Source organism: Vitis vinifera, chromosome 13 (genome assembly GCF_030704535.1).
Source record: "Vitis vinifera cultivar Pinot Noir 40024 chromosome 13, ASM3070453v1".
Classification (NCBI taxonomy): Eukaryota; Viridiplantae; Streptophyta; class Magnoliopsida; order Vitales; family Vitaceae; genus Vitis; species Vitis vinifera.
The window spans coordinates 24,605,705-24,677,793 of NC_081817.1; the positions used below are offsets into that span (position 1 = coordinate 24,605,705).

The 72,089-nt window shown below is 32.8% G+C and overlaps 3 protein-coding genes and 2 pseudogenes across 3 annotated transcripts; 2 read left to right on the top strand and 3 right to left on the bottom strand.

Annotated features, from left to right (window-relative positions):
- Window positions 1-3,363: 3,363 nt before the first annotated feature.
- On the bottom strand, window positions 3,364-6,027 carry LOC100853571 (annexin D4-like). Its single transcript, XM_059741999.1, has 4 exons — window positions 5,931-6,027; window positions 5,329-5,507; window positions 4,908-5,126; window positions 3,364-3,594 (listed from the first exon to the last, which is right to left on the bottom strand). Exons 1-4 carry the CDS (start codon window positions 5,977-5,979, stop codon window positions 3,364-3,366), a joined length of 678 nt encoding a protein of 225 aa, XP_059597982.1. The 5' UTR covers window positions 5,980-6,027.
- An 8,940-nt stretch (window positions 6,028-14,967) lies between these two features.
- LOC104881280 (blue copper protein 1a-like) lies at window positions 14,968-15,809 on the bottom strand. The gene is made up of 2 exons (XM_010660879.2): window positions 15,605-15,809; window positions 14,968-15,504 (listed from the first exon to the last, which is right to left on the bottom strand). The coding sequence occupies exons 1-2, from the start codon at window positions 15,768-15,770 to the stop codon at window positions 15,206-15,208; spliced, it is 465 nt and encodes a 154-aa protein (XP_010659181.1). The 5' UTR covers window positions 15,771-15,809; the 3' UTR covers window positions 14,968-15,205.
- A 6,761-nt stretch (window positions 15,810-22,570) lies between these two features.
- LOC104881292 (blue copper protein 1a-like) lies at window positions 22,571-23,129 on the top strand (annotated as a pseudogene).
- A 9,216-nt stretch (window positions 23,130-32,345) lies between these two features.
- Window positions 32,346-32,987, top strand: LOC104881293 (blue copper protein 1a-like). Its single transcript, XM_010660903.2, has 2 exons — window positions 32,346-32,508; window positions 32,602-32,987. Exons 1-2 carry the CDS (start codon window positions 32,346-32,348, stop codon window positions 32,985-32,987), a joined length of 549 nt encoding a protein of 182 aa, XP_010659205.2.
- A 3,053-nt stretch (window positions 32,988-36,040) lies between these two features.
- LOC100853608 (annexin D4-like) lies at window positions 36,041-39,991 on the bottom strand (annotated as a pseudogene).
- Between the last annotated feature and the right edge of the window lie 32,098 nt (window positions 39,992-72,089).

Below are 72,089 nucleotides of genomic sequence, written 5' to 3' on the forward strand. Positions count from 1 at the left end.
ATGGAGATAATTCCATCAAAGCAAGAAGTAGAAGAGATGAGTGACACATTGGTTCTGCTGGTTGTGTTTTCAGCCATGGTGCAGGATATTTGCAAAGAGAGGTTTTGGATAAAAAAAAAAAAACTCGTTAGAGTCTTTACTGCTCTGATACCATGAAAGATATTAAGAGGAGTAATTGCTGAATTATTGATATATTTTAATTAAACACACTGAATGGGGTTTATATATCATAAACATCCCAAACGGTTACAAAAAAATATCCCACAAAACGTGGTCAAGTCAGTTACAATGAAAACAAACATTTGAATACATAAGAAATAATATGTTACAACAGAAAACTAACAGCCAAAGAATAGCTCCTATGATTGGCTTCAATAGTTTTTTTATCTTTAAATATGTTCTTTGAAAACACAGTTTTGAGAAGACATAGAACAACATTGTTTTTTAAGTCACCATTTGTCAAACATGTTTTTAAGTGGTTTTTATTCAAAAGAATGGAAACCACACTTCCCAACATAGCCTTTATATTCCTCATAATGCTTTCCATGGATAGTTTATGCTATCATGAAGAAATAATTTGGATATTGATGAGTACAAGAAGCAACACATCGCTTATCACAACTTCCAACCTCTACAAAGATGAACATAGTGCTGCCATCACTAAGGTGCGGATGATGGAAATTACTCCATCTTCTTTAATTGGGCCACAATTTTTTTTTTGGTAGTTGAGTTAGAATTTCTGGTAGGGTTTTTGCATTGAAGCAACTTCAAGGAAGTAATAGATCTTTAATTAGATTTATGGAAGTAGTACTTGTGCGCAACATTCCAACTAGTCCTTTATACACATTGTTAATGAGTAAAAAGTGCATGCAATTCATACATGACTCTTCACCTATTTTCAAGAACTTGATCAGGGACTTCCAATCTATTTTTTAGGAACTTGACCAGGGACTTCCAATCTATAGGCACTTGATACCTACATTGCATGCAGCCATTTGGTGCATCAAAAACCCTAAAAAATATTTTGCAAAGGTGAAGTTTCCGTAGCCAGTACTTGTTGAAACTAGATTGTCTTGATTACTAGTAAAATTCTAATGATTTCAAGAGCACCCAATCCAATTGTGTTATTTGAGTATTGCATAACAAAAAGAGAAAATTTGATTTAGTTATACTTACTTTGTGTGATTGTTATGAGACTTGAAGGTGATCAAAAAGCCATTTTCTGATTAATTAAATTTTATGGCTAAAAATAATTGCTCATAGACTTAGAGCAACAAACTCGCCAAAAAAAAAAAACAATTATGGAAAAAAAAAATCTTCTATCACAAGATACTAATTTTTAATCACAAATTAGTTTGTGACAAAACCTCATATTTGTTGTAGTGGCATTACAACAATGGAATAAGTAAGTTTCTTTTTTTTGCATGCTTGTGAATGCATCGATCGACATGATTAAGGTTGAATTAGTTGGATCGACATCAACCTTAGAGCTTGAGTTGATTTAAAATATCACTTAATTAGATTGATTAACGTACAATTCAAACTTAAAGTAGGGTTCAGAGTTTATGATTTGGTTTGGAGAAGAAGTTGGCCAATTAACCTAATGCCCAAAAGGCCATTTTAAAAAAAAAAAAAGAAAAAAAATGCTATGAAGATAGGTTTTTTGAAATTAAATGATATTGTCACACACTATCCTTAATCCAAATAGAATATTATTTTATAACCATGCTTCAATCAATTAAAAGACATGCTTTGGAACTCAATCATACTAGAATTAATGATTTATTAAAGTTTCACTTCATAGGAACACCACACTTTTTATTATTACACATTGCTCTTGCAAACATAGGAAAATAAAGCATTAGTAGAGTTTGATTCAAAGAAAAAAAACAAGTTCATCAAGAGAGGCATTTTTAATCACTTCCTTTAGGCAGAGCTCTTTGGACCAACGTGACCAAGAAATCTTTATAATTTCCAAGAGCTACATCTTCAATCTTCTGGGTTAGAGGAGTTTTATATTGTCTATCATATTCCTCAGCAATGTCCTTCATATCAACATTGGCTCGGGTTACAATAACTCGAGTTAGGGCTTCTTTTTCATTCTTGTTTGCATTAGCTTTCATTGCTGAATCTAAAATATAAGATTAAAAAGAAAAAAAAAGTTCAAGAAATGCTTTAACAAACAAAAATAAAAAGATCATTTTTGTAATGTGTATAGTGAATTTATCTCACCTTATTGAAATACTGTGGAGGAGCACACAAGCAATAAATTGTGTCCTTCAAACTTGATTCCTCATCAAGATCCTAAATAAATTAAATACGGAGGAATTACATTAAAATGAATATTTATGAAAGCTAATTCGAGGAAAATGACTTCTAATAAATATTGGAATGAAAAGAATTGTTCCAAGTAACATGAGAATGAGAATTGTTGTCCTACTTATTTATTTATTTTTTTAAAAAGAGAATTTATAAAACAAAAAATAATAAAAATAGAGGAAAAAAATTGCACAAATAATGTTCCATGATTTGAAATAATATGTTTTTCCATATAATTTGTATGTTCATGATTGTACATGTTAAACTATTGGCAAAGTATATATTTCAATCTAATTACTTCTTAGAATGTATTTGGTATCTGAAAAGAAGAATAAAATAAAGATAAATCATAACATCATGTAAAAGAGGAAAACCAAAATTTGAACAAGATAGAATTTTGCATTTGCAAGATTGAAATTTTACTTTCATTCCAAGTAATTCGGACTTAGAAATGAATAGGAAATGGAATGGTTTTTTATTTTATTTATTATTTATTATTTATTTTTCATTCCCATTTTCTATTCTAGTGTTTCAATTATTACACAATTTTTCTTTAATTTTTTCTAAGTAAAAAAGTGATAATAGCAGAGGAAATGAGACAATAGGGACATATTCTCTCAGAGAAAAAAGTGATAATAGTAGAGAAAATGGGAAAATAGGGACATATAAGAAAGAGGAAAAAAGAACATAGGATAACAAAGAAGGTAACAAATACTAACTTTAAGTCTAATGCTAATTAACTTTCACTTTTTTTTTCTTTATTTCACTTTATTCATTTATTAATATATAAGTAAAAAATAAAAAGTGCCTTTGATATGCAGGAATTAAAATATGATAGGAATGTTGGATCACATGTATTATCTTAAAAAAAAGGGAATTCAAAATTTTTTTGGTAATAATTTATTTTTTTACTTCTTATTTCTATTTTTGAAATTATCCAAATGTAATAGCGAATGAAAAATGGAATAGATTTCTCATCCCCATTTCATAGTCTAATATTTCAAACAGGCTCTAAGAATTAACAAATATAATATCATAATTATGTTATACCTCTATAATGTTATTGTTAAAAGTCTCTTGGTAACATTTGATGACAGCCATGAGATGAATCTTGCTTCTTGTTGTTAGAATCCTTACGATCTCTTCATCTTTGATTAGCTGCTTCTTGTCACCAATACTAATGGCTTTTTCAAGTTTTTGAGCGTCCAATTTAATTGCCCGATCATTAGTTTTTGATCCATCATATCTGTATGAACTTACAAGTGCTACCAAAAGCTGTTGATACAAGAAGCAATTTTTCATTACATTATTTCATGTTGATAATAATATTTGTTGCATGGTTTCTTTATGTGGCTATAAGGTTTTAGTTATCATTAGAGAGAATGTGTTTGATTAAAGCTCTCCAAAATCAAAGATGCAGGATGGAAAAAACTATGGAAAGGGTTGAACCAAACTAAAATGAAATCTCGACTATTGATTTGATATTTGATGATACTAACAAATAATTAGACTAAGAGTGCGTTTGATAGTGATTTTAGAAAACGTTTATAGTATTTCTAAAACTTAAATGATACAAATTTTAAAGTATTAAAAAGTTTGGAAACACTTCCTAAAATCGCTGTAAAATGGGATTTAATCTATTTAACAGTAATTTTAGGAAGTGTTTTTAACGTAAAAAGTGTTTTTGGAAAAAAATTTTGACGTTTGAAAAAATTTAGGAAATATTTTTAAAGATTTGAAAAATCACACACACACACACACACACACATATATATATATATATATATATATATATATATATTTTGAAGAAACACTTGATAGACGATTCGTCTAAAAACACTTTAATTAAAAATACTTTGAGTAAAAACACTACTAAATGCACTTGAAAATGTATTTGGCAATGTTCCTATTTGAAATACTTTTAATAGAAGTGTTTTGTTTACAAGTATTTTTAGGTGATTTTTTAATTTTTGAAAAGTATATTCTAAATTTTTCCAAACAGTTGATTTTCTTCACAAATGGTTTATATATATATATATATAAAAGTGCTTTTTAGAAGCACTATCCAACAGACTCTAAGTTACCTTTCAAATATGACCAAGTTACTTTCTAAATATGATCATCTTGCGTAATTATGATCACATTAATTCTCGATTGGTTCCTTAATATGACTATATATATTACCAGTCATACTAACCTAACCAAGACTGCACCACATAAAACTCCTTTATTGAGAAAAGACACAATTATAGGACTTTCTAAGAGTCCAACTAATGGGGTTTTAAGGCTCAAAATAGGTGGCTTAAACCCAAAAAAAAGTTCCAAACTCCAATCGTACAAGAATAGGCTCAAAAGATTATTTGCAATTGCATATCCTTAAGCCCAACCATCATTTATGGAAAAAAATATATGTTAGAAAGGAATATGAATGCCATTTTTCTTAAGAAATAATTGGTCAAAATGCTTCAAGAAATTTATAAACAGAAATGCTCTTCACTTTATAAAAAAATTGCATAATATCTCACTAATCCAGGTCATTTTTTTTTCAAATATAACAACTAAAAATATGATCATATACTTGTACTAACCTGGCGTTCGATGCCGTCAACTCGGGAAGCAACGTCTTCCTCGATGGATTCGCTGTAGAGGGACTGGTATGCTCTCCTAGCTCCCAAGAGCTCGTCTGATGATCGAGTGCATGCAAGTTCAATGAGTAGGCCATATGCTTGTCTGCCTCTTTTCAAAGCCTTCCTTGCCATGCGAGCATCTCTTTCCCAAGGATGCATGGTCCATTGCACCACAGCATCCTGACCACAAAAATGTTAAAAAAACTAGTCATGTTATTGCAAAAACCAATCTTAAGTCATCTTTAGTCTCCCTGTTTTTTGTACTTCCATTGTAATTTTTATTTTCTTATAAGAATTAATTTTTTTTATGACAATTAATATATAAATATCTTTAATTTAATGTTAACATAAATATCTAATTTTGTATTTGATATATAGATACCTTAAAACGCTTAAATTCCCTTTTTAGAAATTTAAGAAGAAATTCTTCACATTTCTCAAACGGGAAGCGTTCATCCTGCAAAAAGATGCCAGAAGTTTCATTCCTAAAAGTTGACAAGCGTTCTGGTTGCCATTTTACTAAGATCTCCAGCATTGATTTCTCGTCAACTCCAAATATTCCTGGAAATGTAAATCAAGATTATTTCAACCTTCTAATAAATATCAAATAATGAAAGAACAAACAAACAAACTGAAAAATGTTTGAATATGGGAGTTATGTAACATTTACTCTCCAGATCTGATATTGTATCTAAATTCAAAATTGTTATATTAATTTGTAGACTGTATTCATTAACCAGTGGGGAGAAAAAACCATAGTGTAAATTGCGAAAAAAAAAAAGGAAGAAAAGAGAAAGAAAGAAAAAAAAGAAAAAAGTTTCATATGGGACATGAGATCATATATATGTAATCATCCTTACTGTCACAAATTTTCACTAGAATTATTAAGAAAATAATAGATGAATGAGTAGAAAGTATATTGTAAAAGAAGGCAATTGTTTGTGATTTAGAAAAAAACAAAGTTAAGAGAGAAGGAGAAATTACCAGAGTGAGAAACAGAGAAAGACTTTGCAAGAGCATCTGACGAAGACATAATTGTTTTCCCTTCTTTGTTTGTTTGTTTTTTCCTTCTTTTGATGGAGGTAACAAGAATGGTGTCCTTCTTTACCTGCATCATGGCATTAATTTTATAAGTAAGCTAAAGGGGTATATAGGGTAAGCAAGACCATGAGACTAAAAGATGGAATGACTTGTGGGAGGGGGGAAATGTCTTAATTGTATGTCGTCATCATAATGTACTTGCATTCATTTATGAGATTCTTATGTTATTTTTTAAGTTTTATCCACTTTTAAGACTTGAATCTTTTCAATTTGATTTTGAGCTAGACTTGAGGGTGGTTTTAGCTTATGAAAAATTTTAAAAATATTAGGGCTCCTTTGAAGTGAATTTGATAAGGAGCCTTTTGGTCTATATCATTTTTTATAATAGTACTTCTAGCTACTACACCTATTTTTATAGAGAACTATTTAGTGTCTATGTAAATTAAAAAGCAGTAATTTTTATATTATTTTTAATAATATCAATTTTTTAGAAGAAGCATTTACCGATAGTACTAATTTAAGAATCATTTCAAGTGATTCTTCAAAAAATTTAGAATAGACAACAATGGAAATACTATGTATTGCTAATTTAGATTGTGAAATAGCAAGAGCAGTTTTGACAATCATAAATGTTGACTTCTCTAAATGCATTCCTGAAAGTTAAAGTTTAGAACAAACAATATTTATATATAGAATTCTCAAATTAGAAGGATAATTTTTTTTATAATTATTAAAAAATAGAAAATATATGCATAAGATAACAATGAGATATATACTCCAACAAAGAATCTTGTAAAGAGGTTTCAAACTTTTGAATTATTTGCTTATTAAAGGAGCTCCTTATGAGGAATATTCAAAAGAGGTTCCAAATTTTAAGACTTTTAACATGTTCAATGAAATCTATATTTATGCCAAACTTGCTCTTGGAGAAGGGTACATTATCTAGCTTGGTTAATTAGAAGTGAGAAGAGGTTCCAAAGTTTAGAATTCTTCTCATATTATAGAAACCATATTTTATTTTATAATTTCTTCAAGAAACATTTCCATCGAAAGGTGCAAGAAAGTATTCGACAGAAGGGTCTTTGCACCACTTTTTATTTTTAAAAAATAAAGATTCGAGAAAAATGCAAATGTATTGTTTACATGTTATCATTTTTTTGACATAAAAAAGTAGAACAACCTTCAAAACTAAGTAATTTCATTATCAAAACATTAATGAAATTATTGTAGATTTCATTTAAGGGACTAGAGGTTTAGAGTATTTTTGGAACATTGAAATAGAAATTAAGAATGAAAATTTATTTTATTTTCTATTTACTACTGTATTTGGATTACTATAGAAATAAGAGTAAAGGAATAAAATATTTGTTCTCACTGAAACTAAAATCCATTCTAGCCAGGATTTTAATTCCTTTTATTCTACATAGTATTTTCATTTTTCTTTACCCTCATTCTTATTCCTATTCCTATGTAACTAACTTACCCTTACTTTTCTTAAATAGTAAGAGAAGGTTAATTTTTTTAAAAAAAATATTCTCATTTCAAAGTCAATAGGCTAACTACTCTTTGTTTCTTGGCTAGAAGGAAAAAAATCTTTTGAGTTACATATTATGTATCCTTAGCCATTTTTCTTCCTTGTGAAGCAACTATATAACTTTGACATAAGACTTCGATTCAATGGTGAAGAAAAGATATGTGCTTCTATGTTCATGAAAAAGGATACCCATTTGTGCCTCTCTTTGTCTCTGTCTCTACTAAAATGAATAAAGTAGATCTAATACAATTACAATGGATGACGTTGAGGATTCACATAAGAATGACGTATTGGCATAATGATCAAAGAACAAAATAAAGTTACTAATCTGTAAATATGAAAAAGAAGCAATAAATTATGAGAGTCATCTACACTTCAACTTTAATTGCATATTTTGCTTTAGATAAGATATGTGGGTCCTTAAATGATCTTCCAAGTTAAATGAAACATCGCTTTCAACATTAGAAAAAAAAAACAAAAAGAAGAAAAAAAACTAAAGAAAAAATCACAATTTTTATGCTTATTATTTATATTTTTTAGTTAATATAACATATTGGTTAAGCAATTTTTAGTAAATACATGATAAAATATGATCAAATTAGCTAGAATATTAAAATCATAATTTGATTTTTAGGTAGGTAAATGTTTTGGTGGTTAAATTATTATTATTATTATTATTATTATTATTTTATAAAGATTAGGCAAATTTTTTTCTTATTATGGGTTATGTCACAACCAAAGATTCGAGAACATGACTTAGTCTATACTCAAGATCCTACCATGATTCCACACTTCAAATTATGATTAAGAAGAAGAAATAATCACGTTCATGTGCATAAACCACTAGATGTAAAATAGACAATTTTACATCTCATCACATTGAACATCAAATGGGAGAGCTTGAGAATAACATAGAATAGAGCTCAAGTAATAATTAACTTGTCACACACCAAAGTTTAATCCATGGTACATCATGATAATATAAATAAGTACTTTGGATCTAATACCCAAAGACATGTCTATACCTCCTATCACATCCACATGGGATCTTCTTAAGTTAGTTTTCACCTGTTTTAGAATCCCAATGTCCTCTCTTTTAAGGCTTTCACTCTCACCTTTGCCACCATTAATTAAAGAGCAGGAACCTACCTTTATTGGTACTAACAACCAATGGTTTCCAACATCTCCAAGGCAAAAACTTTATCAATTCCAAAAATTCAAACCTTCATAACCAAAGAGATACCTACCTATTTAGTTCCTCAAGGAACCATCCTTGCTCAAGGTTCAAGTAGTAGCCCTACAACAAACCATGAGCTGACAAGTGTAGCTTTACATTAATCCATTATAGTATGCTTGAGCTCAAATACAACGGTTACATGCATGAAATATGCTAAAACAATACATACTTAATAGAAATCCATGAAACCAAATTTTGGAAAGGTAACCAACGGATGCATAATCTTAAAAACAGAAGCTACCCTACCAATGGTGAAAATCACCAAAAATCAGTGACTAAATTAGTTTCTTTTTCCGGCGATTCAATTGATTTAGGTGTTGCAGGTAAGTAAATTCATGGAGAAGAAAATGCAATGGAGAAAGATGAGGAGTGTTGGTGAACTAAATTAGCTAGTTTAATTGAAGTTTAAAATTTTGTTTCCAAACATTACCAGATCCACTCTACATACTTCATTGAGACTATATTGGTCATTGAAGATTGAGTTCATCAATTTATGTATGCTGTATACAGTTGAGTATGAAATGAAAGTGGTTAGTAAGCTTAATGGTAAATAAAAAGGCATAGGATGGTTTTATGGAAAAAGTGGGCTAAAACACTGCCAAGTTGTGAAAACATTTCATGGAGTGCTCAAGAACCCAAGGTGCTCAACTGCCCTTGATAAGCGCTTAAGCACTCAAGCCATTTTTTTTTATAATAAATTTGTGGTAAAAAAAAAAAGGATTCCTTTGTCATACCCAACTTATTAGGATTTTGTTATATAGATATGCCTTCTAGAGTTTAAAAACGCTTCATGTGCCCTAATATGATATATATATTTTGCATCCTTACCCAGTTTTCTTTTTTGTGAAGCAACCATATAACTTTGACAAAGACTTTGATTTAATGGCATGAAGACAAGATATGTGCTCCTATGTTCATGGAAAATGACTCACTTGTGCCTCTCTCTCTACTAAAGTTAATAAAGTTGATCTAATATGATTATAATGGATTACGTTGATTCACATAAGAATGACATATTGGCATAATGATAAAAAAAAAGAAATAAAGTTACAAATCTATAATTATGAAAAAGAAGCAACAAATTGTGAGAATCATGTTACACCTAAAATTTAAGTACACATTTTGCTTTAGATTAGATAGATATGTGGGTCCTTAAATGGTCTTCCAGGTTAAATGACATATCACTCTCAACAATAAATAAATAAATAAATAAAAGAAAAAAGAAAAAAACTAAAGAAAAAACCACAATTTTTATGCTTATTATTTATATTTCTTAGTTAATATAACATATTGGTTGTGGAATTTTTAGGTAAATATATGACAAGATTGGCTGAAATATTAGATTGACCTTTTGATAGGAAAATTGACAAAATTGATTGAATAGCAAGTGGAAAAATATTTCCCTAACCAATATGTTATACTAACTAAGAAATATAACATAGACATGGACATGGCATTCTATTAGCTCGAAATGGCATGTACATAATTATTGCCACCAAAAGGTGGTTGCCCTCTACTTTGGATATAGAGGACATGTGGAAAGCAAATTTTGTGCTTGGAGTTAAGATCATAAGGGTTCACTCAAGAACACTTCTTGGTTTGTTTCAAGAGACTTACATTAAGAAAATTTTAGACCAGTTTTGGATGCAAAATTGCAAACCTATTGACACACCTATTGAGAAAAGTTACACCTCGAGTCTTGATCAATGCCCTAAGAATGATAAGAAAAGGAAATAACTGGCAAGAGTTCTTTATACGAGTGCAATTGGAAGCTTGATATATGCTCTGTTGTGTACTTGACTTGACATATGTTTTGTAATTGGATTGGTTAGTCATTACCAAAGTAACCTAGGCCCTATTCAATGGTGAGCAACTAAGAAGATTTTTCTTTACCTCAAAGGGACTAGAGATTTTGTCTTTTGCTATCAAGATGGGGACTTAGAGATTAAGAAGATATTGTAATGCAGATTGGACTAGTGATAGAGATGAGCACAAATCCACTATAAGATATGCTTTCTTACTCAATGACACTACTATTACTTGGCGTGGTAAGAATCAATCCTACATTGCTTTATCCATCATGGAGTCATAATATGTCACTTGTTTAGTGACAGTATAGGAGGCTGTTTGGTTGGGGAGATTATTCCAAAACCTGAAAGTCATGGATTTAGCCAAAGAGCCTATCACTATTTTTAGTGATAACATAGCTGCTCTAGCATATAGTTAGGATCTGTGAAGCTTGGTTGAAGGTTCAAGTATAGTGGATACCTCACTCGGTTAGGAGCTTGAAGAGATTGAACGTAGGCAAGGGGTGCTTAACCACTATAAAATCTGAGTTTGCTTTCTCTAATTTTATCTCTTTATATTTGTGCTTCTTTTCCTTGAATTTATTGTGTTTGAAAAAGAATTTTTAAAACCCAATTCACCCCCCTCTTGGGTGTTTTCCTTATTAAGATTGGCCTTTATTTTCTCAATATGTATTTAATTTTTAGTCTCCTACCTAAGTTAATAGATAAAAGTCAGATGTGAAGTTATTCCACAAATTCATATAGCATGAACAAAGCCAAATGTGAGACCTTAGGTAGGTGCTTGATAAATGATTGTGCTAAGAAACTCAAGTTAGGCACTTAGGGAGGTGACTAGGCTAAGATTCCGATGACATTAGAGAGTGACACACCCACTCTTGTGGGAGCTCCATCTTGACATACATATCATAATACTATATGTGCTATCTACAACTATAAGACGGAGTGGTTAGATGGATCCTTGCCCCAACATTGTGTGAACTCTTATAGACTAGTTACTATAAAGTTTACTCTATACCCTTGAACCTAGGACTATGTCATGAAGCAAGGGTAAAATGTCACTACTTTAACATGTAATCCAAGGATCATGAATGATACGGTCGAATGGAATATGTTAGGAAAATAGTCAAACCAAAATGAATTGACATAAGTGGTTGGGGAAGATTGCTAATAACACACCACTATTTGTAGCTCATATATCAACTTTGTGTTCGATATAATTATGAGTACAAATATGTATATGAGTTAAGGTTAAACATTTCTAATTGACATATGACTCATTGAGGGGTTTTTTTAAAAGGTGCTTGCATTGGTATGATTAACAAGTCTGGGTTATAAATGAGATATTTTATTTCGGATGATTTGCACTAGTGAGATGGACACTTAGTATAAACACTCCTACTTTATAGCTTCTCATCATGCTGCACATTTCTTTTTCTATATGAAGAAAAGTGACTTGATGCAAGATTAAGAGAAAAAAGACAGATTTTAGCCAATGTATATGAGTGAGAGATGTTAGAATTTGAATTTTTTTTTTTAAATTCATTGTCCACATGTGGGTTAAATAAAAGGAGGATTAATAAGTAGATGCGATTCCATGAAACTCAAAATTTGTTTTTGAATTAAAACGGTTAAAAAATAGAATGAAGATCATTATCAATTTAGTTTGGAATCCTTATCTTTCACTAATAGGGTTACTTATAAATAGTAGGCTCATTGACGAGTTCAACAATCTTTTCTCCAAAGGTTTGAGCTTCTTCATCTCTCTTTTATTTTCTCCTAATCAAGTTTTTGTTGGTGTTCATTTACACTTAGAATTTGGAGACTGGAATAATAAAAAACTCTAGTAGTTTCTTTGAAGAAGGAAGTTACCAACATTAGAGATTATAATTCAAGTTACAAATTAAGATCTTCCATGTATAGATATTTATTTGGACTATAGTTTTATTCTTTTCTTAAGCTATCTTTATTCCTACATTCAAGGCCCTGTGTCCCTAGTGCTATAAGGTCTTTTTTGTTTAGGTCATGTGCATAGTTGTCTTCGATGAGTATAGGTTTTGAATTTAGGGATAGTGTTTCGGTTTTTCTTTAGAGTGATGTCATAATTTTAGGTCTAGGATTATTCATTTAAAAGGAGAGTTTATTTAGGATCCTAGGATCAACTTCATGTTTATCATTTGATTGATTCTCTAATTATCGTTTTTGATAAAGGTTTGAGTGGTATCAAAATAGTTAATTTTCAGTTAAAAGTCTGGTTTTCTATTTTCTATCCTTTCAATCACTTGAATTCTTTATCAAAACTTAGTAACAAAGTAAAAAAGGAATTTGATATAATGCCAAACACATAAGGTTAAATGTTGTATCGTTGTCTATGAAATCTTCTTAAGTTTAATTTTTGTATGAAGTTACTATTCAAGTAAATTATGAAAATCATGCCCATTCATTTTGTATTTTGAAAACTCATGTTTGGTTTAGTTCAAAAATTAAAATTTCTTAAAGTGAAAAGGCTACCTTAATTGTGTAGTAAATTGTATTTTTAAACTAAGAGTCAAAGCCATCATTTGTAATAGTACGAATTACCCATAAGTTGAATAGACCCCTGCATGGAATAGGATAATATCTTATGTTTGAAAGGTGGTTTTCGACAATTAAGGATCATAACTCCACATTAAGTACTATAATTAAAAAAAGACTAAAAAAAACCTATGTTATGTCGCTGAAGGAATATTGTCTTTGTGCTTGAATGATCAATGAATTGTTATGTTATAAAAAATTGGTCAAACTACAATTCAATCGAATGAGTTAGTATAATGTAATGGATCCGACATGATTTAAACGGAGGACTTGAGCTAGTTAAATGATTCATTTTAGTTCAATAGCAAGTTGGTCACTTATGCAATAGTTTTAGTTATTTGATTTTATAATTATCATATCCCTTTCACTCTTGAAATGCTCTGACTTCAAGTTCACAATTAATCTAATTGTTTGGATAATTTAGTGAAGTGGTTATATGATTGAGATCAATTGTTTATGAATTGCCCATGATTTTTATGATTACCATAATTGCTTGAGTATTAGTGAGATGAAAGCTTGCAATTTGAGTATTGGTCATTCATGTATGTGTAATAATATGTTTCTTAGTGGTGCATAGTGTTTTTGGACACTTTTTTAAGAGCCCAATGCATAGCTCAAGCATTTGGATCACTAGAGCGGCTGCTTGAAAATTGAAGAGTGTTTATTTGTAAATTTTCTAGTTGTTTTCAAATATAATTCCATATTCTTTCATGCATTTTTTTTTTCATTTTTTCTATCAGATGTCCTTCCATCAAATTTATTGGAGAGTTTTTCCTTTTTCATTTTTAATCTTAGGTGGTGTTTGTTTTTTGATTGAATAGAAAAAGTCAAAATATTTATTTTTTTCTATTTAGCTAAAAGTAATATGTTAATATCAACCGATATATATTAACATGTTCACTTTGGCTTATACTAAACCTATTAAAAACAAATTCACTTTACTTATACGGGTTGATATTAACATGTTCACTTTCTACATCTCCCTTATCAACCGTACCAGATCAGCTTGGGTTTTTGCCATGTTCTAGAAATACACATTCTATCCCTCTTCTCATCATATCTAGTTCTAAAGAGCAGCTGCCAAATTTATCAACTGTGTCTTCATTAGGCTCTTATCGATACAGCCCATATGATTCTGGATATTATAGGGTCTTATGGCGACCCCTCATGCTTTGGGAGTCTTTTGTTCCTTATCCAATCATAAGCTTCGTGCTAGATGCTAGCCAGTTTTGACTTTTAGCATGACCTATCAATGCTTGCAATTGGCTTCCATTGACGATAGCTCCTAGTCCAAGCCTGTGAGCCACACGCAAGGACAGTTGGTTGACCTTGTTTTGATTGTTGAGGAGGTAGAAATACAAGATATCAAAGGGCTTATTGCATGTGGACCCTATCCCGTAGTGGCATTGAGCGCTAGCTCTCTCATTTTGATCAATTTTATTTATATGAAAGCGGTTGTTTATTTATTAATTTGAAAATTTGATTCTCATTGTTTTGACTTGTAGCCCTCATTTATTTTATTTAATTTAAGGGCAAACAAATTAAATAAGAAATAAAAACATATAGCGATCCTTCACGATGGCTAATGACTCTAAAACAAAAGTTGATAGACGATGAATTGAGGACGAATTCGGGTGTCAGGTGACCTACTGAGAAGATATGAGGGAACTTGCTAAGCCCAAAATTCAATAAGCTCTAATAAGTAAATGGAGACAACTTTAGAAATGAATTAATAGATTGATAAATACATGCCAAAAAAATATTATTTTTCCTCTTAAGTAAAAGAAAAAGAATATATAAACAATTAAATAAAGATAATAAAAAATAATATATAGAAGAAAAAGAAAATGTCTTACTCTCACTCAAATTAAATTCATCTCGTACATACTGATCTTCATTTATTTCTTCCATCTCTCACAACTTCAACCTATCATTTTCTTTACGTATGAAATATAATTTAAACAAAAACCATTAGACCGAATGAAATTAACGAGATGATCGAAGGCAATCCTCTAAGAACAGATTAAACAAGAAGGAAATCAACAGCAGCCGTGGTTGCCATCAGAAGCTAATACCCAGACACCGAGATCCCATAAGCAGAACTGGGTGCTGGTGCTGTGGTGGTGGAGGGGGAGGGGGCCGGTGCAGGAGACGCCCACTCTTCCAGCACAGTGATGGCAAGCTTCTGTCCGTAGTTGGCACAATGGTCGTTTACACCGCAAATATACCACTTCCTTCCAGGGGTGGCCAGTGTAATCACATCATTTCCAGTGGTAAGAGCTTCATTTGGTGGTGGTATAGTGCAGTTCGTGAAGACGGTACCATTCACTTTGAAGACATTGTGCCGCCCCGCCGTGTATTTGAAGACTGAATGTATGAGAATTGATAACAGGACTTTTAGCAGCTTGAATCAAAAGAAACTACAAAAGGAAAATAAAGTGACAGTTTAAGGCTAAAGCCACATTACCTAGTTCATCGCCAACCCGAAATACTTTGTCCTTGGCCCAAGCTTCGTAGTCGAAATTAATGGTCCAACCTTGATCATCCCCAACAGTAAACTCAGTTGCCATGGCCACAGCGGGAAGAACAATTGCGAAGACTGCAAGGGCAATATTCAACAGTTTAGACGCCATTGCAGCTGATTAAAGTTGAGGAGTACTGTAATTCAATGGTTTCTTGGATTGTTGATGTTCATCCTAGGCTCTAAAGGGTCTATTTATAGTTAATGTTTAGACCAGAATATTGTTGAAAGCGTCTAAAACATGAAGAACGGGATGGGTCTGCAGGCCACAAAGCGTTGCCGCGGAAAAAGCTTTGGTTAGTGCGCAATTATTCCATGACTAATTAATATTATTGTATGACAATTGTAAAGCCATAATTCTCTTGGCCGTTTTCTTCGGTCCAGACATACACACTCGAGCATTGAATGGTCAATGTTTAGCTTTAAAAGCACAAATTGAAGTTCCCTGGAAAAGTGAATCTTGGGGCCGGCTTTGTGGCTAGGTGGACATGCACAACGACAAAGTGCTGTTGTGCCAAGCCCAACTCAATTTTCATCACCCTAGCCTAAGTTGATGCATGGGTTTTCGTATTGGGCTTGTGGTAACCCTAAGGTCCAACCTATCAGGGTTGAGGAGCGTTTTTTTGTTCTTAGCTCAGTTTTTTGTGCCCATTATCATGGGCTACAGCTGGCCCTGTCTTTGGCCTAATATATCAGTTCGAGTAAAAGTAGATTACAGGGCAATAGTACAGAAGAGTTTCCACCAGTCCTCTTTCTAGGGTTTTAAACTTCATCATTCTCTTGCAATCTCCGTCTTATTCTTTCTTCATGCTTAAGGAAGGACTATAGTGATGAGATTTGTTCCTATTTCTTTCTAGTTGTGGGCTTATCCTTGTATTAATTGAAAGCTTATATTCTTGATCACGGTATTACCTAGGATATCTTAAATTAATAACTTTTAGACTTATTTCTGATTGATTAAATTAAGTTTATTTTCCCGTTTTGATTGATCAAGTGCATTTTGATAACAATCGTGAATATTCAGTCACACATGGAAAATCACTTATAGAGATTGTCTCAATGCTAAACATATGGAAAACCACTAACTAGTCAACTGATTGCAGTAAAATTTCACTAAATATAAAATACTAGTACACAATTTTATAAAATTGATTGGTGTGGAATATTTTTTTTATTATTATAAAAATTAGTTAATTAAATTGTTTCATTTTTTTTTTCTTTTTGAACATTTATAAAATACAAATGTAAGTTTGGCTTTTCACTAAAAATTTATAATTTGATACCATCCCTACCTAATAGTCCTTAGGACGGTACGTGGACTTAGCAAATAAGAGAAATAAATAAGTAGTGAGGTTTGAACTTATAACCTTTGATAAAATAATATACTTTGATTGAAGAGAATTGAAATAACATAGGATCTCATGTTAACATTTAAGCATGCATTTAATAGCAAAAATTCATCCAGTTACCTTGGTTCATGCCATGGGAAGCCATTTCTTCTTCCTCTGATATCCAATAAGCTGCTTTCCGGGTGCGTGATGGTCCGAGAATGAGGGATCAATGAGCTCTTCCCTTGCCTCCCAAAATTCAGTCCAAAGTGCAAGTGTGTGTGTGTTTGTCGGGAGTGCTCTCCAAAGAGAAGAAAAAAGAGTGCTCTCCAAAATGCACACACATCTATATATATATATATATATATATTACACATTACACACTTTATTTGGACGACTTGACTTAATGGGTCAGTCAAGTGAATTAGGGTGAGCCCATAAAAAATCAAGCAACAATATGTGTCCAGTCCCATTATGGACCATAATGCAAAAAATAAATTAACACTGATTTATGATATTATCAAATTGATTATGTAAGTCCACACATAAAAATTCCAACATTGATATCATATTAAATTTGTCAATTAAAGCTTTGTTAGGTACAAGGATTAAAATATCAAAAAATACAGAAATATTGATGGTTGAATTTGACGAAAATATCAGATCAAAATTTGAATGAAAAGTATCAATAGAATAGAAGTAAATCAAAACTTATAGAAATATCGATAAAACTACAAGAAATGATAAAACAATGAAAGTTCTTTTTTAAAGACCATATTACCAATATTGAACTTTGGATAATGATATATAATACTTGAAAACACATTTAATATTAAATAAATTATTTATCTAGTTTATACATATTTAAAGACATAAAAGAAATTATGACATATAACATTATTTTTGTTTAAAAATATTTATCATTTTATTTATAAATTTATGCTTCATTTATATTTGATAATTATAATGAGATAGAAAAAAAATTATTAAAAGGATTTTTCAAATTTTATATTTTAAATAATCAATTTATTCAAATATAATTTAAAAACAAAATAATTAAAATTAGTTTATTTACTAAATTAAACTTATTATAATTTAATTTTAATTTTAGTTACCTTATTGGTAGTTGAAACAATATTATATATAGAATTTTGGGTCAAGTCAGCCTTTGATCCAAATAAAATATTAGCTTAATTTGATCTTCTTTTGAAACTATTGTTCAAATTTGTAATTTTGGTTTTATTTTTTTGTTTTTTGTTTTTTAATTTCCATGAAACTGTAATTTGAAAGTAAGGTTTCAATATAAATTTATAGACACAATTTTAATACTAAAACCATATTTTGAAACCTTATTTTCGAAATGTGATTTTAAATTTATACTGAAACCACATTTTCAAAATATAGTTTCAATTTTTTTTATTTAATAAAAGATAAAGGATGAAAGAGAAAGAGGTCATTTTGAACAAAAGTTTCAAATGAGGGTCAAAATGCATATTTGTTTGGCCAATGGGGTTGTTTTTAACCCAAACTCTCATATATATAAACATACACAAGTTGTGTGTACTTTTTTCGCCACTTCTAGGCATTACTAATACAATCTCTCATTTACTTATATATATATATATATATATATATATATATATATATATAAAATCTATACATACTCAAGGATGAAAATATCAATAAATATAGATATATTGATACTTGAATCTTACAGATATATTGAAAATTATATCTGTGGATATTTTGACAAAAATATCAATGAACTGAAAATTGTTCAAAATTCATAAAAATGATTGGAAAAACTTAAAAAAAAATGATAAAATAAATAAGAATACACACGTTAAAGTTATTTTGTAAGTGTAATTGATATAGGTATGTATTATTATTATTTTTAATTAACTTATTTATTTATTATTGTTTTATTGCTTTCTATTTGTGTATATCAATTGGGGAATTGGTGGAACTCCTACATAAAAATCACTTTTCAAAAACCTTCTTTTGATCAACTTATTCAATTTATTTCACACTTGAAAATAAAATTAGATTTGACCTATTTATGATGTTTTTTAGTGATTGTATGATATTTTAGACATTTTGAATATGAATTTAGAACTTTGTTTGAATTAAAAAGCAATTCTAAAATAGAAGATATAAATGAGTCTTTTAGGGATTCTGTTTTCACCTGATTTTGGACATTCAAAATATTTTTGTAAAAATAAATTATTAGGTGACCTTGTAAATTTTATTTGATATTCTTACTTGATTCTAGACTTCTTGAAATTGACTTCACACACATAAAATATTGAAAATAGTTTCCCTAATCAAAAGAGATATTTTTTTTCCTTGTTGCATTCATTGTACTTCCCTAATTTTGAACAGAAGAGTTGTTTGATTGTTTTTAAATTGATCTGTGTGCCTTCTGATCACCTTGTCTTTATTTTTCTTGTAAAGTAGACATTCTAAACATGTTGCGTGATTTTTTTTGTATGATTTTGTGGCACTTCTATGTTAGTTAAAAAAAATCAGTTTATGCATACTATTGAATTTTGTCCTGGTCTAGACCTTTAGAGATGTTTTTGTAAACTGGAATCAATCAAAGCTTTGCTAAATTGCTTGGCCTTTTGGTTGATAATCTAGACATATAGAAGAGGCCTCCAAATTTTTTTGTAATTAAAATCCACTTCTAGATAATTTTTTAGGATTTATTCTTTAAAGGTTCTTGTTGTGATTGCATGTTGGGATTTTTATACAATGTTTAACTTACCTTTTAACTTGGAGTTAATTGATATGTCTTTACTTGATCTTGGCTTTGGTATTGTAATATAGACATAATGAGGATGTCATATGATTCCTCCCATGTTGAAATGATGTCTTGAGATATTTGTTTAGGATTTTTCAAGTGAGTGAAACTGCTCTACCCATTTACTGCATGTTTTTGTCTTAGCTACTTTGATACTTATGGCTACCTAAAGTATTAGTTTAAATTTAATAATGAGCTTATATGTATGTCTTAAGTGATAGATGATATTCCTTTGGAATCTTGCCTTTTTTTAGCTGTACAAATGTTATATATATTAGTGTTTTTTTTTATCATAGTTATTTATTATCATGAATTGTTCTAACCCTATTTCATCACGTGTAAGCACACCATAAGTTATGCATACTATCCATGTATGTCTCTCATGCCTTTTATCCCTATAATTATGCAAATATGCAAACTTTGAGTATGCAAATTCAGATATATGTTGTTGGTTTGTATGCTTTGTTTGTTACTTGATTATTTGAATGGGATGAATTGCATGTTGTGTGCTATATTTGTTAATCTAACTTCAATATTTTTATGAAAGCACTTTGGGATGTAGCTCAGGTACGCCAATCCCTTCTTCCTACATGAGTGTTTCTTGTGGAATGATTGTTTGGTTATGAATATTATGTTGTTTACTCTTAAGCTTGATCACCTTTGCTTCCTTTGCACAATCAATCAATCAATTAATTGTCATACTTCCCTGAACCTAGCCAATAGAGACCTTTTTAGGGCTTAGAGGGGTGTTACCTTTTAAGGTATCTTTCCAATAGGTAACTTGATCCCTGAACCTAGACTCGAGTTTTTCAAATACACGTTTTTTCAAAAGTTTAAGGAGACATTTTTTTTAGGGTTTTAGTTTCTTATTTTATTTTCCCTTAAATAAAATAATAAAAATAAGTGGCGAATTCAGTTTTTTATAAATTACAATTTTTCACCCAACACAAACGAGTCTTGCCGATTGAGTGGGGACGCATGTGAAAAATATGGGTCCACAGTATGGTTAATGATGAAAATATCAGTTAATACAGATATATCAATATTTGGATTTTAAGGATACAAAATATGAATTTTGGAAGTGCACACTTAGAATTAGGATAATAAATATTTGGTTTCATTCAATGAGAACAATTTATACATATTATATGGCAATAGTACTTTAGTACCAAAATGAATATCACCGTGGTTTCATCGCATTATTAGACAAAGGGATCCCATTTTGTTGAAAGGATTGATAGTATTGATTGTGAGTTTGAACATGTCATGCATAAATTTATGATATTAATAATAATATGTATAACTTGAAAATATATTTAATATTAAAACTATAATCTATTTAATTCAAATCTATTTAATGATGTAAAATAAATTATGATACATGTATATTTTTTTTAATATTTATATTATTTATATTTAATTATCATATAAATGATATAAAAAAAAGACTTACTAAGAAAATTATAATGATGGTTGGTAATCAATTAAATTAAATTTAAAATAAAATAATTATAATTAATTTGCATATTAAAATATTCTTTAATATTAAAATTATAATCTATTTAATATAGTAATGTTTGTCTGTATACAACAAAGTGCAAAGTTGGCCCAACGACTGCCAAGGGTTCAATTTAAACTTTTTAACTTTGGTTCGAGTTGGCCAAGTAAGATGGCAAGAGGAGCTTGAAAATATTGATAGAAATATTGGAAATTTTTTGGAAATATCGTCGATATATCGGCCGATGATAATCAGTGATCGATTGCATATTTACCCCTCCCTTTCGTCGATGTGCATACTTGATGGTTAAAGTGCCCATGACTCCATTCCTACCTTTTTAAAACACCTCAATTCCTTGCTTAGTGCCCCACCAATTGAAAAGTTTGTGATAAAATCGTTGGTCTGTCTTTCCTTATCATATTTGGTATCCGTGGAGCCCGATAACTAATATTGCAGCAAACCCCATTGAAACTTTAATCCTTGCTTAGATCATTATGGTCAATACTATATATTAAGCTAGGCTACAAAGTTACAATGCCATATTTGGCATTTCATCACATAATGAAACTTTATTGTTCCACATGAATTTGATTCATAAAATTTTCCATTTAAAAAAAGTTCAGGATCACTTTAGTCAATCATAAAGCCGTAGATGTTCTTTATCAACCATGGGAACTCAGGTGGAGTCGTTAATTAAAAGTTTGACATTGCTTGCTTCTTGCTAAATGTTCTAAGAGACTCCCAACATAATCAGCCTAGGTTAAGGTCATGTAAATTGAGTTCGGAATGGGACTTTTGTTGTTCCACTTTCTAGTTGTGTAAGAATGGCCTAGTGTCCAAGCCGGCCAGAATAACTTCTTCAAGGGACTTCCATTTGTGGTACTTTCGAAGTTAAACGTAATCATTATTTAATTTATTCCTAAAACACACTAGTGATTGCTCAGAAAAATTATCATTCGATATTTGTGTATATATGTGTAGGCCAAAGGAAACCGCCAAAACATACATGTTTTTATAATTGTCATACAACATTAGGCATGGCTTAACTGCTTACCAACCAAAGTTTTCTCCGGCAACACCCCGTGGCCGGCGATCCGGCCTGTTCCTCATTCTTTTTTTTTTTTTCTTTTTTTTAAGGCTTTCAATGAGATTCTACAGGTCAAAACATTTCGCTATAAATAAACTTTTAATTTAGACCCCAAGATGAAAATCACCGGTTCAAGTAACCATTGAAGCTGATCATTAGAAGAAACTTGGTGACTACTCAACTTCAATAAGCTCCAATGGCTTCTAAGCGGTTTGTTGGCACCATAGCAATCTTAGCATTTGTTCTTCCAGCTGTGGCCATGGCAACAGAGTTTACTGTTGGAGATGACCAAGGATGGACCATCAATTTCGACTATGAAGCCTGGTCCAAAGACAAAGTATTTCAAGTTGGAGATGAACTATGTAATGTAGCTCAAGCCTTAAGCTAAGCTAGGAATTCATGTTCCTTTTATCACTTCCTTTGATTCAAGATGCTAAAATTATTACGGTTGATTCTTATACATGCAGTCTTCAAATACAGGGCGGGACGGCACTGTCTTCAAAGTGAATGGTACGACCTTCACTAACTACACTATGCCACCAGCAAATGAAGCTCTTACCACTGGAAATGATGTAATTACACTGGCCATCCCTGGAAGGAAGTGGTACATTTGTGGTGTAAACAACCATTGCGCCAACTATGGACAGAAGCTTGCCATCACTGTATTGGAAGCGTCGGCATCTCCTGCACCGGCCCCCTCCATCCCCACAGCACTAGCATCTAGCTCTGCTCATGGGATCTTTGGGTCCGGGTAGCATCTTCAGATGGCAGCCATGGTTGCTGTTGCATTCCTAGCTGTTTGACCTGTTTTTACTCCAAAAGAACCTTAGATCACCTAGTCTTAAGAAATTTATTATGTTTTATGGTTTTTTTATTCAATTATTTTTTGTATGAGTGAAAGAAAATTGTATGTTGGAAATATGAAAGATGGAAGAGAGAAATGAAGATGAATCTATTGTGAAATGAATTTAGTCACAATCTCACATTTTATAATGCTATTATTCTATTATAATTTCAAACTTCAAATATATATGCTTACTTGAGTTTCAAATTTTGTGTCTTTAACTTGAACTTGCCGGTATACAATTCAAATTTGTGTCTTGAACTAGTAATCTTTAGAGCAGAATTACCAACCTAAACTAATACATTAGTATTACTAATTAGAATAAATTACAAAAACCACTCATGTGATTCACTCTTACCTTAATTTTGTCTCTGAATTTTTTTTTTTCCAGGTAATGTCAACCTTAAAATATGCTCAAATGTCAAATAAGTTTTTCTATTAATTTTTTTAAAAAAATAATGGATGGAGAAACCCCTATGACAAGTAGTATACAAATTAAACATATCCAAACATATCATATACAAACTCACGTTAATGTTTATATGCTTGTCACATGGGTTTCTTCATCCATTTTTTTTTTTTTTTTATGAAAAATCTTAAGGAAAGAGCTTATTTGATATTTAAGCATAGTTTAAGAGTGATTTTCATTACAAAACAAAATTTAAGGGTTAAATTGAGAGATGGGTAAAAGTATAAGGCTGGTTTTATAATTTACTATAATAATTACTCAAGATTGCTATTTTATAAGACTTTATATAGTTGTGTTCTAAGTAATTGTGAGTGGTATTCATGTTTCTTTTATTATATTAGAGGCAAGTGCCTAGTTTTTCCTAAGCTTTTGCAGTGTCTTGTATATTTGTGTGTAGGAATGAAGTCAGAGGGAAAGCGTGTGTTGAAAAGTATTGTTTAAAGCACAAAATGATCCACATATGAAGATTTACTCACCTCACTTGGCAAGTTTAGGCAGCAAATGGACCACATTCAACGTAGCAAACTCACCTAAACTACACCTAGGGTAGAGTAGGGGTGGGGTAAAGTACCCCAACACCTATTATGTTTCCTTAGAATTTCTCAAAACCTATATTTTTTTGTTCAAATAATTTTCAACAATAAATAAAAATCATATAAATACAAGTCACATGCAAAAATGCTTCAATACTCTCCAACACAAATTTATAAAAACAAATTCTTTCTTCATATATTTCTAATTACTTGATATCTTTATCAAATTGAGCATAAAATTATTTAAGAATATCCAAAAGATAATTACACCAATTTCAACTCATATTTCATCCATTCAACATACATGCTCCAATAATATATGATATCAATAATTGGAAATAAATCAAAAATTAGAATGAGAGAATGAGAGACAATGACACCAGATTTTAGGTGGAAAATCTCTTAAGAAATAAAAGTCCATGGGTATACAAGTGATCGAAAATATCCACTATGAAGAACAAAAACTGAATAATACAAGGTTTTATTTAACTCAGGCCACCAATCTTTTCCGAACCACTTAATTAATACCTTTCTATTTTAACTTCACACCTTCTTTCGAAGCACACTTGAAGTCCACACCAAACTCAATATTGGTATCTTCTTGAATCCACACAAGAAGAAAATGAGTTTTTGGAAGTATTAAGTAGTATATTTGAATGTCCTATTTATTTATTCTCGATAAATAACAAGTATGAAGCCAAATTTCAATTCCTAACTTCTAATTTCATATCAGCCTAAAATTTTGAATTTTCATAGTTTATCATAGATTTGAACTTTATTAGCCAAAGGACATCTTTAAATCCACAAAGTGGGTGGAAAATATGTTCTTCTTACCGTTCTCAAGCTATGATTATTTATTTATTTTAAATATTTTTAAAATATGAAGACCTTTTCAATAAAAATTATCACTTGAAACCCATCTCTTAAAAAAAAATGAATTTACTTTAAATTACTAAGCATGTGACCATTGATCTTGTATTTTTGTTCTACATAAAAAATAAAATCTTTTTTATACAAAACTCATAACATGGATTTCATCAGGCATAAAATTACTGCAGTTTTAGAAATGTTTTTTTTAATTTAATTTTTTTATTTTTTTACTTTTTTATTTTTATCAGAGAATGATATTTTAAAAAATAAAAACCACGGTACTTGTGCAGAATGATCTTTCAAGTTAAATGATTTACTATGAAGCAAGCAAAGCAATGCACGACCAGAATTTCTAAGTGCCTGCCTGTGTCTTGTCTATCACTTTTTTTTTTATTGAAACATATGCTAATAAATTTGCATGTAGACATTACAAATATACTAGTGTTTGACTCTTGTTCTTAATTTCCTGATGTAGGTAGAGATGCCAAGGAGGCATACATTCAAACTACTCCACTGGTCTCAAATATGTATTGAAACAGCATTATGAAAATCCAATTTCCTTTTTTTTAAAAGAACAATAAAAAGTAAAGGATGAAAGAGAAAGAGAAAGAGATTATTTTGAACAAAAGTTTAAAAAGAAAAGCTAAAATGCAAATTAGTTTGGTGAAAAAGGTTGTTTATAACCCAAAAATGGTTGAAAAATTGGTGATGAAATCACTGGACTTTCTTGCCTTGTCGTATTTGTATTGAAGGAATTTGATACCCGATGTTTGAAGGCATTACATTGAAACTTTAATCCTTGGTTAGATCATGATGTCCAATACTATATACTAAGCTAGGGTACAAAGTTACAATGTCATATTTAGCATTTCATCACATAATGAAGCTTCAAAATATTGTTCCACATGAATTTGATTCATAAAATTTTCCATTTAAATAAAGTCGTAGATGCTCATTATCAACCATGGAAACTCAGGTGGAGTCGTTGATTAAAATTTCGATATTGCTAGCTTGCTAAATGTTCTAAGAGACTCCCAATATAATCAGCCCAGGTTAAGGTCACGTAAATTGAGTTTGAATTGGGACTTTTGTTGTTTCACTTTCTAGTTGTGTAAGTATGGCCTAGTGTCCAAGCCGGCCAGAATAACTTCTTCAAAAGACTTCCATTTGTACTACTTTCAAAGTTAATCACTATTTAATTCATACCTAAAACACACTAGTGATTGCTCAAAGAAATTATGATTCAATATTTGTGTATATATGTCTAGGCCAAAGGAAACCATCAAAAGAAATATGTTTTTATAATTGTCATACAACATTAGCATGTGGTGTAAACGACCATTGCGCCAACTATGGACAGAAGCTTGTCATCACTGTATTGGAAGAGTCGGTGTCTCCTGCACCGGCCCCCTCCAATCCCACAACACCAGCACCCAACTCTGCTGATGGGATCTCTGGGTCTGGTTATCAACTTCTGATGGCAGCCATGGTTGCTCTTGCCTTCCTAGCTGTTTGATGATCTGTTTTTATACCAGGAGTACCTTTGATCATCTAGTTTTCAAGAATTTTCTTCTGGTTTATGGTTTTTTTATTCAATTATTTTTTATATGATTGAAAGAAAATGGTATCTTCGAAATATGAAAGATGGAAAAGAGAAATGAGGATGAATACTTGTTGTGACAGTCTTACAAATTATTTTTTTTTTGAATTTTATTGATGTTTTTATACCTTGCTGTTTTATTTTTATTTTATCAATATAATATAAAGTTAATGTCGCAGTATGAAGAAATAATGTGAGCCTATATATAGAAGCCTTTAGATTATTGAAGAATGATGAGTTATACTTTCAAAGACCACTCAAAGAATGGGAGGATATTTTTAATTTGCTTTCCACTTATAGAGACTTATGCTTTGTTTGGATTATGAAAATAGTTAGGAAAGAATTTTTATTTTTTATTTTTAAAAAAGGAAGAAATCTCACATTCTCTTATTAGGTTTAATGTAAGAAAATTAGAAGGAAAATCAAATTCAATAAAATTTATTTGGTTTCAAATCCTTCACTATCAGATGAACTTCCTCCCTTAGTTTAGTGTGATAACAAAAGTGCAGCTGCCCTAGCTGCCAATCTGATCTTCCATGCCCGCTCAAAACACATTGATATAGATCTTCATTTTATTCTTGATAAAGTTCTTCATAAAACCCTTAATACGTATATTCCCTCATCTGGTCAGGTCACCGATATCTTCACCAAGCATCTTCCAAGCTTACAGTTCTCCACTTTTTATATCAAACTCTCCATTGTCCCATGCCCTATAACTGAACAACATAACATTACTAGGAGTAGTAACTGAACCTCAAGACTTGCAACAACAAGAACAGACTACCAGAAGCAGCAACCGCACCTCAAGACCTGCAACAATATGAACAGACTATTGTTAATGATTAGTTAGACTGTTATCAAGAACTGCTAAAGCAACAACTGCAGTTAGAAGGATTTGTATATATATATATATATATATATATATATATATATGTAGTAGGCTTCAGAACAAAGTAATCAATAATGAATATCCCTATGATTGTTTTTTTGCTAAAACAAAAAAATCATTCCCTGGTAACTCGTAACCTACTATGAATAGTGGCAATGATTGTCGAGGGTGGCCCTAGAGGTGGAAGGAGGAGTCTTTCTTTGTTATCTTATTCTTCTTCTTGCAAATCCCCTTCTTATCCATGAACTCCTTTAACTTCCGACTTTTTACAAACTCTTTTATATGTCGTTTTGGACTTCAATACTTGTCGGTCTGATTCCCTCGATCCTCATCATAGTCGCAATACTTATGAGGGTTTGGATGGTCAAAATCTTTTCAGTGACTTAATCTCTTAGAGGATGTGTTAGTAGGACACTTTCTGCAGCATATAGTTGGTTTGGAACAATTTTCTAGATGAAGGTTAATATTTTCTCTACATCGCTTCTTCTCTTCCCTTTCAATTTGAGAGACATCTTTCCTATTACTTCCCGACTAGTTACGAATTTGACCGAATGATGCTTCAATAAGGAGGGCACCATATGAGGTAGCTTTCTTTATCACTGAGACTTCAGGTCTTCTCTGGCATGGCCTATTTCCTTGCTTTAGCAAATAATCCCTATATGGTTGTCCATGTTGAATTAGAGAGTGAGTTAATGAGGTTTGAACCCTTTGGAAGTCCTTTGAAAGCCATCATCACTGCTTGCGTGGTGCATCACCAAACTTGAGATATTTCAATGTTAAATCACTACAAATATGCATGCCTGTATTAACTCTCCTACACCTTTTGCTTCCAACCCCTTTTCCTATCAAATAGAGTGAATATAGTATGCTATAAACACAACTTCCAAAGCTCAAGATTAATTCGGACAAGCATTGATGGAACCATAATAATGTTGGTACCTTTAGACATAAGGGGAAGACTTTGCATAATAAGTGGTTATGTACCATCATTTGGCATAAATGCATTAGATACTTGTGGGGATTAGTACTAGTACTGCTAAACATGTTGAACTTCGAGAGAACAAACTCATTGGCGTAGCCTCCTCATGGAGAATGTCATGAGTAAATGGTGTTAAGACAATCTCTCACAAGACATGAAGACGATGAGCTCTACATTACTTTCTTGTGCCAATAGTGGAGTCTTATTTGGTCCACCCCAATTGCCTATTAAGGCCTTCCTCTAAGACAACAAGGTCATGCACCTCAGATAATGTTTTGATCACTTAGAATCAACAAATCCATTTCTTGATCATTTTTTGTGTAATGTTACTTTTTTTTTTTTTTTGCATGCAACCCTTTGAATTTCACATTTTCTTGAGCTAACACCCTTGTTTCTTTTCACTAGCTCCTCTATTCTTGGCAGGGTTTCCTTGTTTTCTTTCCTCATCCTCTTTTCCATTGTGGTTATCTACTCTTAGAGTTGTAGGAAAGCTGAAAGGTCCTCATGCAGTCACTTGCCACTTGAGTAAGTTTGCATTATGACTATCATTTAGGTTTTTCTACCATTTACCATAGACAACATCAATGTGTTTCACCCTCTTTAAAATGTAGCAACTCTATCCTTGAATATGACCTATCTTTGTGATATAGAAGAAGATAGAGTGGGGATTTGATTGACCCTCTTTGATGGTCAGCTCAGTCCTCGATCATTAATAAAAGGACAAACAAATAGGAATAGAGTATATGAGGCAACAAAGACTAGGATAGTTTATGTGTACCCTGTCTTGGTCTAGCCTTAGAGTTTTATACTACCTTAGTTTAGCCATCAATTTTAGAAAGTGTTATGATAAAACCCTTAAAAAACATGACATGATGTAATAATAATAATGATGGATTTATTATTCATTAACAAGATTCCAATTTCCTCGATTTATTTGTCTTATCAATGCATTATACTATTAAAGCATTTAAGTCTGATATCTTTTGCATTGTACATGATTTAGGTGTATTAGGAGTTGTACAGAAGATCCAAGTCATAAGTTTTCTGTAAGTATTTAATTTGTCATAGCTAATTCATGAATTTAGACAATTTATTTGAGGTTGTAATACACTACCTCCTCATTAAGAGGATAACTTGTCTTGGTTATCGAGATGAGTTTCCTATGGTGAGTGTACTAGTGTGTATGGTAAGTTATGACATTAACTATCAAGTAGTTATGGGCTCTTAGCCTTGAGAGGACACTAAGCTTGGGCTAAAGTCATTAATGACTTTGACTTATAGGTGAGACCTTAAGGTGGTCAAATATTTCTCATGAAATAGGTCATTCTTAATGAAGATTGGTGGCAAAAGGTATAGTCAAGATAGGCACCATGACATCTCATGGGTTTGAGAAAACATGTCCCTTTGGGTGATCCTAAGGACATGTGATCAAGAAATATATAGTTGTAGTAATTCCTTAATTGGAATTTGATATATGTTCTTTGTGAGTTAGAGTATGCTAGTTGATAACATAATAGGAAGATTTAAGAGTACTTAAAGATTGTAAAGACAATTTTGAGAGATTGATAGCATATACCTAATTAGATTATACACACCAATTCATGGGGAACCTACATATGGTGAATAGTAGATCACATACCTGAGTTCTTGTATCTTATTGTAATATCATAAGATATTAGAGTGTAGTTGACTCTCTGTAATGAGATTTTGAGTTAACTTCAAATTTGGATTCTAAGGAAGCCAATAATTTTTCTATGGGTCCTAGTAGTCTTTGCTCAAACTCGTATTTCTTGATAGCATGTTTACTGAGGGTTATTTGGATTCTTTATTCATATGTGTATATAAGAGCCTTTTAGTCAATGTGCAAGGTTGCACAAGAGCTTATGAATGGTCTCTATGGATTGGGTTAATTGATTAATTGAAGCTTAATAAGGTTAATTAATCAATTAGTTACTTAATAGATTAAGTACCTAAGCCCAAGATGGGCTCAAGTTGTTTAAGCTCACTAGAAGCTCTCTTAGGGGTTTAGGGTTTTACTCTTGCCATTACTGTCTTCCCATTCACTTTAGAGAGGAGAGCCTTAGGCTTTGCTTGATAACTATTTTTAAAAATAATGTTCTATTCTTTAGGCAAAAAGAAGGAAAATATGTTTGAAAACCAAAAAACAGAAAATATGATATTTTTATAGATCATCTTTTAGTTATTTTCAATTGTTTTCTAAGGGTTATTTTAAAAAGTAATTATACAAATATGAGGAATGATTAAAAATAGAATACTATGAATAAAAGTTAATTTCAAGATATAGAAAATAGATTAATAACATTTCAAGATCCAAAACAAATTTTTGTACTACAAAACATCAATGAATAATTTTTAAAAATTATTTTTTAGAACTGTTTTGAAAACATTTCCCCAACAAAGCCTTAGCCACCACCCCTCTGTGAGGCTACTACCACCTCAAGTGCTAGGAACCAAGGAAAAGCTAGCAATCAAGTGGAAGCTCTCTCAGTTTATGAGACTCTTCATTGATTGGAAATGATTTGGCAACATCCATATCTCAGTTAATGCACTATGAAGTTGTTGATCTAAGGTTTTAATATGCATATGCTTCCGCTTGTTAGATTTAGGGTCTTACAATGTTTTTGCATACACCCTATCGCCCAGGGAAGGGAATGGAGATATCTAGGTAACCCAAACAAAAAGTTTGATTATATCGGTTGTTGAATAGCTTTGTTACTTTGTATCACATACCTCATTAATGCATCATCAGGTAATGATAGTGAGATCCTTGATTTAGGGATAAGGCTGCATGCACTGTGTATTATGTGTGAAGTTAATTGCTTTTAAAGCCTATCTTATCATAACCTTGGGACGGAACAGAAACTCCATAGGCTTCGATTTCAAACAACCCGATCCCATTTTGATACATGCTTTTTAGTATGCCATGTGTCACTTGATTTGAACGACTCACATGTATATAGCTATGCTTCTACTAAAGATGGTATAGTTGCTAATACATCAGGCTGACATACAAACGTGATAGGAAAATCCTTAAAAGCTTTTGCATTACATGCCTCCTTAAATTTCTTTTAAACTTTTTAGGACGTTGAAACTAATTAAAGTAGTATTGCTTCCAATTTTGCATTTGACGTGCCGTTACATAATTAATTTCCATTCAAATTTTCTGTAACATGCGTGATCCAACCATGACATGTGTTTAAGAATAAAACGCATATCTGAGTCATGGATCATAAAGTGGTAGAGATTGCTTCATGAACAACTTAGATTAATTAAAAGGTCGTCCAAATTGGGTTTGGATTGGCATTTTTGTGGTCCCACTTTTTCTATTTGCCTTTTTCCAGCCTAGTCTCCAAGCCGGCAAGAGTCACCCTCTTAAGGGAGTTCCATTTGTACTTCTAAAGTTAACAATTAGCCATTGTTTAATAATTTATGCCAAAATCATGACTCCAGTTCAAAAAAATTATCGTTCTTTATTGGATAGTATGTTTGGACAAAGGAAATCGCTTAAAGAAGAAAATTCTTTGTTTTGTAACTATTGTCCAACATTAGCCATGGCATAACTTCGTTCTAACCAGAGTTTGACCTGGCAACACGCTGTGGCCTGCAGACCCAGCCTGTTTCTCATGGTTGTTGAGGCTTTCGACGAAACTCCGAGCTAAAAAAGTTGCTATAAATAGACCCTTAAATGGACATCAGTGCAAGTCGGAGAAACACATTGAAGCTGGTATAAAGAAACTTTACCACTAATCAACTTCAATCAGCTCTAATGGCTTCTAAACATTTAGCTGCCCTTGCAATCTTCGCAATTCTTCTTCCTGCTGTGGCCATGGCAACTGAGTTTACTGTTGGAGATGATCAAGGTTGGACCATTAATTTCGACTATGTAGCCTGGGCCAAGGACAAAGTCTTTCATGTTGGCGATAAACTAGGTAATGTAGCTCAAACTATCACTTTCTTTTCCCTTTATGACTTCTTTTAATTCAAGCTGCTAAAGATATTGTCGTCAATTCTCATACATGCAGTCTTCAAATACACGGCGGGAAGGCACAATGTCTTCAAAGTTAACGGTACTGCCTTCACGAACTGCACTATACCACCAGCAAATGAGGCTCTTACCACTGGAAATGATGTGATTACACTGGCCACCCCTGGAAGGAAGTGGTATATTTGTGGTGTGAACGACCATTGTGCCAACTATGGACAGAAGCTTGCCATCACAGTGCTGGAAGCGTGGGTGTCTCCTGCATCAGCCCCCTCCACCCCCGCAGCGCCAGCCCCCTCCACCCCCGCAGCACCAGCCCCCTCAACCCCCGCAGCACCAGCACCCAGTTCTGCTTATGGGATCTCGGTGTCTGGGTATCAGCTGCTGATGGCAGCCATGGTTGCTGTTGCTTTCCTAGTCGTTTGATCTGCTTTTTCTCCGGGAGTACCTTTGATCATCTAGTTTTCAAGAGATTTCTTTGTTTCATTGTTCTTTTATTCAATTATTTTTTGGACTGAAAAATGCGATGTGAGATGAAGTTTGAGTGGAAATGAAACATCCAATTTTTTTTGTTTCTATCGTTCTAATTTAATTCTTTGATTTTTCTTTTCATTCTTTTTATCTAATTTAATTCTTTGACTTTTCACACTATCTTTCTAATAATTTATAAGGCATACTTATTTGTTTGCGATTTTTTTCCTTCATATTTACTGCAAAGAGCATCAGAATTGGACATGTGTCTGCACTTCTTTACTGAACTTTTCGAAAATAATGAAGCTTAACATGGACTGAGTTCGGATCAGTACATACTTTCCTTATGTTCCCTTTGAAATATTAAATGGTACAAACTTTTGCATGTTGGTCACAAAACATAGTGCAGGTTGCTGTGTATGCCCATTTGAGTCTCAACATTCTGCGCGCATCTCCTTATCTTCTTTTAATGCTAGAACCACTCCACAAATTCTGTCAAACATCCATCAATTGGGTAACAGAATCATCTTTGTGCATTGTCATTTTTGAGTGTGATCTGCTACCTTCTTTCTGTCACTTGTTTCCAGATTGATGCCACTTGTATGTGATTGAAGGAGAGTTGAACGACCATGACAGAATTGTTGGTGAACTGTGTGCGCGAGACAATGAGGGACTATCTGAATTTGATTGATTTAGGTCTCAAAAATAAGCATGCAAGAAGGTAGGACATGGTAGTGGCAGTTAGAATTTTTTGCTAGTTCTTGGTTTTACATTACCAAGTTGTAATTGAAATGATGAGCATTTCATTCTTATTTTACCGTCTGGTTTGTATGGAAGAGATTGATGCTCATCACTTAGAGAAAGGATTTGGTGAAAATGACAACACTCCCTTAAGTCTGTTATTGATTTTGATATATATATATATATATATATATTTATAACTATTACTTATTGATTTTGATATATATAGCTATTACAAGAAGGATTAGTTAGTTACTTATAGTCTAAGTTGGCATAACAAACTCTTAACAAACTTCCTAATAGGTATAAGCTTAATTTAACTGTATCACTAATATACCCCTCGCATGCTAAACGATGGTACTAAGTGAAAGCTTGTTACACAGGAAAAGAAAACGAGAAATAGACAAAGGCTTAGAAAAGACATTAATTGTTTGCTCTTTATATGGAATATAACAAACATCCACTTCATTGTTGAGCACTTTCTCAAGCATGAATTGAATATCAATCTCGATATGTTTAGTTTTGGCATGAAAAATAGGATTTGAAGTAACACAATAACACTAATGTTATCACACCACCACATGAGGGTTTTTCAAGAGAAAGACCCAACTCATGAAATAGAGATTGAATCCAAATCAATTTTGTAGTGGTAGAAGTTGAAGCACAATATAGGAACCAAGACTTTTTTTATTGAAGAATTGACTGACACACTTTGACAACTAGATTGAGAAACACTAGGCTCTTGTAGCAGAGAAAGCAAGGCCTTGAACATAGAAGATGACTTGGACTATGAAGATTGTGATTGTGTGAGATCAAGTTGATAGAGACCATTCCTAAGAGCTCGTTCCACCATAATTTTCTTTGAAGCTTTGTCCTTGCTTAGACAGTAGTCATGACAGAATTCAATTAAAACATTATTATATTTTGTAAATTGAGAAATATTGAAAAGATTTTTGGTTATGTGTGGAACATGTGAGATGTTATTAAGGAGAAGAGGTTTAGAATAACTTTTGCAAGGTAAGAAGGAATTTCCAAAATGAGAAATAGCAAGTTTAGAACCATTACCAACCATAAGCTTCTCATTGCCCATGTAATCTACCTTGATAGTCAGATTGTTCATATCGACAGTGATGTGGTTTGTCGTGCTACTATCGACATACCACTCGTGATATGCAAAGTTAGAGGTGAAAGCAACATTTTCCTGATAACTAGTCAAATCAACACTTGAAAAGCTAATATCAAACCTTTTGTAGCATTTAGCAACCACATGACCAATCTTGCCACAGAGTTGACAAATTGGCTTGTTGCCATGACTAGAACTACCATTGTCAAGGCCATTATGGCCACAAAAATGAGAGTTACCACCATGATTGGCATTACTCAATACAACAAGAAAGCATCCGCGATAAGCAACATTAATAGAGGGAGAATTTTGCAAATCAGTTGGCAAAAAGACCAATTCATGTTGAATCATCATTTCATGAGTCTATATGACAAATTAAACCTCTTGAAGAGTGAGAGCATCAGTTCTTGAAGTAAGATTAATAATGATTGACTCATATTCAGGATAAAATCCAATAAGAATATAAAGAATAAGATCTTTATCAATAATGACCTGACCAATAGAGTTAAGATTGTTAGTCAAACCTCACATCTTAAGAATATACTCCTCTACACTAAGAGCTCATTTCTTTAATGTCTATAGCATCATACAAAGCTACATCACTTTGGCCTTCAATTGAGACCAAAAAAGTTATTCACGTGTGGACCAAACTTCAATAGTAGTAGCACAATGATTGACATGATTGAGCATTGATTCGCTCATCAATAAAAGAATCTAGCTTATAAGAAACTGATCATGTCTCATTCAAATTAGAAAATCAAGATTTCAAACCCTAGTTGGTGGAGAACTATGACTGTTACAAGGAACTTTGACAAATTGAGGCAGAATTAGAACAAATCCAAACAAAAAGCCTTCAAATCCTTAAGCTCGTATAGTTGAAAGTGCTTGAGCTCGCCATTAGTAGCACTTATTGTGATCCAACCAAAAAGAAAAAACATTGAAATTTGAAACAAAAGAGGCAAGAGGCAAATAAGAGCACCAAAGGAAGTAGAAGAGGTCAAAGACATGTTTCTAGAGAAAAATTTCGAGAAAAAAATGGAAGAATTTAGAAAGAGAAAGAAGAGAGAGAGAGAGAGAGAGAGAGAGAGAGAGAGGAATTCTCAAATGCAAACTTGCTTTGATACCAACTTAGAGAGAGAAAGGATTTGGTGAGAATGACGACACTCACTTAAGTCTATTATTGATTATGATATATATAGCTATTACAAGAGGGTTCAGTTAATTACTTACAATCTGAGCTAACATAACAAACTCTTAACAAACTTCCTAACAAATACAAGCTTAATTTAATTATATCACTAATATCATCAAATGTGTTTGTACATGTTTACAAGAATGGAAAAGATTGTTAAAATATTGACTAAAGAAATGCAAGTTGTATTCTTATTAGGCCACTCTTCTAATCAAGCTCACCAAGAAATCCTTATAGTTTCCAAGAGCTACATCTTCAATCTTCTAGGTTAGAGGAACTTTATATTGCTTATCAAATTCTTCTATGATTTCCTTCATATCAACATTGCTCCGTGTCACTATTACTCAAGTTAGGGCTTCTTTGGTATTCTCGTCTACATCATCTTTGAATGCATCATTTAAGACCTAAAAGAATTGAAACAATCAATCCAATACATGATTCTACAAACAAATATAAGATCATTTCTAAGATATTGTTCGTGATGAATTAATCTTACCTTATTGAAATATGCTTGGGGATTGCATAGGCACTGAAGTGTCTCCTTCAAACTCATTAGAGTGTCATGATCCTAAACAGATTAATGAGAATCATACTAAATTGGTAATTTAAGATGATAAGAAAAGTAAATCAAATAAACCCTTCATGTGATTTTTCACTTTTTTTCCTACTTAATTTGTTCACTTTTTTATAAAAAGAAAAAAGAAATAAAATATGAAAATATTAAATTGTTTTCCTTTGCTACATTCCATTTTTTTTTTTTTTATAATTTGATTGGTATGTTATACTCCTTCCCCAAAGATTTAGACTTAGTAACTAGAGCTCTCTTGGTAAAAAATCTAGGCTCTTACTCACCATGGTTTTTAAAATAGATGACATAATTAAGAAAAATCTACTATATAAAAAACACCTAATACTTCTCTTCTAACTAATATGGAATATCATATTACAATTTCAAATTTATTATTATATATCTACTAAGGGGTTTACTTATCATTGTTATTCATTCAAACAACTAAGGTACCTTCTTTTTTTTTCTTTATTTAAAATTTATTTTAATTACAACTATTGTTGAATTAAAGTTCAAAGAAGAAAAATTAAGGTATATTACACATTTATTATAATATCATTCTCGTTCCTTACCTCATCTATATTTTTGCCATAAATCTCCTTATAGTACTTGACCACTGCCTTGAGATGGAGCTTGCTCCTTGTTGTTAGAATCCTTACTATCCCATCATCTTCAATTGGGTTCTTCTGATCAACATTCTTAACCACAATTGCAAGTGTCGTGGCCTCTGATCTAGCAGTCCCCTCATTAACTCGTGACCCTTCATATCTATACAAACTCACAAGGGCTACTAGGAGCTATCAATGTAGGAAAACAAATTTTTGTTATACCATAATTTACATTAATTATGGAAGTATTTAACCTTTATTAAATATCTTTAAAATCAAAGATGTCAAACAGGGCCTTAATCTATCATAAACAAGTTAGATTTGTGTTCTTTTGCCCTTGTACTAATTCAAATTGGGTCAAACATATGATGAGGCTTGAGAGGGAAGAACTTTGGTGTTAGCCAACTATATTGTCATGCGTTTGAGGCTTAATTTTTAGGTTATCAACAAAAGAGCCATGCATATTATGGCACAATGATTGGGCCACATTGTTTCGGCTAGCCCAATCTTGAAACATATGAGCTGACCTGGTTTGAGCACAAAGTGGGCCTTGTCATCTTATAAAAAGCAATCCCATGCATCAAACCATAATAAATGTTTTTAATTTTATAAAAATATTATAATATATTTTTAATCATATAAATAAAACCGTTAAGAGGAGTGTTTGAAAATTTTAATATTCTACAAGAAGTAATAAAACTATCATGAAATGGATTCTCAAAAAGATTATAAAGTATAATGATTGTGTGATAAAATTATTATTTTTCATATAAAAACTGTGCTTATGCTTTGAATATCATTCATTTGACGTGATAACCTGACTAAAGTGGCACTAACCTTGCATTCGATACCTTCAAGTGGGGAAGCAACATCCTCAATCGATTGGTCGAAGAGGGATTGATAAGCTTTCCTAGCTCCAAGCAACTCTTCTGATGATCTTGTGCATGCAATCTCAATAAGCAAGCCATATGCTTGAGGACCCTTGGTAATAGCCTCATGCACCAAATGAGCATCCCTTTCCCAAGGATGCATGATCCATTGCACCACAATATCCTGACCATAAAAAAATTTAAAAGGGTCATAAAATAGCAAAAAATTCAACCATTCATAACTAACATATTATCACATTCTAATATAAGTGCCTTGGCAAAATATAATACAACACTCTTGGGAAAATACTAAGATATTAAATTAATGCCTCTGAAACTTCAAATTTCATTCTAGTAATATACGATGAAATTTAGATCATTGAATAAAGGTACAAATATATATATATATAAAAGCATTATGATATAAAAACAAATTAAATTAAGGCATAAAGGAATAAAATTAAGGTATAAACAAATGAGACTAGAGTATAATGGGATAGAAGCAATATACAGAGTAATGAGATCCTGAAATGTGATACAAATGAATAAGCTTGGAATACAAAACAATGGGACTTGAATTACATATGCGACACTATTTGATTGGTGGTGCCTTCTGAATAAGTTCCACAAAAAGTATATTTGGATATCATACTAAAATGTGTCATCGTGCCAATTAAAAACACTTAAAAAAAAAAAGTTGATCTGAAAAATAAGTCAATCTGATTGATCCATGAGTATAGATTAGGCATGAAACTATGATATGAAAGGGTAAGTGTTAACAAACAATAACAAGTCTATGAAAAGAAAATTTTATTTCATTTTATTTTTCATTATTTGAAGGAATGGTACTATACCATATATATATATTTATTTTGGAATTTTCTCATATTGTATATTGCAATTTTTTTTTTTATAGAAAAGTATTTATAGGCTATATCTAGTACCAAAATACATTAAAACTAGGTTAAAAAGAGAACATTTTTCAACCATTTTCCATGTGATATCCATAATTGTGACTCTCAGCCAACATTTCTATTACAAGAGGAAGAACATGAGTGCCTTAAATCGTAGAAATTCTTTCGTTAAGCATGCAATATGGTGATCATCCCACCTCTCAAAAAGACGTTCATCCTCCAAGAAGAATTTAGGAGTTCTCTTTCTAAAGGATTCCAAGTGCTCCAAATGCCACTTTCCTAGGATCGATACCATGGAATCCTCATCAACTCCAAATCCTAAAAAATACAAATTAAGGTTGCTTCAAATAGATGGACTACATATAATTCCTGGTAAGTCTATATAAAATAAAGCAAATAGAAAATAACAAAAGCCTAAAAAAGTTGAATTTCACAATTTAAGACTATTATACCATAATTTAGTGTGTGATAGGTTGTGATTTTAAGAAGTATTTTTAATATTTATAACATTTGAAAATTTTTATCTTTCGAATATTAAAAATGTTAGAAACACTTCTTAAAATCACGATCAGATACATTCTTAAAGTTCATTTGGTTGTAATTCTAAAAAATGTTTATATCATTTCTAATGTTTGAAAATTTTTATCATTCAAATACTAAAACAACGAAAAACATTTCTTAAAATAATTTCTAAACACATTCTTAGTGTCCAACTAAAATAAACAAAATTAAATAAAAAAAATGATAAGAAAAATATAAGGGGCAAACCTGAGAAAGCCTTGGTGAGAGCTTCAAAGTCATTTGGAGGATCCATTTTGGTTGTTTTTCTTTTCCCGAGTCACGCAATAAGATGAAAGGCTTCTCATTCATACATGAATATGAGATGATGATTTAGTAAGTGATCCATCCAAGGGGATGGATGCAGTAGAATAAAATGTACACAAAAAAAGGAATGACTTGTGGGAAGAGGAAAGGCATCTGTTCTCAAAGGACTGCATGTCAATATATGGAGTCCTTTCACTGATTATAAGATTCCGACTATACTGTTTGAATTTTGCTTTTAAGACTTGATTTTCTGATCAAGACTTTGACCTAGGTTTGGGTGATTGTAGTTCATGGAATAATGATTTTGAACAATTTGAATATGTTTTGATCTAATAATAATGAATTTATATTTGGGCTTGGGCTTGGGCTGACCTCCAATATCTCTTGTGGCGCATGGGAATTGAATACTTGTACTGGTACAGTGTTGGTCAAAGCTGCTTTAGAATTTTGTCGTGAAAAGATTCATGGAAACGTAGGCACTCATGCCGGTGCTTAATGTTCATGTGCCTCTTCTATGGGGGTCAAATTATGATGAATGTATTGTGTGATCAAGTCCTTACGTATATACATCATCCTACACACACACACACACACAAAAAGGAAAAAAAGTTAATTAGCATTTAGAGCCCATTTAGTAGTGATTCTAGGAAACGTTTTTAATCTTTCTAATTCTTGAAATTTTTTTCATTTAAGTATTAAAAATACTAAAAATGTTTTCTAAAATCACTCACAGACGCATTCTTAGACTCCATTTGATAGTGTTTTCGACAAACACTTTCAACATAAAAAGTGTTTTTGAAGAAAAATAAATTTTTTGATAAAATTTAAGAAACACTTTTAAAAGCCATTTATAGTATTAAAAAATAATTGATAGTGTTTTTTAAAGAAACATTTGATAAATGATTCTCTTAAAAAAAACTTCTAGAAAAAATAACATTTTTAGTAAAAAAATTTTGAGTAAAAACACTATCAAATAAACTTTTGAACCCGTTTAATAGTACTTTTAGGCGAAGTGTTTTTATTGAAAATGTTTTCTCTATAATATTTCTATGAAAAACTATCTTATGAGTTTATGAAAAAATGATTTTAATAATGTTTTTGACAATATGTTGCATAAGTATAAAAATATTTTAGTATTAATAAATTATCAAAAAGGACATATAATTTAATTACAAAAAGTAAATATTATAATAAATCCAAAACTTTTCATTGTAAAAGAATGTATAAACATTTATATTGTTAAAAAAACTAAAAATAATCATTTTTATAATTACAAGAAAATTTTGGAAAATATATATTTTTAAATGGATAAATAAATAAACATCAATCATAATATAACAATTTTTAACTAAAAAATGAAACAAACTATTTGATTATATATTAAATTAAAAATAATGAATTTTTATTACAAAATGATGGGTGGTAGCTACTTAAGATTCAAAAGTTTTCTTAAATTGTATTTGTTTAAAATTAAAAGAGTCAAATATTAATTCTTACCCCGTTGTATTCCTATGTGGAGTGGAGAGTTAGGTTATAAAATATGATTAAAATTATACCTTTTATGATGCCCACATAATGTCCATTATAAGCATATGGGAGTTTCTTTCCTTTTGTGAGGTAGGAATGCCTAAAAGCATTAATTTCCAATATATATTTGCAATATACACATTATTCACTTTATAAAACTTGCCCATCTAGAACGGAGAGTACTTCGGAGCAGAGTTCAATGATGATGAACGAGAGTGACAAAAGCCTTTGATTGCAGAGTCTCCACTCGAATGGAGAGGGAAGGAGGAAAAGAAAAGTGAAAGGGAATTGGAGGGTATTAGAAAACACCTGGGGGGATTTAGGAATATTTATAATGTTTTAAAGTGATTTTAAAAAAAATCACTTTCTAAGTGCTTCTCTAAAAATCGCTTCAATTATTTTTCTAAACTTTTAAAAGGTTTTTTTCTTTAAAAATAAAATTGTCAAATACCTATATATATATATATATATATATATATATATTTTACCTTAAAAATGCTTTTAAATATTTTTAGGACTAGAAACACTTTTAAGAAGCATTACCAAATGGGCTTTTAATTATTTTTTACATAAAAGTTTAAGACATATTTGGATGTATAGTATTGTTAGACACCTTAAGAGCTATGTGAAGATATAGTGTCTAATATTAAAAGCTTCAAAAAGCATCCATCCCTAAAATTCGAAACCTTTTTTATGATTCTCTCATTTTTTTAAGCTCTTAAATTTATAAAAAAAAAATGGTAAAAATTGTATATCTTCATTTCTAATATTATTGGAGATGATTATTATTTTTAATTATTCTAAAATTATAATTTTTAGAAAAAAAAAAATTAGAGTTATGAAAAGATTAAGAAAAAAGAAATGAAAGAAAAAGTGGGATAAGGATCTGAATTAACTTGTAAAAGAATTTCAATATTTTCACATATAAGTACTTTTATCTTTAAAAAACCTATAATCCTAATGGATATATAGAAAGTTTATCCTTGAAAAATCATAATTCTAATGGGGGTCTTGCTACGAAAAGCACTTTTCGGTACCATACCCACTTTTTTGGGCTAATAGGGTAGAGACACATGGCATTTAAAAAAAAAAAAAAAACAAAACAAAACCTCTTCTTCAAGTCACCCAACCGGTTGCCATGGGAAATAATCCCATGCAACACACATTGTTACATTTATTACATTAACCAATTATAAATTTGTTTAATGTAATTATTTTGTTTAGGAAATTTTTTTTATGAAACAGAAAAATAAAGAAAATTTTGAAAAAATAAATTGCAGTTTATTTATTTTTGTACTATAAAGTGATTAAACCCCACATAAAAATTAAATTTAAAGTAAATAAAAAAATTATAAAGCATTTGGTGATATAATTTAGAAATTAAGGAAAAGTAATTTAATTTATTTTAACATCAAATAATAAATAAAGAAAATTTTGAAAAAAATAAATTACAGTTTATTTATTTTTGTACTATAAAGTGATTAAACCCCACATAAAAATAAAATTTAAAATAAATAAAAAAAATTATAAAGAATTTGGTGATATAATTTAGAAATTAAGGAAAAGTAAATTTATTTTATTTTAACATCAAATAATTTGTTGACAAAAATTTGACGAATATTTGAAGTGTGAAAAGCAATATAATTGGTTTATGAAGTTAAAAAAATAGGAAAACTAGAACTAAATTTTATAAAATATATATTAGATTAAAATTAAATTAGTTGTGTACTAATTATTAATTGAGAATATATGATTAAATTATTTCTTAGCTTTTCAAAAAAATTGGTTGAAATATTGAAAATACGAAAAAGGTATAATTACTAACAATATGGAAATTCAAACACCTCACATATTTTTTCGGTAAATTTCCATTTTGAATTTTTCGATCCATTTCACACCCTCAAAATGCACTGAATTTTTGAGTATTTTTGAATTTGGATTTTTCCGGAAATCATTTCACCACCTTCTAAGTGTAATGAACTTATTTAAACAATATCCAAGCCAAATTAAGTACCAAAAAAGTTTAAAAACTTCAAACAAGTGGAGAATCAGGATGGTACGAAGCATATGAGAATTCCTCACATTCTTCGTACCCTTGTGAATTTTTTAGTATTTTTGGATTTGGATTTTTCCGGATATCATTTGATCACCTACCAAGTGTAACAAACTCATTTCAACAACATCCAAGCCATATCATGTCCCAAAAAATTTTAAAAAGTCCAAAGAAGTGGAGATTTGGGAGGGTACGAACAATGTAAGGATTCCTCACATTCTTCGTACCATTCTGAATTTTTTAGTATTTTTGGATTTAGATTTTTCTAGAAATCATTTCACCACCTCCTATGTGTAAGGAACCTATTTAAAAAATATCCAAGCCATATGATGTCCCAAAAAATTTTAAAAAATCCAAAGAAGTGGAGAATTGGGAGTGTACGAACAATATGAGGATTTCTCACATTCTTCGTACCCTTGTCAATTTTTTAATATTTTTGGATTTGGATTTTCCCCTAAAATCATTTCACCACCTCCTATGTGTAACGAACCTATTTAAACAACATCCAAGCCATATGATGCCCCAAAAAATTTTAAAAAGTCCAAAGAAGTGGAGAATTGGGAGGGTACGAAGAATGTGAGGATTCCTCACATTCTTCGTACCCTTGTGAATTTTTTAGTATTTTTGCATTTCAATTTTTCCGGATATCATTTGACCACCTTCTAAGTGTAACGAACCTATTTAAACAAAATCCAAGCCATATGATGCCCCAAAAAATTTTAAAAAGTCCAAAGAAGTGGAGAATTGGGAGGATACGAACAATGTGAGGATTCCTCACATTCTTCGTACCCATGTAAATTTCTCAGTATTTTTGCATTTCGATTTTGCCGGATATCATTTGACCACCTTCTAAGTGTAATCAACCTATTTAAACAACATCCAAGCCATATGATGTCCCAAAAAACTTTAAAAACTCCAAAGAAGTGGAGAATTGGGAGGGTACGAACAATGTGAGGAATCCTCACATTCTTTGTACCCTTGTGAATTTTTTAGTATTTTTGGATTTTGATTTTTCCGGATATCATTTGACCACCTTCTAAGTGTCACGAACCTATTTAAACAACATCCAAGCCATATGATGCCCCAAAAAATTTTAAAAAGTCCAAAGAAGTGGAGAATTGGGAGGGTACGAAGAATGTGAGGATTCCTCACATTCTTCGTACCCTTGTGAATTTTTTAGTATTTTTGCATTTCGATTTTTCCGGATATCATTTGACCATCTTCTAAGTGTAATGAACCTATTTAAACAACATCCAAGCCATATGATGCCCCAAAAAATTTTAAAGAGTCCAAAGAAGTGGAGAATTGGGAGGGTACGAAGAATGTGAGGATTCCTCACATTCTTCGTACACTTCTGAATTTTTTAGTATTTTTGCAGTTCGATTTTTCCAGATATCATTTGACCACCTTCTAAGTGTAACGAACCTATTTAAACAACATCAAAGCCATCTGATGCCCCAAAAATATTTAAAAAGTCCAAAGCAGTGGAGAATTGGGAGGGTAAGAAGAATGTTAGAATTTATCACATTCTTCGTACCCTTGTGAATTTTTTAGTATTTTTGGATTTCGATTTTTCCGGAAATCATTTGACCACCTTCTAAGTGTCACGAACCTATTTAAACAACATCCAAGCCATATGATAACCCAAAAAATTTTAAAAAGTCCAAAGAAGTGGAGAATTGGGAGGGTACGAAGAATGTGAGGAATCCTCACATTCTTCGTACACTTGTGAATTTTTTAATATTTTTGCGTTTCGATTTTTCCGGATATCATTTGACCACCTTCTAAGTGTAACGGAGCTATTTAAACCACATCCAAGCCATATGATGCCCGAAAAAATTTTAAAAAGTCCAAAGAAGTGGAGAATTGGGAGGGTACGAAGAATGTGAGGACTCCTCACATTCTTCGTACACTTGTGAATTTTTTAGTATTTTTGCATTTCGATTTTTCCGGATATCATTTGACCACCTTCTAAGTGTAACGAACCTATTTAAACAAAATCCAAGCCATATGATGCCCCAAAAAATTTTAAAAAGTCCAAAGAAGTGGAGAATTGGGAGCGTACTAATAATGTGAGGATTCCTCACATTCTTCGTACCCATGTGAATTTCTTAGTATTTTTGCATTTCGATTTTTCCGGATATCATTTGATGACCTTCTAAGTGTAATCAACCTATTTAAACAATATCCAAGCCATAGGATGTCCCAAAAAATTTTAAAAAGTCCAAAGAAGTGGAGATTTGGGAGGGTACGAACAATGTAAGGATTCCTCACATACTTCGTACCATTGTGAATTTTTTAGTATTTTTGGATTTGGATTTTTCTGGAAATCATTTCACCACCTCCTATGTGTAAGCAACCTATTTAAACAATATCCAAGCCATATGATGTCCCAAAAAATTTTAAAAAATACAAAGCAGTGGAGAATTGGGAGTGTACGAACAATGTGAGGATTTCTCACATTTTTCGTACCCTTGTGAATTTTTTAGTATTTTTGGATTTCGATTTTTCCGGAAATCATTTCACCACCTTGTAAGTGTAAAAAGCCTATTTAAACAACATCCAAGCCATATGATGTCCGAAAAAAGTTTAAAAACTCCAAAGAAGTGGAGAATTGGGAGGGTACGAATAATGTGAGGAATCCTCACATTCTCTATAGCCATGTGAATTTTTTAGTATTTTTGGATTTTGATTTTTCCGGATATCATTTGACCACCTTCTAAGTGTAACGAACCTATTTAAACAACATCCAAGCCATATGATGCCCCAAAAAATTTTAAAAAGTCCAAAGAAGTGGAGAATTGGGAGGGTACGAACAATGTGAGGATTCCTCACATTCTTCGTACCCATGTGAATTTCTCAGTATTTTTGCATTTCGATTTTTCCGGATATCATTTGACCACCTTCTAAGTGTAATGAACCTATTTAAACAACATCCAAGCCATATGATGCCCCAAAAAATTTTAAAAAATCCAAAGAAGTGGAGAATTGGGAGGGTATGAAGAATGTGAGGATTCCTCACATTCCTTGTACACGTCTGAATTTTTTAGTATTTTTGCATTTCGATTTTTTCGGATATCATTCGACCACCTTCTAAGTGTAACGAACCTATTTAAACAACATCCAAGCCATATGATGCCCCAAAAAATTTTAAAAAGTCCAAAGAAGTGGGGAATTGGGAGGGTATGAAGAATGTGAGGATTCCTCACATTCTTCGAACACTTCTGAATTTTTTAATATTTTTGCATTTCGATTTTTCCGGATATCATTTGACCACCTTCTAAGTGTAACGAACCTATTTAAACCACATCCAAGCCATATGATGCCCGAAAAAATTTTAAACAGTCCAAAGTAGTGGAGAATTGGGAGGGTACGAAGAATGTGAGGACTCCTCACATTCTTCGTTCACTTGTGAATTTTTTAGTATTTTTGCATTTCGATTTTTCCGGATATCATTTGACCACCTTCTAAGTGTAACGAACCTATTTAAACAAAATCCAAGCCATATGACGCCCCAAAAAATTTTAAAAAGTCCAAAGAAGTAGAGAATTGGGAGGGTACGAACATTGTGAGGATTCCTCACATTCTTCGTACCCATGGGAATTTCTTAATATTTTTGCATTTCGACTTTTCCGGATATCATTTGACCACCTTCTAAGTGTAATGAACCAGTTTAAACAACATCCAAGCCATATGATGCCCCAAAAAATTTTAAAAAATCCAAAGAAGTGGAGAATTGGGAGGGTATGAAGAATGTGAGGATTCCTCACATTCCTTGTACACGTCTGAATTTTTTAGTATTTTTTCATTTCGATTTTTCCGGTTATCATTTGACCACCTTCTAAGTGTAACGAACCCATTTAAACAACATCCAAGCCATATGATGCCCCAAAAAATTTTAAATAGTCCAAAGAAGTGGAGCATTGGGAGGGTACGAAGAATGTGAGGATTCCTCACATTCTTCCTACACTTGTGAATTTTTTAGTATTTTTGCATTTCGATTTTTCTGGATATTATTCGACCACCTTCTAAGTGTAACGAACCTATTTAAACAACATCCAAGCCATATGGTGCCCCAAAAAATTTTAAAAAGTCCAAAGAAGTGGAGAATTGGGAGGGTTTGAAGAATGTGAGGAATCCTAACATTCTTCGTACACTTGTGAATTTTTTAGTATTTTTGTATTTCGATTTTTCCGGATATCATTCGACCACCTTCTAAGTGTAACGAACCTATTTAAACAACATCCAAGCCATATGATGTCCCAAAAAGTTTTAAAAAGTCCAAAGAAGTGGAGAATTGGGAGTGTACGAACAATGTGAGGATTCCTCACATTCTTCGTACTCTTGTGAATTTTTTAGTATTTTAGGATTTGAATTTTTCCGGAAATCATTTCACCACCTTGTAAGTGTAACAAACCTATTCAAACAACATCCAAGCCATATGATGTCCCAAAAAAGTTTAAGAACTCCAAAGAAGTGGAGAATTGGGAGGGTACGAACAATATGAGGAATCCTCACATTCTCTGTACCCTTGTGAATTTTTTAGTATTTTTGGATTTTGATTTTTCTGGATATCATTTGACCACCTTCTAAGTGTAACGAACCTATTTAAACAACATCCAAGCCATATGATGCCCCAAAAAATTTTAAAAAGTCCAAAGAAGTGGAGAATTGGGAGGGTACGAACAATGTGAGGATTCCTCACATTCTTCGTACCCATGGGAATTTCTCAATATTTTTGCATTTCGACTTTTCCGGATATCATTTGACCACCTTCTAAGTGTAATGAACCTGTTTAAACAGCATCCAAGCCATATGATGCCCCAAAAAATTTTAAAAAATCCAAAGAAGTGGAGAATTGGGAGGGTATGAAGAATGTGAGCATTCCTCACATTCCTTGTACACGTCTGAATTTTTTAGTATTTTTGCATTTCGATTTTTCCGGTTATCATTTGACAACCTTCTAAGTGTAACGACCCATTTAAACAACATCCAAGCCATATGATGCCCCAAAAAATTTTAAATAGTCCAAAGAAGTGGAGAATTGGGAGGGTAAGAAGAATGTTAGAATTTATCACATTCTTCGTACCCTTGTGAATTTTTTAGTATTTTTGGATTTCGATTTTTCCGGAAATCATTTGACCACCTTCTAAGTGTCACGAACCTATTTAAACAACATCCAAGCCATATGATAACCCAAAAAATTTTAAAAAGTCCAAAGAAGTGGAGAATTGGGAGGGTACGAAGAATGTGAGGAATCCTCACATTCTTCGTACACTTGTGAATTTTTTAATATTTTTGCGTTTCGATTTTTCCGGATATCATTTGACCACCTTCTAAGTGTAACGGAGCTATTTAAACCACATCCAAGCCATATGATGCCCGAAAAAATTTTAAAAAGTCCAAAGAAGTGGAGAATTGGGAGGGTACGAAGAATGTGAGGACTCCTCACATTCTTCGTACACTTGTGAATTTTTTAGTATTTTTGCATTTCGATTTTTCCGGATATCATTTGACCACCTTCTAAGTGTAACGAACCTATTTAAACAAAATCCAAGCCATATGATGCCCCAAAAAATTTTAAAAAGTCCAAAGAAGTGGAGAATTGGGAGCGTACTAATAATGTGAGGATTCCTCACATTCTTCGTACCCATGTGAATTTCTTAGTATTTTTGCATTTCGATTTTTCCGGATATCATTTGATGACCTTCTAAGTGTAATCAACCTATTTAAACAATATCCAAGCCATAGGATGTCCCAAAAAATTTTAAAAAGTCCAAAGAAGTGGAGATTTGGGAGGGTACGAACAATGTAAGGATTCCTCACATACTTCGTACCATTGTGAATTTTTTAGTATTTTTGGATTTGGATTTTTCTGGAAATCATTTCACCACCTCCTATGTGTAAGCAACCTATTTAAACAATATCCAAGCCATATGATGTCCCAAAAAATTTTAAAAAATACAAAGCAGTGGAGAATTGGGAGTGTACGAACAATGTGAGGATTTCTCACATTTTTCGTACCCTTGTGAATTTTTTAGTATTTTTGGATTTCGATTTTTCCGGAAATCATTTCACCACCTTGTAAGTGTAAAAAGCCTATTTAAACAACATCCAAGCCATATGATGTCCGAAAAAAGTTTAAAAACTCCAAAGAAGTGGAGAATTGGGAGGGTACGAATAATGTGAGGAATCCTCACATTCTCTATAGCCATGTGAATTTTTTAGTATTTTTGGATTTTGATTTTTCCGGATATCATTTGACCACCTTCTAAGTGTAACGAACCTATTTAAACAACATCCAAGCCATATGATGCCCCAAAAAATTTTAAAAAGTCCAAAGAAGTGGAGAATTGGGAGGGTACGAACAATGTGAGGATTCCTCACATTCTTCGTACCCATGTGAATTTCTCAGTATTTTTGCATTTCGATTTTTCCGGATATCATTTGACCACCTTCTAAGTGTAATGAACCTATTTAAACAACATCCAAGCCATATGATGCCCCAAAAAATTTTAAAAAATCCAAAGAAGTGGAGAATTGGGAGGGTATGAAGAATGTGAGGATTCCTCACATTCCTTGTACACGTCTGAATTTTTTAGTATTTTTGCATTTCGATTTTTTCGGATATCATTCGACCACCTTCTAAGTGTAACGAACCTATTTAAACAACATCCAAGCCATATGATGCCCCAAAAAATTTTAAAAAGTCCAAAGAAGTGGGGAATTGGGAGGGTATGAAGAATGTGAGGATTCCTCACATTCTTCGAACACTTCTGAATTTTTTAATATTTTTGCATTTCGATTTTTCCGGATATCATTTGACCACCTTCTAAGTGTAACGAACCTATTTAAACCACATCCAAGCCATATGATGCCCGAAAAAATTTTAAACAGTCCAAAGTAGTGGAGAATTGGGAGGGTACGAAGAATGTGAGGACTCCTCACATTCTTCGTTCACTTGTGAATTTTTTAGTATTTTTGCATTTCGATTTTTCCGGATATCATTTGACCACCTTCTAAGTGTAACGAACCTATTTAAACAAAATCCAAGCCATATGACGCCCCAAAAAATTTTAAAAAGTCCAAAGAAGTAGAGAATTGGGAGGGTACGAACATTGTGAGGATTCCTCACATTCTTCGTACCCATGGGAATTTCTTAATATTTTTGCATTTCGACTTTTCCGGATATCATTTGACCACCTTCTAAGTGTAATGAACCAGTTTAAACAACATCCAAGCCATATGATGCCCCAAAAAATTTTAAAAAATCCAAAGAAGTGGAGAATTGGGAGGGTATGAAGAATGTGAGGATTCCTCACATTCCTTGTACACGTCTGAATTTTTTAGTATTTTTTCATTTCGATTTTTCCGGTTATCATTTGACCACCTTCTAAGTGTAACGAACCCATTTAAACAACATCCAAGCCATATGATGCCCCAAAAAATTTTAAATAGTCCAAAGAAGTGGAGCATTGGGAGGGTACGAAGAATGTGAGGATTCCTCACATTCTTCCTACACTTGTGAATTTTTTAGTATTTTTGCATTTCGATTTTTCTGGATATTATTCGACCACCTTCTAAGTGTAACGAACCTATTTAAACAACATCCAAGCCATATGGTGCCCCAAAAAATTTTAAAAAGTCCAAAGAAGTGGAGAATTGGGAGGGTTTGAAGAATGTGAGGAATCCTAACATTCTTCGTACACTTGTGAATTTTTTAGTATTTTTGTATTTCGATTTTTCCGGATATCATTCGACCACCTTCTAAGTGTAACGAACCTATTTAAACAACATCCAAGCCATATGATGTCCCAAAAAGTTTTAAAAAGTCCAAAGAAGTGGAGAATTGGGAGTGTACGAACAATGTGAGGATTCCTCACATTCTTCGTACTCTTGTGAATTTTTTAGTATTTTAGGATTTGAATTTTTCCGGAAATCATTTCACCACCTTGTAAGTGTAACAAACCTATTCAAACAACATCCAAGCCATATGATGTCCCAAAAAAGTTTAAGAACTCCAAAGAAGTGGAGAATTGGGAGGGTACGAACAATATGAGGAATCCTCACATTCTCTGTACCCTTGTGAATTTTTTAGTATTTTTGGATTTTGATTTTTCTGGATATCATTTGACCACCTTCTAAGTGTAACGAACCTATTTAAACAACATCCAAGCCATATGATGCCCCAAAAAATTTTAAAAAGTCCAAAGAAGTGGAGAATTGGGAGGGTACGAACAATGTGAGGATTCCTCACATTCTTCGTACCCATGGGAATTTCTCAATATTTTTGCATTTCGACTTTTCCGGATATCATTTGACCACCTTCTAAGTGTAATGAACCTGTTTAAACAGCATCCAAGCCATATGATGCCCCAAAAAATTTTAAAAAATCCAAAGAAGTGGAGAATTGGGAGGGTATGAAGAATGTGAGCATTCCTCACATTCCTTGTACACGTCTGAATTTTTTAGTATTTTTGCATTTCGATTTTTCCGGTTATCATTTGACAACCTTCTAAGTGTAACGACCCATTTAAACAACATCCAAGCCATATGATGCCCCAAAAAATTTTAAATAGTCCAAAGAAGTGGAGAATTGGGAGGGTAAGAAGAATGTTAGAATTTATCACATTCTTCGTACCCTTGTGAATTTTTTAGTATTTTTGGATTTCGATTTTTCCGGAAATCATTTCACCACCTTCTAAGTGTCACGAACCTATTTGAACAACATCCAAGCCATATGATAACCCAAAAAATTTTCAAAAGTCCAAAGAAGTGGAGAATTGGGAGGGTACGAAGAATGTGAGGAATCCTCACATTCTTCGTACACTTGTGAATTTTTTAATATTTTTGCGTTTCGATTTTTCCGGATATCATTTGACCACCTTCTAAGTGTAACGGAGCTATTTAAACAACATCCAAGCCATATGGTGCCCCAAAAAATTTTAAAAAGTCCAAAGAAGTGGAGAATTGGGAGGGTTTGAAGAATGTGAGGAATCAGAACATTCTTCGTACACTTGTGAATTTTTTAGTATTTTTTTATTTCGATTTTTCCGGATATCATTCGACCACCTTCTAAGTGTAACGAACCTATTTAAACAACATCCAAGCCATATGATGTCCCAAAAAGTTTTAAAAAGTCCAAAGAAGTGGAGAATTGGGAGTGTACGAACAATGTGAGGATTCCTCACATTCTTCGTACCCTTGTGAATTTTTTAGTATTTTTGGATTTCGATTTTTCCGGAAATCATTTCACCACCTTGTAAGTGTAACAAACCTATTCAAACAACATCCGAGCCATATGATGTCCCAAAAAAGTTTAAAAACTCCAAAGAAGTGCAGAATTGGGAGGGTACGAACAATGTGAGGAATCCTCACATTCTTTGTACCCTTGTGAATTTTTTAGTATTTTTGGATTTTGATTTTTCCGGATATCATTTGACCACCTTCTAAGTGTCACGAACCTCTTTCAACAACATCCAAGCCATATGATGGCCCAAAAAATTTTAAAAAGTCCAAAGAAGTGGAGAATTGGGAGTGTACGAACAATGTGAGGATTCCTCACATTCTTCGTACTCTTGTGAATTTTTTAGTATTTTAGGATTTGAATTTTTCCGGATATCATTTCACCACCTTGTAAGTGTAACAAACCTATTCAAAAAACATCCAAGCCATATGATATCCCAAAAAAGATTAAAAACCCCAAAGAAGTGGAGAATTGGGAGGGTACGAACAATGTGAGGCATCGTCACATTCTCTGTACCCTTGTGAATTTTTTAGTATTTTTGGATTTTGATTTTTCCATATATCATTTGACCACCTTCTAAGTGTTACGAACCTATTTAAACAAAATCCAAGCCATATGATGCCCCAAAAAATTTTAAAAAGTCCAAAGAAGTGGAGATTTGGGAGGGTACGAACAGTGTAAGGATTCCTCACATTCTTCGTACCAATGTGAATTTTTGAGTATTTTTGAATTTGGATTTTTCCGGAAATCATTTCACCACCTCCTATGTGTAAGGAAACTATTTAAACAATATCCAAGCCGTATGACGTCCAAAAAATTTTTAAAAAATCCAAAGCAGTGGAGAATTGGGAGTGTACGAACAATGTGAGGATTTCTCACATTCTTCGTACCCTTGTGAATTTTTTAGTATTTTTGGATTTTGATTTTTCCGGAAATCGTTTCACCACCTTGCAAGTGTAAAAAACCTATTTAAACAACATCCAAGCCATATGATGTCCCAAAAGAGTTTAAAAACTCCAAAGAAGTGGAGAATTGGGAGGGTACGAACAATGTGAGGAACCCTCAAATTCTCGGTACCCTTGTGAATTTTTTAGTATTTTTGGATTTTGATTTTTTCGGATATCATTTGACCACATTCCAAGTGTCACGAACCTACTTAAACAACATCCAAGTCATATGATGCCCCAGAAAATTTAAAAAAGTCCAAAGAAGTGGAGAATTGGGAGGGTACGAAGAATGTGAGGACACCTCACATTCTTCGTACACTTGTGAATTTTTTAGGATTTTTGCATTTCGATTTTTCCGGATATCATTTGACCACCTTCTAAGTGTAACGAACCTATTTAAACAAAATCCAAGCCATATGATGCTGCAAAAAATTTTAAAAAGTCCAAAGAAGTGGAGAATTGGGAGGGTACGAACAATGTGAGGATTCCTCATATTCTTCGTACCCATGTGAATTTCTTAGTATTTTTGCATTTCGATTTTTCAGGATATCATTTAACCACCTTCTAAGTGTAATCAACCTATTTAGACTACATCCAAGCCATATGATATCCCAAAAAATTTTAACAAGTCCAAAGAAGTGGAGATTTGGGAGGGTACGAACAATGTAAGGATTCCTCACATTCTTCGTACCATTGTGAATTTTTTAGTATTTTTGGATTTCGATTTTTTCGGAAATCATTTCACCACCTTGTAAGTGTAAAAAACCTATTTAAACAACATCCAAGCCATATGATGTCCCAAAAAAGTTTAAAAACTCCAAAGAAGTGGAGAATTGGGAGGGTACGAACAATGTGAGGAATCCTCACATTCTCTGTACCCTTGTGAATTTTTTAGTATTTTTGGATTTTGATTTTTCCGGATATCATTTGACCACCTTCTAAGTGTCACGAACCTATTTAAACAACATCCAAGCCATATGATGCCCCAAAAAATTTTAAAAAGTCCAAAGAAGTGGAGAATTGGGAGGATACGAACAATGTGAGGATTCCTCACATTCTTCGTACCCATGTGAATTTTTTAGTATTTTTGCATTTCGATTTTTTCGGATATCATTCGACCACCTTCTAAGTGTAACGAACCTATTTAAACAACATCCAAGCCATATGATGTCCCAAAAAGTTTTAAAAAGTCCAAAGAAGTGGAGAATTGGGAGTGTAAGTACAATGTGAGGATTCCTCACATTCTTCGTACCCTTGTGAATTTTTTAGTATTTTTGGATTTCGATTTTTCCGGAAATCATTTCACCACCTTGTAAGTGTAAAAAACCTATTTAAACAACATCCAAGCCATATGATGTCCCAAAAAAGTTTAAAAATTCCAAAGAAGTGGAGAATTGGGAGGGTACGAACAATGTGAGGAATCCTCACATTCTCTGTACCCTTGTGAATTTTTTAGTATTTTTGGATTTTGATTTTTCCGGATATCATTTGACCACTTTCTAAGTGTCACGAACCTATTTAAACAACATCCAAGCCATATGATGCCCCAAAAAATTTTAAAAAGTCCAAAGAAGTGGAGAATTGGGAGGATACGAACAATGTGAGGATTCCTCACATTCTTCGTACCCATGTGAATTTTTTAGTATTTTTGCATTTCGATTTTTTCGGATATCATTCGACCACCTTCTAAGTGTAACGAACCTATTTAAACAACATCGAAGCCATATGATGTCCCAAAAAGTTTTAAAAAGTCCAAAGAAGTGGAGAATTGGGAGTGTAAGTACAATGTGAGGATTCCTCACATTCTTCGTACCCTTGTGAATTTTTTAGTATTTTTGGATTTCGATTTTTCCGGAAATCATTTCACCACCTTGTAAGTGTAAAAAACCTATTTAAACAACATCCAAGCCATATGATGTCCCAAAAAAGTTTAAAAACTCCAAAGAAGTGGAGAATTGGGAGGGTACGAACAATGTGAGGAATCCTCACATTCTCTGTACCCTTGTGAATTTTTTAGTATTTTTGGATTTTGATTTTTCCGGATATCATTTGACCACCTTCTAAGTGTCACGAACCTATTTAAACAACATCCAAGCCATATGATGCCCCAAAAAATTTTAAAAAGTCCAAAGAAGTGGAGAATTGGGAGGATACGAACAATGTGAGGATTCCTCACATTCTTCGTACCCAAGTGAATTTTTTAGTATTTTTGCATTTCGATTTTTTTGGATATCATTCGACCACCTTCTAAGTGTAACGAACCTATTTAAACAACATCCAAGCCATATGATGTCCCAAAAAGTTTTAAAAAGTCCAAAGAAGTGGAGAATTGGGAGTGTAAGTACAATGTGAGGATTGCTCACATTCTTCGTACCCTTGTGAATTTTTTAGTATTTTTGGATTTCGATTTTTCCGGAAATCATTTCACCACCTTGTAAGTGTAAAAAACCTATTTAAACAACATCCAAGCCATATGATGTCCCAAAAAAGTTTAAAAACTCCAAAGAAGTGGAGAATTGGGAGGGTACGAACAATGTGAGGAATCCTCACATTCTCTGTACCCTTGTGAATTTTTTAGTATTTTTGGATTTTGATTTTTCCGGATATCATTTGACCACCTTCTAAGTGTCACGAACCTATTTAAACAACATCCAAGCCATATGATGCCCCAAAAAATTTTAAAAAGTCCAAAGAAGTGGAGAATTGGGAGGATACGAACAATGTGAGGATTCCTCATATTCTTCGTACCCATGTGAATTTTTTAGTATTTTTGCATTTCGATTTTTTTGGATATCATTCGACCACCTTCTAAGGGTAACGAACCTATTTAAACAACATCGAAGCCATATGATGTCCCAAAAAGTTTTAAAAAGTCCAAAGAAGTGGAGAATTGGGAGTGTAAGTACAATGTGAGGATTCCTCACATTCTTCGTACCCTTGTGAATTTTTTAGTATTTTTGGATTTCGATTTTTCCGGAAATCATTTCACCACCTTGTAAGTATAAAAAACCTATTTAAACAACATCCAAGCCATATGATGTCCCAAAAAAGTTTAAAAACTCCAAAGAAGTGGAGAATTGGGAGGGTACGAACAATGTGAGGAATCCTCACATTCTCTGTACCCTTGTGAATTTTTTAGTATTTTTGGATTTTGATTTTTCCGGATATCATTTGACCACCTTCTAAGTGTCACGAACCTATTTAAACAACATCCAAGCCATATGATGCCCCAAAAAATTTTAAAAAGTCCAAAGAAGTGGAGAATTGGGAGGATACGAACAATGTGAGGATTCCTCACATTCTTCGTACCCATGTGAATTTTTTAGTATTTTTGCATTTCGATTTTTTTGGATATCATTCGACCACCTTCTAAGTGTAACGAACCTATTTAAACAACATCCAAGCCATATGATGTCCCAAAAAGTTTTAAAAAGTCCAAAGAAGTGGAGAATTGGGAGTGTAAGTACAATGTGAGGATTCCTCACATTCTTCGTACCCTTGTGAATTTTTTAGTATTTTTGGATTTCGATTTTTCCGGAAATCATTTCACCACCTTGTAAGTGTAAAAAACCTATTTAAACAACATCCAAGCCATATGATGTCCCAAAAAAGTTTAAAAACTCCAAAGAAGTGGAGAATTGGGAGGGTACGAACAATGTGAGGAATCCTCACATTCTCTGTACCCTTGTGAATTTTTTAGTATTTTTGGATTTTGATTTTTCCGGATATCATTTGACCACCTTCTAAGTGTCACGAACCTATTTAAACAACATCCAAGCCATATGATGCCCCAAAAAATTTTAAAAAGTCCAAAGAAGTGGAGAATTGGGAGGATACGAACAATGTGAGGATTCCTCACATTCTTCGTACCCATGTGAATTTTTTAGTATTTTTGCATTTCGATTTTTTTGGATATCATTCGACCACCTTCTAAGTGTAACGAACCTATTTAAACAACATCCAAGCCATATGATGTCCCAAAAAGTTTTAAAAAGTCCAAAGAAGTGGAGAATTGGGAGTGTAAGTACAATGTGAGGATTCCTCACATTCTTCGTACCCTTGTGAATTTTTTAGTATTTTTGGATTTCGATTTTTCCGGAAATCATTTCACCACCTTGTAAGTGTAAAAAACCTATTTAAACAACATCCAAGCCATATGATGTCCCAAAAAAGTTTAAAAACTCCAAAGAAGTGGAGAATTGGGAGGGTACGAACAATGTGAGGAATCCTCACATTCTCTGTACCCTTGTGAATTTTTTAGTATTTTTGGATTTTGATTTTTCCGGATATCATTTGACCACCTTCTAAGTGTCACGAACCTATTTAAACAACATCCAAGCCATATGATGCCCCAAAAAATTTTAAAAAGTCCAAAGAAGTGGAGAATTGGGAGGATACGAACAATGTGAGGATTCCTCACATTCTTCGTACCCATGTGAATTTTTTAGTATTTTTGCATTTCGATTTTTTTGGATATCATTCGACCACCGTCTAAGTGTAACGAACCTATTTAAACAACATCGAAGCCATATGATGTCCCAAAAAGTTTTAAAAAGTCCAAAGAAGTGGAGAATTGGGAGTGTAAGTACAATGTGAGGATTCCTCACATTCTTCGTACCCTTGTGAATTTTTTAGTATTTTTGGATTTCGATTTTTCCGGAAATCATTTCACCACCTTGTAAGTGTAAAAAACCTATTTAAACAACATCCAAGCCATATGATGTCCCAAAAAAGTTTAAAAACTCCAAAGAAGTGGAGAATTGGGAGGGTACGAACAATGTGAGGAATCCTCACATTCTCTGTACCCTTGTGAATTTTTTAGTATTTTTGGATTTTGATTTTTCCGGATATCATTTGACCACCTTCTAAGTGTCACGAACCTATTTAAACAACATCCAAGCCATATGATGCCCCAAAAAATTTTAAAAAGTCCAAAGAAGTGGAGAATTGGGAGGATACGAACAATGTGAGGATTCCTCACATTCTTCGTACCCATGTGAATTTTTTAGTATTTTTGCATTTCGATTTTTTTGGATATCATTCGACCACCTTCTAAGTGTAACGAACCTATTTAAACAACATCGAAGCCATATGATGTCCCAAAAAGTTTTAAAAAGTCCAAAGAAGTGGAGAATTGGGAGTGTAAGTACAATGTGAGGATTCCTCACATTCTTCGTACCCTTGTGAATTTTTTAGTATTTTTGGATTTCGATTTTTCCGGAAATCATTTCACCACCTTGTAAGTGTAAAAAACCTATTTAAACAACATCCAAGCCATATGATGTCCCAAAAAAGTTTAAAAACTCCAAAGAAGTGGAGAATTGGGAGGGTACGAACAATGTGAGGAATCCTCACATTCTCTGTACCCTTGTGAATTTTTTAGTATTTTTGGATTTTGATTTTTCCGGATATCATTTGACCACCTTCTAAGTGTCACGAACCTATTTAAACAACATCCAAGCCATATCATGCCCCAAAAAATTTTAAAAAGTCCAAAGAAGTGGAGAATTGGGAGGATACGAACAATGTGAGGATTCCTCACATTCTTCGTACCCATGTGAATTTTTTAGTATTTTTGCATTTCGATTTTTTCGGATATCATTCGACCACCTTCTAAGTGTAACGAACGTATTTAAACAACATCCAAGCCATATGATGTCCCAAAAAGTTTTAAAAAGTCCAAAGAAGTGGAGAATTGGTAGTGTAAGTACAATGTGAGGATTCCTCACATTCTTCGTACCCTTGTGAATTTTTTAGTATTTTTGGATTTCGATTTTTCCGGAAATCATTTCACCACCTTGTAAGTGTAACAAACCTATTCAAACAACATCCGAGCCATATGATGTCCCAAAAAAGTTTAAAAACTCCAAAGAAGTGGAGAATTGGGAGGGTACGAACAATGTGAGGAATCCTCACATTCTTTGTACCCTTGTGAATTTTTTAGTATTTTTGGATTTTGATTTTTCCGGATATCATTTGACCACCTTCTAAGTGTCACGAACCTCTTTAAACAACATCCAAGCCATATGATGGCCCAAAAATTTTTAAAAAGTCCAAAGAAGTGGAGAATTGGGAGTGTACGAACAATGTGAGGATTCCTCACATTCTTCATGCTCTTGTGAATTTTTTAGTATTTTAGGATTTGAATTTTTCCGGAAATCATTTGACCAACTTGTAAGTGTAACAAACCTATTCAAACAACATCCAAGCCATATGATGTCCCAAAAAAGATTAAAAACCCCAAATAAGTGGAGAATTGGGAGGGGACGAACAATGTGAGGCATCCTCACATTCTCTGTACCCTTGTGAATTTTTTAGTATTTTTGGATTTTGATTTTTCCATATATCATTTGACCACCTTCTATGTGTCACGAACCTATTTAAACAAAATCCAAGCCATATGATGCCCCAAAAAATTTTAAAAAGTCCAAAGAAGTGGAGATTTGGGAGGGTACGAACAATGTAAGGATTCCTCACATTCTTCGTACCAATGTGAATTTTTGAGTATTTTTGGATTTGGATTTTTCCGGAAATCATTTCACCACCTCCTATGTGTAAGGAAACTATTCAAACAATATCCAAGCCGTATGATGTCCCAAAAAATTTTAAAAAATCCAAAGCAATGGAGAATTGGGAGTGTACGAACAATGTGAGGATTTCTCACATTCTTCGTACCCCTGTGAATTTTTTAGTATTTTTGGATTTTGATTTTTTCGGAAATCATTTCACCACCTTGCAAGTGTAAAAAACCTATTTAAACAACATCCAAGCCATATGATGTCCCAAAAGAGTTTAAAAACTCCAAAGAAGTGGAGAATTGGGAGGGTACGAACAATGTGAGGAATCCTCAAATTCTCGGTACCCTTGTGAATTTTTTTGTATTTTTGGATTTTGATTTTTTCGGATATCATTTGACCACCTTCTAAGTGTCACGAACCTATTTAAAAAACATCCAAGCCATATGATGCCCCAGAAAATTTAAAAAAGTCCAAAGAAATGGAGAATTGGGAGGGTACGAAGAATGTGAGGATTCCTCACATTCTTCGTACACATATGAATTTTTTAATATTTTGGCATTTCGATTTTTCCGGATATCATTTGACTACCTTCTAAGTGTAACGAACCTATTTAAACCACATCCAAGCCATATGATGCGCGAAAAAATTTTAAAAAGTCCAAAGAAGTGGAGAATTGGGAGGGTACGAAGAATCTGAGGACTCTTAACATTCTTCGTACACTTGTGAATTTTTTAGGATTTTTGCATTTCGATTTTTCCGGATATCATTTGACCACCTTCTAAGTGTAACGAACCTATTTAAACAAAATCCAAGCCATATGATGCCCCAAAAATTTTTAAAAAGTCCAAAGAAGTGGAGAATTGGGAGGGTACGAACAATGTGAGGATTCCACACATTCTTCGTACCCATGTGAATTTCTTAGTATTTTTGCATGTCGATTTTTCCGGATATCATTTGACCACCTTCTAAGTGTACTAAACCTATTTAAACTACATCCAAGCCATATGATATCCCAAAAAATTTTAAAAAGTCCAAAGAAGTGGAGATTTGGGAGGGTACGAACAATGTAAGGATTCCTTACATTCTTCGTACCATTGTGAATTTTTTAGTATTTTTGGATTTCGATTTTTTCGGAAATCATTTCACCACCTTGTAAGTGTAAAAAACCTATTTAAACAACATCCAAGCCATATGATGTCCCAAAAAAGTTTAAAAACTCCAAAGAAGTGGAGAATTGGGAGGGTACGAACAATGTGAGGAATCCTCACATTCTCTGTACCCTTGTGAATTTTTTAGTATTTTTGGATTTTGATTTTTTCGGATATCATTTGACCACCTTCTAAGTGTCACGAACCTATTTAAACAACATCCAAGCCATATGATGCCCCAAAAAATTTTAAAAAGTCCAAAGAAGTGGAGAATTGGGAGGGTACGAACAATGTGAGGATTCCTCACATTCTTTGTACCCATGTGAATTTCTCAGTATTTTTGCATTTCGATTTTTCCGGATATCATTTGACCACCTTCTAAGTGTAATGAACCTATTTAAACAACATCCAAGCCATATGATGCCCCAAAAAATTTTAAAAAATCCAAAGAAGTTGAGAATTGGGAGGGTATGAAGAATGTGAGGATTCCTCACATTCCTTTTACACGTCTGAATTTTTTAGTATTTTTGCATTTCGATTTTTCCGGATATCATTCGACCACCTTCTAAGTGTAACGAACCCATTTAAACAACATCCAAGCCATATGATGCCCCAAAAAATTTTAAAAACTCCAAAGAAGTGGAGAATTGGGAGGGTACGAACAATGTGAGGATTCCTCACATTCTTCGTACCCATGTGAATTTCTTAGTATTTTTGCATTTCGATTTTTCCGGATATCATTTGACCACCTTCTAAGTGTAATCAACCTATTTAAACTATATCCAAGCCATATGATATCCCAAAAAATTTTAAAAAGTCCAAAGAAGTGGAGATTTGGGAGGGTACGAACAATGTAAGGATTCCTCACATTCTTCGTACCATTGTGAATTTTTTAGTATTTTTGGATTTCGATTTTTTCGGAAATCATTTCACCACCTTGTAAGTGTAAAAAACCTATTTAAACAACATCCAAGCCATATGATGTCCCAAAAAAGTTTAAAAACTCCAAAGAAGTGGAGAATTGGGAGGGTACGAACAATGTGAGGAATCCTCACATTCTCTGTGCCCTTGTGAATTTTTTAGTATTTTTGGATTTTGATTTTTCCGGATATCATTTGACCACCTTCTAAGTGTCACGAACCTATTTAAACAACATCCAAGCCATATGATGCCCCAAAAAATTTTAAAAAGTCCAAAGAAGTGGAGAATTGGGAGGGTACGAACAATGTGAGGATTCCTCACATTCTTCGTACCCATGTGAATTTCTCAGTATTTTTGCGTTTCGATTTTTCCGGATATCATTTGACCACCTTCTAAGTGTAATGAACCTATTTAAACAACATCCATGCCATATGATGCCCCAAAAAATTTTTAAAAATCCAAAGAAGTGGAGAATTGGGAGGGTATGAAGAGTGTGAGGATTCCTCACATTCCTTGTACACGTCTGAATTTTTTAGTATTTTTGCATTTCCATTTTTTCGGATATCATTCGACCACCTTCTAAGTGTAACGAACCCATTTAAACAACATCCAAGCCATATGATGCCCCAAAAAATTTTAAAAAGTCCAAAGAAGTGGAGAATTGGGAGGGTACGAACAATGTGAGGATTCCTCACATTCTTCCTACACTTGTGAATTTTTTAGTATTTTTGCATTTCGATTTTTTCGGATATCATTCGACCACCTTCTAAGTGTAACGAACCTATTTAAACAACATCCAAGCCATATGATGTCCCAAAAAGTTTTAAAAAGTCCAAAGAAGTGGAGAATTGGAAGTGTACGTACAATGTGAGGATTCCTCACATTCTTCGTACCCTTGTGAATTTTTTAGTATTTTTGGATTTCGATTTTTCCGGAAATCATTTCACCACCTTGTAAGTGTAACAAACCTATTCAAACAACATCCGAGCCATATGATGTCCCAAAAAAGTTTAAAAACTCCAAAGAAGTGGAGAATTGGGAGGGTACGAACAATGTGAGGAATCCTCACATTCTCTGTACCCTTGTGAATTTTTTAGTATTTTTAGATTTTGATTTTTCCGGATAGCATTTGACCACCTTCTAAGTGTCACGAACCTATTTAAACAACATCCAAGCCATATGATGCCCCAAAAAATTTTAAAAAATCCAAAGAAGTGGAGAATTGGGAGGGTATGAACAATGTGAGGATTCCTCACATTCTTCGTACCCATGTGAATTTCTTAGTATTTTTGCATTTCGATTTTTCCGGATGTCATTTGACCACCTTCTAAGTGTAATCAACCTATTTAAACTACATTCAAGCCATATGATATCCCAAAAAATTTTAAAAAGTCCAAAGAAGTGGAGATTTGGGAGGGTACGAACAATGTAAGGATTCCTCACATTCTTCGTACCATTTTGAATTTTTTAGTATTTTTGGATTTCGATTTTTTCGGAAATCATTTCACCACCTTGTAAGTGTAAAAAACCTATTTAAACAACATCCGAACCATATGATGTCCCAAAAAAGTTTAAAAACTCCAAAGAAGTGGAGAATTGGGAGGGTAGGAACAATGTGAGGAATCCTGACATTCTCTGTACACTTGTGAATTTTTTAGTATTTTTGGATTTTGATTTTTCCGGATAGCATTTGACCACCTTCTAAGTGTCACGAACCTATTTAAACAACATCCAAGCCATATGATGCCCCAAAAAATTTTAAAAAGTCCAAAGAAGTGGAGAATTGGGAGGGTACGAACAATGTGAGGATTCCTCACATTCTTCGTACCCATGTGAATTTTTTAGTATTTTTGCATTTCGATTTTTTCGGATATCATTTGACCACCTTCTAAGTGTAACGAACCTATTTAAACAACATCCAAGCCATATGATGTCCCAAAAAGTTTTAAAAAGTCCAAAGAAGTGGAGAATTGGGAGTGTACGTACAATGTGAGGATTCCTCACATTCTTCGTACCCTTGTGAATTTTTTAGTATTTTTGGATTTCGATTTTTCCGAAAATCATTTCACCACCTTGTAAGTGTAACAAACCTATTCAAACAACATCCGAGCCATATGATGTCCCAAAAAAGTTTAAAAAATCCAAAGAAGTGGAGAATTGGGAGGGTACGAACAATGTGAGGAATCCTCACATTCTCTGTACCCTTGTGAATTTTTTAGTATTTTTGGATTTTGATTTTTCCGGATATCATTTGACCACCTTCTAAGTGTCACGAACCTATTTAAACAACATCCAAGCCATATGATGCCCCAAAAAATTTTAAAAAGTCCAAAGAAGTGGAGAATTGGGAGGGTACGAACAATGTGAGGATTCCTCACATTCTTCGTACCCATGTGAATTTTTTAGTATTTTTGCATTTCGATTTTTTCGGATATCATTCGACAACCTTCTAAGTGTAACGAACCTATTTAAACAACATCCAAGCCATATGATGTCCCAAAAAGTTTTAAAAAGTCCAAAGAAGTGGAGAATTGGGAGTGTACGTACAATGTGAGGATTCCTCACATTCTTCGTACCCTTGTGAATTTTTTTAGTATTTTTGGATTTCGATTTTTCCGGAAATCATTTCACCACCTTGTAAGTGTAACAAACCTATTCAAACAACATCCGAGCCATATGAGGTCCCAAAAAAGTTTAAAAACTCCAAAGAAGTGGAGAATTGGGAGGGTACGAACAATGTGAGGAATCCTCACATTCTCTGTACCCTTGTGAATTTTTTAGTATTTTTGGATTTTGATTTTTTCGGATATCATTTGACCACCTTCTAAGTGTCACGAACCTATTTAAATAACATCCAAGCCATATGATGCCCCAAAAAATTTTAAAAAGTCCAAAGAAGGGGAGAATTGGGAGGGTACGAACAATGTGAGGATTCCTCACATTCTTCGTACCCATGTGAATTTCTCAGTATTTTTGCATTTCGATTTTTCCGGATATCATTTGACCACCTTCTAAGTGTAATGAACCTATTTAAACAACATCCATGCCATATGATGCCCCAAAAAATTTTAAAAAATCCAAAGAAGTGGAGAATTGGGAGGGTATGAAGAGTGTGAGGATTCCTCACATTCCTTGTACACGTCTGAATTTTTTAGTATTTTTGCATGTCCATTTTTTCGGATATCATTCGACCACCTTCTAAGTGTAACGAACCCATTTAAACAACATCCAAGCCATATGATGCCCCAAAAAATTTTAAAAAGTCCAAAGAAGTGGAGAATTGGGTGGGTACGAACAATGTGAGGATTCCTCACATTCTTCGTACCCATGTGAATTTCTTAGTATTTTTGCATTTCGATTTTTCCGAATGTCATTTGACCACCTTCTAAGTGTAATCAACCTATTTAAACTACATTCAAGCCATATGATATCCCAAAAAATTTTAAAAAGTCCAAAGAAGTGGAGATTTGGGAGGGTACGAACAATGTAAGGATTCCTCACATTCATCGTACCATTTTGAATTTTTTAGTATTTTTGGATTTCGATTTTTTCGGAAATCATTTCACCACCTTGTAAGTGTAAAAAACCTATTTAAACAACATCCAAGCCATATGATGTCCCAAAAAAGTTTAAAAACTCCAAAGAAGTGGAGAATTGGGAGGGTACGAACAATGTGAGGAATCCTCACATTCTCTGTACGCTTGTGAATTTTTTAGTATTTTTGGATTTTCATTTTTCCGGATATCATTTGACCACCTTCTAAGTGTCACGAACCTATTTAAAAAACATCCAAGCCATATGATGCCCCAAAATATTTTAAAAAGTCCAAAGAAGTGGAGAATTGGGAGCGTACGAACAATGTGAGGATTCCTCACATTCTTCCTACACTTGTGAATTTTTTAGTATTTTTGCATTTCGATTTTTTCGGATATCATTCGACCACCTTCTAAGTGTAACGAACCTATTTAAACAACATCCAAGCCATATGATGTCCCAAAAAGTTTTAAAAAGTCCAAAGAAGTGGAGAATTGGGAGTGTACGTACAATGTGAGGATTCCTCACATTCTTCGTACCCTTGTGAATTTTTTAGTATTTTTGGATTTCGATTTTTCCGGAAATCATTTCACCACCTTGTAAGTGTAACAAACCTATTCAAACAACATCCGAACCATATGATGTCCCAAAAAAGTTTAAAAACTCCAAAGAAGTGGAGAATTGGGAGGGTACGAACGATGTGAGGAATCCTGACATTCTCTGTACCCTTGTGAATTTTTTAGTATTTTTGGATTTTGATTTTTCCGGATAGCATTTGACCACCTTCTAAGTGTCACGAACCTATTTAAACAACATCCAAGCCATATGATGCCCCAAAAAATTTTAAAAAGTCCAAAGAAGTGGAGAATTGGGAGGGTACGAACAATGTGAGGATTCCTCACATTCTTCGTACCCATGTGAATTTTTTAGTATTTTTGCATTTCGATTTTTTCGGATATCATTTGACCACCTTCTAAGTGTAACGAACCTATTTAAACAACATCCAAGCCATATGATGACCCAAAAAGTTTTAAAAAGTCCAAAGAAGTGGAGAATTGGGAGTGTACGTACAATGTGAGGATTCCTCACATTCTTCGTACACTTGTGAATTTTTTAGTATTTTTGGATTTCGATTTTTCCGAAAATCATTTCACCACCTTGTAAGTGTAACAAACCTATTCAAACAACATCCGAGCCATATGATGTCCCAAAAAAGTTTAAAAACTCCAAAGAAGTGGAGAATTGGGAGGGTACGAACAATGTGAGGAATCCTCACATTCTCTGTACCCTTGTGAATTTTTTAGTATTTTTGGATTTTGATTTTTCCGGATATCATTTGACCACCTTCTAAGTGTCACGAACCTATTTAAACAACATCCAAGCCATATGATGCCCCAAAAAATTTTAAAAAGTCCAAAGAAGTGGAGAATTGGGAGTGTACGTACAATGTGAGGATTCCTCACATTCTTCGTACCCTTGTGAATTTTTTTAGTATTTTTGGATTTCGATTTTTCCGGAAATCATTTCACCACCTTGTAAGCGTAACAAACCTATTCAAACAACATCCGAGCCATATGAGGTCCCAAAAAATTTTAAAAACTCCAAAGAAGTGGAGAATTGGGAGGGTACGAACAATGTGAGGAATCCTCACATTCTCTGTACCCTTGTGAATTTTTTAGTATTTTTGGATTTTGATTTTTTCGGATATCATTTGACCACCTTCTAAGTGTCACGAACCTATTTAAACAACATCCAAGCCATATGATGCCCCAAAAAATTTTAAAAAGTCCAAAGAAGTGGAGAATTGGGAGGGTACGAACAATGTGAGGATTCCTCACATTCTTCGTACCCATGTGAATTTCTCAGTATTTTTGCATTTCGATTTTTCCGGATATCATTTGACCACCTTCTAAGTGTAATGAACCTATTTAAACAACATCCATGCCATATGATGCCCCAAAAAATTTTTAAAAATCCAAAGAAGTTGAGAATTGGGAGGATATGAAGAGTGTGAGGATTCCTCACATTCCTTGTACACGTCTGAATTTTTTAGTATTTTTGCATTTCCATTTTTTCGGATATCATTCGACCACCTTCTAAGTGTAACGAACCCATTTAAACAACATCCAAGCCATATGATGCCCCAAAAAATTTTAAAAAGTCCAAAGAAGTGGAGAATTGGGAGGGTACGAACAATGTGAGGATTCCTCACATTCTTCGTACCCATGTGAATTTCTTAGTATTTTTGCATTTCGATTTTTCCGGATGTCATTTGACCACCTTCTAAGTGTAATCAACCTATTTAAACTACATTCAAGCCATATGATATCCCAAAAAATTTTAAAAAGTCCAAAGAAGTGGAGATTTGGGAGGGTACGAACAATGTAAGGATTCCTCACATTCTTCGTACCATTGTGAATTTTTTAGTATTTTTGGATTTCGATTTTTTCGGAAATCATTTCACCACCTTGTAAGTGTAAAAAACCTATTTAAACAACATCCAAGCCATATGATGTCCCAAAAAAGTTTAAAAACTCCAAAGAAGTGGAGAATTGGGAGGGTACGAACAATGTGAGGAATCCTCACATTCTCTGTACCCTTGTGAATTTTTTAGTATTTTTGGATTTTGATTTTTTCGGATATCATTTGACCACCTTCTAAGTGTCACGAACCTATTTAAACAACATCCAAGCCATATGATGCCCCAAAATATTTTAAAAAGTCCAAAGAAGTGGAGAATTGGGAGCGTACGAACAATGTGAGGATTCCTCACATTCTTCCTACACTTGTGAATTTTTTAGTATTTTTGCATTTCGATTTTTTCGTATATCATTCGACCACCTTCTAACTGTAACGAACCTATTTAAACAACATCCAAGCCATATGATGTCCCAAAAAGTTTTAAAAAGTCCAAAGAAGTGGAGAATTGGGAGTGTACGTACAATGTGAGGATTCCTCACATTCTTCGTACCCTTGTGAATTTTTTAGTATTTTTGGATTTCGATTTCTCCGGAAATCATTTCACCACCTTGTAAGTGTAACAAACCTATTCAAACAACATCCGAGCCATATGATGTCCCAAAAAAGTTTAAAAACTCCAAAGAAGTGGAGAATTGGGAGGGTACGAACAAAGTGAGGAATCCTCACATTCTCTGTACCCTTGTGAATTTTTTAGTATTTTTGGATTTTGATTTTTCCGGATATCATTTGACCACCTTCTAAGTGTCACGAATCTATTTAAACAACATCCAAGGCATATGATGCCCCAAAATATTTTAAAAAGTCCAAAGAAGTGGAGAATTGGGAGCGTACGAACAATGTGAGGATTCTTCACATTCTTCCTACACTTGTGAATTTTTTAGTATTTCTGCATTTCGATTTTTTCGGATATCATTCGACCACCTTCTAAGTGTAACGAACCTATTTAAACAACATCCAAGCCATATGATGTCCCAAAAAGTTTTAAAAAGTCCAAAGAAGTGGAGAATTGGGAGTGTACGTACAATGTGAGGATTCCTCACATTCTTCGTACCCTTGTGAATTTTTTAGTATTTTTGGATTTCGATTTCTCCGGAAATCATTTCACCACCTTGTAAGTGTAACAAACCTATTCAAACAACATCCGAGCCATATGATGTCCCAAAAAAGTTTAAAAACTCCAAAGAAGTGGAGAATTGGGAGGGTACGAACAATGTGAGGAATCCTCACATTCTCTGTACCCTTGTGAATTTTTTAGTATTTTTGGATTTTGATTTTTCCGGATATCATTTGACCACCTTCTAAGTGTCACGAACCTATTTAAATAACATCCAAGCCATATGATGCCCCAAAAAATTTTAAAAAGTCCAAAGAAGGGGAGAATTGGGAGGGTACGAACAATGTGAGGATTCCTCACATTCTTCGTACCCATGTGAATTTCTCAGTATTTTTGCATTTCGATTTTTCCGGATATCATTTGACCACCTTCTAAGTGTAATGAACCTATTTAAACAACATCCATGCCATATGATGCCCCAAAAAATTTTAAAAAATCCAAAGAAGTGGAGAATTGGGAGGGTATGAAGAGTGTGAGGATTCCTCACATTCCTTGTACACGTCTGAATTTTTTAGTATTTTTGCATGTCCATTTTTTCGGATATCATTCGACCACCTTCTAAGTGTAACGAACCCATTTAAACAACATCCAAGCCATATGATGCCCCAAAAAATTTTAAAAAGTCCAAAGAAGTGGAGAATTGGGTGGGTACGAACAATGTGAGGATTCCTCACATTCTTCGTACCCATGTGAATTTCTTAGTATTTTTGCATTTCGATTTTTCCGAATGTCATTTGACCACCTTCTAAGTGTAATCAACCTATTTAAACTACATTCAAGCCATATGATATCCCAAAAAATTTTAAAAAGTCCAAAGAAGTGGAGATTTGGGAGGGTACGAACAATGTAAGGATTCCTCACATTCATCGTACCATTTTGAATTTTTTAGTATTTTTGGATTTCGATTTTTTCGGAAATCATTTCACCACCTTGTAAGTGTAAAAAACCTATTTAAACAACATCCAAGCCATATGATGTCCCAAAAAAGTTTAAAAACTCCAAAGAAGTGGAGAATTGGGAGGGTACGAACAATGTGAGGAATCCTCACATTCTCTGTACGCTTGTGAATTTTTTAGTATTTTTGGATTTTCATTTTTCCGGATATCATTTGACCACCTTCTAAGTGTCACGAACCTATTTAAAAAACATCCAAGCCATATGATGCCCCAAAATATTTTAAAAAGTCCAAAGAAGTGGAGAATTGGGAGCGTACGAACAATGTGAGGATTCCTCACATTCTTCCTACACTTGTGAATTTTTTAGTATTTTTGCATTTCGATTTTTTCGGATATCATTCGACCACCTTCTAAGTGTAACGAACCTATTTAAACAACATCCAAGCCATATGATGTCCCAAAAAGTTTTAAAAAGTCCAAAGAAGTGGAGAATTGGGAGTGTACGTACAATGTGAGGATTCCTCACATTCTTCGTACCCTTGTGAATTTTTTAGTATTTTTGGATTTCGATTTTTCCGGAAATCATTTCACCACCTTGTAAGTGTAACAAACCTATTCAAACAACATCCGAACCATATGATGTCCCAAAAAAGTTTAAAAACTCCAAAGAAGTGGAGAATTGGGAGGGTACGAACGATGTGAGGAATCCTGACATTCTCTGTACCCTTGTGAATTTTTTAGTATTTTTGGATTTTGATTTTTCCGGATAGCATTTGACCACCTTCTAAGTGTCACGAACCTATTTAAACAACATCCAAGCCATATGATGCCCCAAAAAATTTTAAAAAGTCCAAAGAAGTGGAGAATTGGGAGGGTACGAACAATGTGAGGATTCCTCACATTCTTCGTACCCATGTGAATTTTTTAGTATTTTTGCATTTCGATTTTTTCGGATATCATTTGACCACCTTCTAAGTGTAACGAACCTATTTAAACAACATCCAAGCCATATGATGACCCAAAAAGTTTTAAAAAGTCCAAAGAAGTGGAGAATTGGGAGTGTACGTACAATGTGAGGATTCCTCACATTCTTCGTACACTTGTGAATTTTTTAGTATTTTTGGATTTCGATTTTTCCGAAAATCATTTCACCACCTTGTAAGTGTAACAAACCTATTCAAACAACATCCGAGCCATATGATGTCCCAAAAAAGTTTAAAAACTCCAAAGAAGTGGAGAATTGGGAGGGTACGAACAATGTGAGGAATCCTCACATTCTCTGTACCCTTGTGAATTTTTTAGTATTTTTGGATTTTGATTTTTCCGGATATCATTTGACCACCTTCTAAGTGTCACGAACCTATTTAAACAACATCCAAGCCATATGATGCCCCAAAAAATTTTAAAAAGTCCAAAGAAGTGGAGAATTGGGAGTGTACGTACAATGTGAGGATTCCTCACATTCTTCGTACCCTTGTGAATTTTTTTAGTATTTTTGGATTTCGATTTTTCCGGAAATCATTTCACCACCTTGTAAGCGTAACAAACCTATTCAAACAACATCCGAGCCATATGAGGTCCCAAAAAATTTTAAAAACTCCAAAGAAGTGGAGAATTGGGAGGGTACGAACAATGTGAGGAATCCTCACATTCTCTGTACCCTTGTGAATTTTTTAGTATTTTTGGATTTTGATTTTTTCGGATATCATTTGACCACCTTCTAAGTGTCACGAACCTATTTAAACAACATCCAAGCCATATGATGCCCCAAAAAATTTTAAAAAGTCCAAAGAAGTGGAGAATTGGGAGGGTACGAACAATGTGAGGATTC

Coding starts and splice junctions, on each gene's coding strand:
- LOC100853571 (XM_059741999.1), bottom strand. CDS start 5,979: ATGTCTTCGTCAGATGCTCTTGCAAAGTCTTTCTCTGTTTCTCACTCT. Junction 5,127..5,328: donor GGGAATTTAAGCGTTTTAAG/GTATCTATATAT, acceptor TTTTGTGGTCAG/GATGCTGTGGTGCAATGGAC. Junction 3,595..4,907: donor TTGACGGCATCGAACGCCAG/GTTAGTACAAGT, acceptor TTGTATCAACAG/CTTTTGGTAGCACTTGTAAG.
- LOC104881280 (XM_010660879.2), bottom strand. CDS start 15,770: ATGGCGTCTAAACTGTTGAATATTGCCCTTGCAGTCTTCGCAATTGTT. Junction 15,505..15,604: donor TCGGGTTGGCGATGAACTAG/GTAATGTGGCTT, acceptor TCATACATTCAG/TCTTCAAATACACGGCGGGG.
- LOC104881293 (XM_010660903.2), top strand. CDS start 32,346: ATGGCTTCTAAACATTTAGCTGCCCTTGCAATCTTCGCAATTCTTCTT. Junction 32,509..32,601: donor TCATGTTGGCGATAAACTAG/GTAATGTAGCTC, acceptor TCATACATGCAG/TCTTCAAATACACGGCGGGA.